Source organism: Neltuma alba, unplaced genomic scaffold (assembly GCF_004799145.2).
Source record: "Neltuma alba isolate B1F8T4 unplaced genomic scaffold, ASM479914v2 tig00000656_pilon, whole genome shotgun sequence".
NCBI lineage: Eukaryota > Viridiplantae > Streptophyta > Magnoliopsida > Fabales > Fabaceae > Neltuma > Neltuma alba.
In genome coordinates, this window is record NW_021632133.1 from 1 (window position 1) to 59,973 (window position 59,973).

Sequence of the window (59,973 nt, forward strand, 5' to 3'; positions counted from 1 at the left end):
TTTTTTTTTTTTTTAGGTGAGATTTTGGGGGGGGGGGTTGTTGGGTGGGGGAGGAGCCCCTCTGGTTCTTTCCTACCTTTCTGAATGTTGTTGAATTAATTTGGTAATATTGCTCACACTTTTCTGTTATGTTAAAAAGTTCTGACATAAAATATGTGGCTGAATGGAAATGTAGGTGATTTTTCCAGCCCTTGATATACGTGTGAAAAATGTGGCACAGACATATTCCCTCGAACACAAGGGTGAAAGTAATCTTTTTGATCATCTATTTGAGCTGTTAAATTCTACCACCCATAATAATGAAAGTTTCCTGAGAGAGTTAGCATTCTGCACGGGAGCCCTACAGACATCAGTGAGTCAACACATGGCTAAGGAAGAGCAGCAGGTATGTACTTGTTAGTTCTTTCCTTTCATTTGGATTCTTAATGTGATGACTACAAATTGAGATAAGCAAAAGACAGAATATGTTTTTTCCCCTAAATGCTAGAGGAAAAGGATATGGTAATAGAATGTGGTAGACTTGGCACCAACTTAACTGATGTTGTACCTTAAGAAAAAGTCAGAAATTTTTTATTTACACATTGATTTTTATTCTGAGAAAATTAAAACATTCTTGTTGAGAATGTTGTCTTGGACCCGTCCTTGAGAATTTTTCCCTAACAGCAACCGTACCTATATAGTATATTCCCTCCAGTACTATTTATAAGGCACGTACAGGAGAGGTTTTGTGGTCCTTTTTTTTTTTTTTTAAAAGGTATCATATTGATTATTTATCACAACTTCCCCTCTTTACCCCTATTCAACATTGATGTAGGAAAGCATGCAACTTTTTAAAGATGTATTTATTATGGGCAAAGTAGGAAGCTTATTTAATTTTTAGAGAGTTAGTGAGTTTTAAGGTTTCTCTTGATTCCAGTGACAAATGTTGGAAATGCCCTATAAATAAGACTGGAGGAGGTACATTGCGAGGCTGTACTATAAAGTCAGTTCTTCCAAAGTTATATGTTAAAATTTATCTTTTTAATGAAGTCTTAAACTTCTGGTTAACTATGAAGTATGCAAGATAGTATTTGTTGTCTTTCTGTGTGATGAAAGCCTGCTCTACAGAACTCTCAAGGAGCCTGCATTTTATTTTATTTTTACTCTGCTCTGCCCCCTCGCTCAAGCATTGTAAAATCATCAACTGTAATATCGGAAATGCTATCTTGAATTGGTCAAAGGAAGTAAGGATGAAAGACCCATTGGATGTTGATAATTTATCAAATAAATTTTCAGACCTTATCACATGTTAACAGTTTTCTTGATTCCTAAGAGTGAAGACAAGCGTGTGTTTATGTATTTCAATGAAGATTAAAGACACGCATATAGATGGTTGTAATTCATATAAGGAGAAATTATTCTAATACAGGACAAGGAATCCTCCCCCAAAAAAACTTCTTACACCCATGGAAAGAAAAACAATGCTGCCAATAAACCTGCTGATCACAAGACAAACTGGACCCCCTAGGGAGGCTATTCTCTGACCTCCATAAATATGCCAGGAAGAAAGTTTTATCCAATAACTGCTAAAAAGAATCAAATGGAAGAATTATAGGTAGTTATTATTAGCATGACATAGTGTGTGCCACACTAGATAACAGTATTTTTTGACAGCAACCCAATGGTTGTTATCATTGGCAGATGGCTGGCTCATGACCCCTGTGCCGTTTTTAAGTAGTAAGGCCATTCCCTAGCAGATGATTAGAGTTGTTGACTTATGTTTTACGAGAGCTCTTGAAGGAAGTAACAAGGAATAGAACAATGGCTGCTGAGTTTTTGAAGGAATTTATTTATGAAAGATTGGCTTTTGATTTTAGACACTTTTGTAATGGTTTAAGAAGAAAGAGTGGTTTATGTTATAACATAAATTCTACCTACTCTCTTTAGGGATATGCAGAGATCCCCCCAGGTTCCTCTTAAAAAGAAAACAGAATTTATCTGATAAGATCTGGACCATGGAGTCAATTATAAGCAAGACCTGGATCATTGAGAGTAGAAGGAAAAGTGAAAAGAACCAAAAAAGGAAGAAAAAAAAAAAAGGAGGATGGTGCATTATTTCTCCAAAAATAATCGGGATCATGAAGGCAAAATTTCAGTTGGATCCTATATGCTGGATTCGTTGATTCAAGCTTGCTTGCTTGCTTGCAAAGTTTTTCAAACTTTCTATACGACTCCAATATCTTAGAACTTTCTCCTTCCACATATTTTGACCTTCATTTGAACTCCAACATTGGGATTTTATTATTAGAAGTTTGAATTGCTCAGGACTATTTGGCGGACTAAATTTTATTCATTCGTTAATTGACAAAAATCTAACTAGGATGAAAACAATGCTTATGATTAATTTTGGGAAAATACTGAAGATTGCTTGTGACTGGAGTTTCCATTTTGTTGTTTCTAAAGGATTTATTGCTAACGTTTATTCATAGTCATGGATTTTGAAAGTAATCAATGCCTCTCTTCTTTTTGGGTATCTGACTTTCTTTTTGTCACCCCCGTCTGGTTGTTGCTGTCAGGTGTTTCCTCTGCTCATTGAAAAGTTCTCTCTTGAAGAACAGGCATCTTTGGTTTGGCAGTTTCTATGCAGTATTCCTGTGAATATGATGGCAGTTTTTCTTCCATGGCTTTCAACATCTATATCACCTGATGAATCTCAGGATCTGCGGAAGTGCTTAGGCAAAATAGTGCCACAGGAAAAGCTTCTTCAGAAGGTATGGCTTTTAGCTGCTGTTTTAGTGCACTGTTTTCTCTCTCTTTCTGTTGTTTTGATTGTTGTTACCCCTTGACCAATACTCAGTCGGAGTTGGGGATTTTATCCAGCTGCTGCTTGACTGCACTTAATATCATATATGATGATGTATCTTATCGCTTTTTGTGGTTGTTCAAGGTTATTTTCACTTGGATGGAAGGGAGAAGTGGTGCTCTTGCAGTTGAAAATTGTGTTGATCATTCTCAGTTTCGAGGTTCTTGTTGCCCACTAACCCACCAGATTGAGACAGTAGAGTGTGCGTGTGAGTTCACAACAACTGGGAAAAGGAAATATTCTGAATCTGGTCTAGATGTTTCTGATATTGGTGGAACACATCCTATAGATGAAATATTGCTGTGGCATGATGCAATAAAAAAAGAGTTAAGTGAGATAGTGGTGGAGACCAGGAAGATACAGCTTTGTGGAGATTTTACTATTCTATCAGCTTTTAATGAAAGATTGCAATTTATCTCTGAAGTTTGCATATTTCACAGGTATTAATCTTAACCTTGTTTTATCAATTTTTAGTTTCCTTGAAGCTTCTTATCATGCTTCCTTGATTGACAAACATAACCTTTTTTTTTAAAAAAAAAATTATCACTTCTTACTTTCATTTGTTTCTCAATCTAATTATTTTGTTATTGTCCATCTTTTCAGCTTTCCACTTTTTCTTTATCATAGATGCATATGCAAGAATATTTGTCCCTGCTTTTGATTTATCGAAGGGACTGGCACACAGATTTAAGAAAATAGGGAATAGAGAAGAGATCCCTGTAAAAAGCCATATTCTCTTGTTCTGCTCACTTTATCCAACTTATCTGTAAAATATTCAAAGGATATATATTGAGATGATACAGAAAAGTATGGCAATTCTATCTATAAGGATAAAAGAGGAAATTCCGATGGATGTTATTGTGGAAGATGCCTAAATGGAGGATTTTTCTATTTTTACATCTTATTAGATAAAGAGTGACAGCATCGTTGTCGAACAAAATTAAAGTGCACTAGAAATATGCAACGAGTTATTATGAAGAACTATTTTATTTCGATGGCAAATATCTACATTTATAATATGAAAATTTGATAAATTCTGTGAATGCAGTATTGCTGAGGACAAGGTTATATTTCCAGCTGTAGATGGTGAATTTTCTTTCTCTCAAGAGCATGCCGAAGAGGAAAGCCAATTTAATGACTTTCGGAGTTTGATTGAAGCTATTCAGAATGAAGAAGCAACATCTAGTTCAGACGTTGAATTTTATTCCAAGTTATGCTCACAAGCTGATCAGATAATGGAAACTATACAAAGACATTTTCATAATGAAGAAGTTCAAGTGAGTTTATATTCACCTTCAGTTTCTGTACGATACATTTTTCTTGTGGCTGGCGTGAAATGTGAATGTGTTTGATAATTGCTGTTGTACTCTGTGATATGAAGATTGACTTGATGGTTGAACTCGAGTGTCATGTATGCTTGGGAATTACCTTACATCTTGTCATGGGTTTGATTAATATGGATAAATTCTGGTATTTATTTGTAGAAATATGTGATGGGAGTTCTTTAAAACTGGGTGCATAACTGATTAATCACTAAGTCTTGACAAGAAAGTTGCAATATTGAAATTACCATTTAATATAATTATTTATGTATTGGTTTTACTCATCTGAAGGTTCTTCCACTTGCTCGGAAGCACTTTAGCTTTGGAAGGCAACGTGAACTTCTATACCAAAGTTTGTGCATGATGCCTTTGAAATTGATTGAACGCGTCCTGCCATGGCTGGTAGGATCATTAACCGAAGATCAAGTGAAGGCATTTTTAAGAAATATGCAATTGGCAGGTTCTATGTTTATCTTATTTTTTTTCCAAACGCTAAAAGAGACAATAAATTGATTTGTTTTATTACCTCTGACTGATTGTCAATCATTCAGCTCCAGCAACAGATTCTGCTCTAGTCACACTCTTCTGTGGTTGGGCTTGCAAGGCTCGTAATGAGGGCTTGTGTTTGTCTTCAAGTGCATTGGGTTGCTGTCCTGCTCAAAGACTTGCTGACATTGAAGAAAATTTTGTCCAGTCATCCTGTCCTTGTGGCACTTCAGCATTATCGGTTAGGGATTACTCATTGCTAGGTGAACTAGATGAGAACAAAAGACCAGTTAAGCGGAGCATATTGGAATTATGCAAGAATGGAGATTTCTCTGAAACTTCAGAGTCTGAAAGTATTGAGAAACAATGTTGTAGTGCGAGGTCTTGTTGCGTACCAGGTTTAGGAGTAAGCAGTAATAATTTGGGGCAAAGCTCTCTTTCTACTGTCAAGTCCTTGCGCTCCCTGTCTTTCAACTCTTCTGCTCCATCTATAAATTCCAGTCTTTTCATATGGGAAACAGATAATAACTCGTGTGATAACTCTGCAGAAAGACCCATTGATACTATATTTAAATTTCACAAAGCTATACGCAAAGATTTGGAGTATTTAGATATTGAGTCTGGAAAACTTAGTCATGGTGATGAGACAATTCTTCGGCAGTTTACTGGAAGATTTCGTCTTTTATGGGGTCTATATAGAGCTCACAGTAATGCTGAAGATGATATCGTATTTCCAGCTCTGGAATCCAAAGAATCACTTCATAATGTGAGTCATTCATACATGCTGGACCATAAGCAGGAAGAAAAATTATTTGAAGATATTTCCCATGTTCTTTCTGAGCTCTCTGTCCTTCATGAAGACTTTCAGATGACCAGTGTGTCTACCGCAACTTCTGATGTCAGTTTTAGAGATAATAACAGAAAGTACAATGAGCTAGCAACTAAACTTCAAGGGATGTGCAAATCCATAAGAGTGACACTGGATCAGCATATTTTTAGGGAAGAGCTTGAGCTCTGGCCATTGTTTGGGAGACATTTTACTGTCGAAGAACAAGACAAGATAGTGGGGCGGATAATTGGGACTACAGGTGCAGAAGTTCTACAATCTATGCTACCGTGGGTAACTTCTGCACTTACTGAGGATGAACAGAACAAAATGATGGATACATGGAAGCAGGCAACAAAAAATACTATGTTCAATGAATGGCTTAATGACTGCTGGAAAGAAAGTCCATCGGCTATATTGCAGAGAGAAACACCAGAGCAAACTGCTTCTCTAAAAGGTTTCTGATACCCTTTATGTCTTTCGTGTTTAGTTGAAGTTGCGATATGCATGATTAATACCTAATGTTTTACTTCTGTCTAGGTACTGAACATCAGGAAAGCATGGACCTGAATGATCAGATGTTCAAGCCAGGTTGGAAAGACATATTCCGGATGAATCAGAATGAGCTTGAGTCAGAGATCCGGAAGGTTTATCAAGATTCAACTCTTGATCCAAGAAGAAAAAGCATATCTTGTGCAGAATCTAATGACTAGGTTTATACACTGACCATAACTTGCTATGTATAATTAAGACTGTTAACTGGCTAACTGCACGTTCATCTCTTAGAACCTTATTGTATTGTCTTGAATCCGCAATTGTTGACCAGTTATATGTGTATTGCAGTCGATGGATAGCTGCACAACAAAAGTTACCTAAAGCTAAAGCTGGGGATTCTGCTGATGGGGAAAGAATTGAAGGACGCTCAGCATCATTTCAGGACCAGGAGAAACAAATATTCGGATGTGAACACTATAAAAGAAACTGCAAACTTAGAGCTGCATGCTGTGGCAAGTTGTTTGCATGTAGATTTTGCCATGACAATGTGAGCGATCACTCAATGGATAGGTAAATATTTTATGGTGCCCTTTTGTTTCTTTGTACAACATTTTATTCCACTAACTATTTCTTTGATCAATTGCAGAAAAGCAACTTCAGAAATGATGTGTATGCGTTGCTTGACTATACAGCCAGTTGGGCCAATATGCATGACACCTTCATGTAATGGATTTTCAATGGCCAAATACTATTGCAACATATGCAAATTTTTTGATGATGAAAGGTAGTTTTCTTAGTGCTGAGTTCTTCCTTTAAAAGTCAGGATTTTTAGGATGAAAGCTATATCTCCTTTTTTATGATGACGAAAACTAAATATTCCGTTGCACAAAGTTTAATCCTTTGCAAGGGATCGAATCATCTCTTTCTACTGAAAATGAAGGATAAAATCTAGAGGAGCATAAAAGGCTCAAATTTCATATTGATGTTCATACATACATTCATACATCCACACACACGCACTCTTATTTTATATCCACGAATTTTTTCTTCACTAAAAATATTTTGCTGTTCTTCTCGATGCAATATAGTTGTGGTAGCAAGAGTATGATACAAGTCATGAGAGTGTGCTTTACCTTGTCAACCTTTTTGTCTTTTGAATTTTGTTTTTTAGTTAAAGTCATGTCATTCTTTTTCAGGAATGTATATCACTGCCCATTTTGCAATTTGTGCCGTGTGGGGAGGGGGCTTGGGATTGATTATTTTCATTGTATGAAATGCAACTGCTGCCTGGGGATGAAATCGGCATCTCACAAGTGCCTGGAGAAAGGGTTAGAAATGAATTGCCCTATTTGCTGTGACTTCTTATTTACATCAAGTGCTACAGTCAGAGCTCTACCTTGTGGTCATTATATGCATTCAGCTTGCTTTCAGGTCTGTTTCTGGCCCATTTTAGGTTTTAAACCTTCCCTTAAAGCAAGATATTCGTCTTCTATTATTATTTTTTTAACTTTTAATAAGAAGAATTCTAAGAGGTTTGAGGTTCACAGATTCATACTTATACTTTCCCAACAATGTAGGCTTACACTTGTAGTCACTACACGTGTCCAATCTGCAGCAAATCATTGGGTGACATGGCGGTGAGAACTAAAAAGACTTCCTTTGTAGATCATCACTGTCAAGTTTGATCTTATGCATTATATGCTTTCAAATTTTTATTAATTTTTTTTTTAATGAAGAATCAATCATGATGGTGGACGGGCACAAGAAAACAAACTTTTTTTTTTTGGGGGGGGGGGGGAGGCAACTCACCCCGCTTAGTAAAACACACCATAATTAGTTGTTTCTCCTTCTACCCAGGTTTACTTTGGCATGCTTGATGCTTTATTGGCTGCTGAGGAGCTCCCAGAAGAGTACAGGGGCCGTTATCAGGTTTGTTGTATACTGTATTTTATTTTATTTTATTTTATTTTTGCCAACGTTGTTGTACACTGTATCTACATCTACTTTTGCTTCTCTTGCACAGCTGCTGGGGAGCTTTTTTCCTTGCTAAAATTTATGCGTTTATCAAAAGACAAATGAATTAAGAATGTTGAATTATGGTTATCAAATCACAACATGCGTTTCAAATTGGTTAGAATGTTTTAAATTCTTGTAACAGAAGATAAAGTAACAAGTTAAAAAATAGCTTACCGTATAAAATATATGTATGTCTTAGAAATTGCATAACATAAGGTGAATTTGAGTTAAGAAAAGTATTTTATCAGTTTATTAGCTCATCAGAGATAAATGTGTAATCAATCAATTCTTGAAATGGCCCCGAGTAAACATTCCTCTGTTTTCTTTATAAGAGACACAGTCCATCCTCAACTATTATACAAACCTGCCAGGCTGCCATACCAACTCATTCTTCCAGAAAGATCAATCTATATCAAGTAGGAAACCGATCTACAATGGTAAAAGGCAGAGGCACTCATTTGCTCCTGTGTAAAGAAGTTTAACTTGCTTAGAGAGGGCATTTGAGTCACAAAGGGAGCCCTGTTTTCTGGGTGCAGGGCCAGTGGAGGAGGAATCCTGGTCACTGTTGCGGTTAGAGTCTCTAGCTTATATGTGTGAGGGAGGGAGGCGGACAAGAGAGAGTGCTAAAGAGCTTCTCGTGTGTTACATTGGGTTTCTAGTTCCGGAAAAGCTGAGAGAGAAACTTTGGAGACTATTAACATTCAGGTTGGATTGAGTTGCAATGCTGGCCAACTTTCACAATTCGGGATTTCTAAATTCATAGTTTAGGACCGTGTCTAATTCAGGTCAGATTCATATACTTGGTTTCGTCACTTGGTGTAAATTGTTAGATTTTGACAACCAGTAGAATCGAAATGACTAATGAAATGACATATTTCTCTCTTAGGCTGTGATTTTTTTGGTAGTTTTTGAGACGTGTAAATTTCACTAGAATCATCTGCTGAAATGCTTCATTCTAATCATTTTTTGCAATACTTGTACAAATTTTTTTTAACTCTGCCTCCAATATCACCGTACCAGAGGAGGTTTCAAACTATATGAATGGGGTGAAATAAAATACACAAGATTGGTCATTCTTAATGGTATAATAATTTGTTTTGGTTGTAATTGCAATGCAGGACATACTTTGCAATGACTGCGAACGAAAGGGGTGTTCTCCCTTCCACTGGCTGTATCACAAATGTGAATTTTGTGGCTCTTACAATACCCGTGTGATCAAGACGGAGCCATCAAATTCCCGTTGCTCTTAGTCTCACTTGTGACAAAAGGCGCTTGACACGGTCTGTAAATAGTTGTATAGCCTATTCAATTTTCCCTCAATTAGTAACGTGGTCCTCCTTTTATGTTATACGCAATGGAGTGAGTGTAGAGGCCTTTAATGAGTAATCTTCTCGTGAGCCGAAGATAGATGCGCGAAATCAATTTTATAGCTGTCTATTGTCATGTACAGGCTATCTTGAGTACTTTCCTTTATTCAATATGTATTTTTGCATCTCCCTTCTATCTCCTTTTTCTCTTTATTCTTCAGATCAATAATTAAAGCTTGTTAAGGTGTGACATAATACATTGCATTTGTTTCAAAGAGATGTATTAATACATGATGCTCAGGACCAAGGAGCATAAGCTGCTATTAATATTTAATAACGTATGCTCTCATTTGGCAATGAGCATGGTTGGAGGCTTGGAGCCTTATAGCTTAAATGACAACTAGTGCCTAAAATTTTTTTAAATGCGAGTTTGAGAGTTTGAACCCTCTATAAAAAGTATACGAGTGCATGAGTTATGGTTAAAATAGAGTACTGGGTGGGTGAGTTATGGTTAGATAGTTTTAGCAATGAGCATATAGTTCAGCTGGTAGAAAGATATGCTAGCTTAATCAATGATATTGAATTTGATGTTTGGATACACAACTACCTTAAATACTTAGAATTTTGCTATTTTTGTGGCTTTTATTTTTGGTTAAGATGCATCTAACATCTGAATTATTTGTTTAGGTGTATTTAATACCTCACTGTATTTTATGATATATCTAGTATCATAAACTGTCTTTTTAAGTACATTTAGTGCCGTGAAATATTTTTTAGTGCATTAATTTCTAAATTATTTGTTCAAGGTGCATCTTGCATCTTAAAATATTTTTTGCGGCATCTAGTACTAGTGGGGAAAAATATACTTTAAAATATTAGATACATTATAAAATATTTTATGATGCTAGATATGTTGAAAAAATGTTTTGAAGAGTTGGATGCAAGTTTAATCTCCCCAACACGCCCCGCCGCTTTTTTTTTTTTTTGTTCCCATTCAAAGGGGCTTAAGATCATTACCAACGTATGGGACATGTCCAAAATGGATGTGGCGGTCGAGCACATCACCAGCGCTGAACTGCTATTGCCAAGGAACTTGATCGGACCATCATTACCTTGGGTGAGCTTGTCTTATTATTGAATTTTTAATTTCAATATTAAAATAGAGGCATTAATGTGGCTCGCTAGCCGCTATACCCACACAAAGTCCGATAGAAAAATACTTAGCCATGCCCAAAAAAATGGCTTAAAAGAATATTGAGCAATTTTTTGGCAGAACTACTTGTTGAGCAAGATCAGACATTGAACACAGTATGCCGTGCTGCTCATTTGCAAAGAATATATATATATATATATATAATTTTATATACGAATATAATACACAGATATTGTCATGCTATACTTTTTTTGGTTCCTTATTTTTAATGGATCATAGATGATTAGATTTCATTTATTTTCTTTTTGTTCAAGTAAGGATAATAGGTTAACACCTATTGCATTGTGTTTAATTACGGAATTGAGGTGGAATTATGTGGACTACCGACATTTATATTTATTCTTTTGGTGTATTACAAATTGTGGATTGTGGAATATATTTGATGTTTAAAATATTATTACCTTTAATCCTAATTATAAAACCTTATTGATAGTCTATAAATAAAGTCTTATAATTAGGACCGGAGGTAGTATTGGTTAGGTATTGACTAAATTTTATTCGTATATAAAATTATAGGCAAGATGTCTCTATTTGAACACAAAAGCCTATCTTGCCCAGTTCGTCTTTACTAAACCCAAAATAACTCTAGTTTCTCACAAGCATGGGCAGGTAGCGGGTTGCAAAATACAATCCATTTATCTTTCAGGTTGAGCATTAGGTGGGAGTTATGTCATGTCCAGGTTTGTCCATTTACAAGCCTAATTAAAATATTAATATTATTTTATTTACTAGTCTTGAAAATTTATTAGCTCGTTAACAAACTATTGGTTGAAGTGGTAAGCAGCATCACTTTTATAAAGAGAAGAACACAAATTCAAATTTCAAAAAAATACCACTTCTAATCCTTAATATAAGAGTTAGTTTGACTTTTAATTTGATCATAAATATAATATTCTAATCTATTTTATTTATCATATTTATCCGTTTTTTCTAAACTAGTTCTTGTAATAGATACGCGTGTTACAAGTTTTATTAAATAGTAATTCCAGCTAATACACATGATTAGTAAGAGTATTTTAGAAAAAAATAACACTTATATATTACAAATAACTAACTTAATAAACTTCCTTAATCTACTCAAATTAATCAACTATCCCTTATATTAAAAGCTGGAAGTACTACATTTTTTTAAAAAAGATAAAAATCTTTGCATTGTAAGCCTTGAAAAAAATTAATCTCAAATTCAAAGTAACTTGAATAGTGGTGGGTGCTCGTTTTATCACCTACTAATGAAAGAATGCTCATCTCTTTCAAATTTTGATCCTACTTGCCTTAAAAATCCTTTTCGAATTCTTTTCAATATGGTTCGCACATGTCAACAGCTTTTAAGTTTAAATATACGAAAATAATAAATTATTCATCCCTGAGTAAACATTTCTAAATCTAATTTATTAATATTTGCTCATGTGGCTTCCGCGGCGAGAGTCTGGCTTTAATGGCACGAAAATATCCTCCAAGTGAGATCACTTCTCTAGTCTTACCAAAAAAAATTAAATCTGAACCTTTTATATTTGAATGAATGGTTCAGATTTAATTATTAGTACTCACCACTTTGATGATGATCTCGTTCCTCTCTTATATATACTTGAGAGCTGGCGCTTTGAATAGAAAAGGAAGTTTCTGATTCTTTTGCTCTTTCCGTGGGAAGCATGAAACCCTTAGATATGGAGCCTGAAACATCACCACGGCCACCGCGTAACAATCAATTGCTGTTCCGATTGAGGAACAATCATTCTAATCCAGTTTTCAATCCTCCGACGCAAGCCTCATTCGAGGATTCATATCAGAACTTGGATACCCAGAAAGATGCTGAGAAACCCATCGAGGTGATTCCGGAGAAGCCTACGATCGACGGCGACGTAGTGGCGGCAAAGAAGCTGGAGGTTCCGTTTGCTGAAGAAACGGCGGTCGTTGAGAGTGTAAAGTCTTGTTTGTGTAACAAGGAAAGAGCCATGTTTCCGATTATTATTTTATCGAGATTGAACAAGGAGATGGAAGGTGATTTATTGACCTTTAAGAGAGGAATGCCTCCGAGGAACACTAACAGAGTTAGTAGTCCTCCAACGCAAACATCATTCGACGATCCAGAACAGAAATTCGATTCCGAGAAAGATGCAGAAAATGTCATCGTCGACGCTATTCGCGAGAAGCCCACGACCGACGACGACGAGGAAGACGAAGAAGCGGCGGCGAAGAAGCGGAAAGTTTCGTTTGCTGACGAAACGGCAGCCAATGCGACTGTTAAGCCTTGGAACTTGAGGTCGAGGAATAAAAAACCTACGTGTTCGTCGCAGCCGCCGATGAAGTTGAGTGAAGCAGATAAGGAGAATTCAGACGAAGTGAAGAACCAAATAATAGTCAATTTTTCGATTACTGTATCGAACAAGAAGAAAGAAGAAGATTTCTTGGCCTTTACTGGGAAAAAGCCCTCCGGAAAGCCTAAGCGGAGGCCCCGCAATGTGCAGAAGGCGATAGATGTAAGACCGTACATTCATTCTTGAGTTCAAATTTATTGATTCTGCTTGTCTTCTTTTTCTGTTCTTTGAAGGACAAAATACGAAAACCCTACTTGATCAGTATTAAAGTACTTGATTTTTGTTCTAACTTTATCATTCTTGTTTAACTTTTACAGCGTATTACACCAGCATTTGAAATAGAAGAGATCATTGATGGAATCATACGAAGGTCGAGATTGCTCCATAATCATGAGGTGAAGTTGAGTGTTTGATGTTCTCTAATATATGTTGTTGGTTTTTCCAACTGTTACATGTTCACTAGCCATAGCATCTGACTCATTTCTTGCGGGGGACGCCATTGATGCCAAGCTAGGCAGTAAAGTAAAGAAAGACTCTATTGTTGAAACGAAAAATCTTGAGGGATATTTGTCAGCTGCTGTAGTTGCAGATGCCTAAACATCTATTTAGAAAACCTGGGCTGTTTCATATTTGCTGGGGATCAAATTTGTGATGTTCTTCTTCCCACAATATATCTTGGTGATTGAATTATCATTATTGTTCTTCTTCTTTTTGTTATATATATATATATATATATATTTTTCCTCCAATAACTTGCGCACTCATTACAACACTTCAAAAAAGAATTCAATTTACAGTCTCACTTTTAAGAAAACCTCCAACTCTGTACGATACGAGACTTTCTTTCCATTTTATGAGCTATATAGTACATCATCTTATTTCATGAAGTCGTTTTACTTTACATAGTTAATTTCTTACGGAATGTGGTATCTACATAATAAACTGTTCGATTAAATGACAACTTAAAACAACCAACTGGAATGAAAATCCAAAAAAAAAAAAAACAATCTATAAGGGAATATTTTCTTTTCCCCCTAATAATCATATAACGGAATATCTTTCAAAAATAAATAATTTCAGATTTAGATCTAGATGTTGCTTCTTAAAAAATTCATTAAACTATTTATCTGGAATATAGATTGAAAAAAACTTTTATTTTAATTAGATTGATTTAAATTTAAATTATAATATTTTAAATATTGTTCATTATACAGGGGAAAATTAAATATTTTAATCACCTAAAGTTAACTCATCAAATGATAAAAATTTAAATAAAATTCGTTTGAATATTTCCTATTACCTGTACGTCAAATAAATGAGGATTGAAAATCATCTATGAATATCTATCTGTAATCTTTTTTTTCTTTTTTTTGCCAACAATATCTATCTGTAATCAAATACCAAGGAAGAGTCCTGTTATTCCCATCAACACGTTAACCAATAGCTTGCTTACATTGCAGTCATTCTATATCGTTCTTTCATTGGAGGCTTTAGTCACAGTTTCGATCTATTTCTTTTTTTTATCATTAACATATTCGGAGAAAATATATTTTTTAAAAAAATTTAAAATAAATGAATTATATATGCACACCTCATAAATATAACAAAATTTATTTATGTCCTCTATCCAATTATCCGTCTAGCTTATCCTTTAGGAGATATTTGATAACTGTTTGGTTTAGCTTGAAAAACAAAACACTTTTGGATCATACGAGATGAATATGTTAGCTAGTTGGGAGATTTTTTTTTCCTTGTGAAGTGCAAAAGTAATTGTTTAGTCACTGTAATTTTATTAACGCATAAAACTCTAAAGTATTTTAAGTATTCTGGTAGGAAAAAAAAGGGTATTTTAAGTATGCAACGAATCTGCATCATCAAGTGCAGCCAGAGAGATCCATTGAATTCAAACAAAAAACCCATCAACTCCAACCCTATAAATATAATTCCAAATTCCAAATTTTACTGAAATGCATAATAATCCAAGAATAGTCCATACTCCACATGATCAAGTCAAGTAAGGTGATAGCAAAGTGCTGCTATTAGAGACAAAAATGTTAGTTAAATAATAATGATGTTGATCATAATTGACTAAACCCCTCCTAATCACTGAAACTGCCACGTAATCCCATTTTCAATAATTCAGACAAAAACATCAATTAATGAAGCAGACACATCCATTTAATTTAATTTGTTCCGCTCTTGTATATATATCCTCACCATCTGTTTCTGATCTCTCCTTCCAATCATTGTCTCTTACTGTAACCCAATTAAATTTGCTTCATTCTATAATATGCTCAATTCGTCTCTTTCTTTTCCTTATCAGAAACTAACATAATAATTTTGTTAGCAAAATTTTATGTTAGTTATCACTGAATTTTTTAACCTCATCTCTAAGAATGTAAGTTTTAATTTTAATCTCTTCCCTTCCTGGAAAATCTAATTCCTTCCTCTGTTTTCCCTCAGCTAAACTAAGCAACTTGGTCTTCTGCAGTGCTGGATGGGCAATATTAAATCAATTTATTCATTCCGATTATTAATTTTAACACTTCGATTTGGTGTAAAACTATTCTCTTTTCTATATTTATTTCATGTTTTCCCTCTCTTTCTTGTATCATTAACAAAATAAAATATAAAAAGTCAACACTTCTCATATCATCAGTTTGCAATTTTTTATCATCAAGGTATAATAAATTCAGGCAACAGTTATACTTTTAGATGCTCCCTTCCCTCATTATTACAAGATAGTTAACTCATTAAGTCTGTCTTAAATTAAATAAATCTTTTTAACTTTATACCTATTAACAGGATTTTTAAGGGGTGTGAAAAATACAAGTCATGTATATAAGCAACAAGAGCAAAATTGGCATAAAAGTGTCAATGATTCTCTAAATGACTTGTATTAATCCTTAGAAAGACGTCGCTTGGAGGGAATGTATAGTTATATGAAATAAGAGATTTTTTCACCAAAAAAAACGGAGAGATTTAATTTGAGAAATTATGAGTGCTGGAATCCAAACAAGTTAATATTTCTGGTAATCCAAGAACAAGACAGAGTCCATGGCAAGCAGGAAGTAATGAAAGCCAGATGATTAGATTCACAACTACATACAAAATGACTCAGTTCTTAGTCTTTTTAACCTTCCCAGCTCGTAAAATGGATCCCAAGTTAAATAAACTGGCACTACCCTTAGAGATGCAAGGAGTTGGAATGTTTAGAACAGGACTAACTCGGAGACCATCGCCATAATAAGATCCTCCATAGGCCTTACCTGAACCAGATTTCTGCACAGGATATGATGAAGACCCTCCATGACCCTTCCCATTATCCCTAGAGTTCGTTCTCTTTGGATTTGTCGCTGAACCAGTAGAGTTACTCCGTGGCAGAGAAGACGACGAGGAGAACAAGCTTTTCTTTGTGTCACAATTGAGACTTCTGCTCCTGGCAAATCCCCAGAAGGATCTGCAATGAGGTTCTCTGGTACTCTGTTTCTTGGTTTTCTCAACAGGGGATGAACACGGGCGGGGAGGGAGTCTAGTGTAAGGAGGTTCACCACGAAGAGTATGTTTTTTTGTGGTGGGTTGGTTTTGAATTTGAGTCGGAACGATGACGCCATTGGAGAAAAGCTCATCTGCAGAGGATGATTCAGAGTGAAAGCTGTTTCTGGTAATGCTGAACTCGAACTCCAACTCAGAATTTGAGTCCATCATCGTCATCAGCGAGGCGTCCCGGCGAGGAGGATCGACATGGTGGTTTATAGGCGAAACTGGTAGGTCATTGGAGAAAGAAAGACGAGGAGGGCTTGTCTCAGAGCACATAACCACACGCAGATTTTATGACTGAAAAGGGGGTGGTTTGAGGTTTGAAAAAATTGTGCCTTTTTTCTGATTTCAAAGTCAAAAAGTGAGAGAGGAAAAGAGAGGATTATGTTGGGCGTCTGGGTGGGAAAAAAAGAAGAGCAGATGTTTTCCTTTTATCTGAGAATTGGAGGAGGCGGAAGAAGAAGAAGAAGAAAAGGAGACTGGCTGTTCTTCTCTGAAAATGAAGCAGATGGATTTTTTTGCCTAACATTGTTTGGAGGCAGTGACAAAACGTGGGACAGAGGATACGTCACTTTGGAAGAGAACATGTTGCCTAGGCCGACATGGAAATTGTTAAAAGGAAAAAAAATGGACACTGCCAATTAATTTGTTTATACTTGTTCAATGATAAACGATGTTAATTCTCAAAATTTTAATATTACGGTTCAAAAAAAAAAAAACTTGAAAAACGCTGGACTTGAAAATTTTGGACAGAAGAAATGGGGAATGTCGTTCCTAATGAAATTCGCATTTGGTTATTTCATTTGTACTTTAACTTAATTATTATGTTTTTGCCAAACTATTTGTACTTTAATTATTGACCGGTACAGGTTATGCAAAATTATCAATTGGAACTTTGCATCATTTTCACAGGCGCACACAAAATTTACGTGTAAAAATTAATCCGTTGTGAATTTTAGAAAGATACTAATAATCTTCTCTTAAATTTCAAAATTTAAACCTAATCAACCCATGATTAGTATCGTGCTTAAACAACAAAAAAACATATTATAGTGATTATGATGAATGATTGCATAGAATAGAATGCAAAATAATGAGAAAAAGTTAGGCATGATTAGAGGAATGTAAGAGGAACCACAATCAAGTTATGCTGAAATGAAGGAATGATATTTGGAGAGTTTGTCTTGAAAACAAGCAGCCAAAAAAGACTTGTTCCACAAGATAACATGTTAGACTTTTGAGGCTTCTCCTATCTTAACCACTAATGAAGTCATTTGTTGCTTTTCACATCATTTAATCAAATTATTTATTCTATTTATTTTATTTTATTTATTGAAGGTAAGGGAACATTGTCTCATCTCTGTGCAAGGAATCACAATTTGCTGTGGAATAATTAATCAAATTAGGTGGGCAAGTAATGTCAAATAATGATCTTTCGTCCTCTTTTTGTTCAAAGCAGCTACCTTTCTTTCTATTCTATTTGGTCCATTTCTTGTGGATGATGACCTCACAAAAAGTTAATTTTGATTTGTCCATGGTCATATTTTTTTATGACACAAATATATAATTCATGTTGGATTTTGAATAATCATGACCATGAGGATGGACCAAGTCATCTTTTTGTTTTTTTCCCCCTTTGGAAATACAGTAACTAAATTATTTGAATTTAGGGGCCATCGGGTCTACGTGTTTTTGTCCAAGCTCAAAATCTTGAAAGTAATTCTGGAAAAATTATGAACACTGTAAAAAAAATTGCGCAGTAATATAACACATAATATCTTCTAGAACTTGTGAAGTGCTTTCTTTTTCATATTCAATGTGAAGTCAATCGTTAGTACAAGCTGAGAAATTGTTTTGACCTAACATTAACTTAACATCTATTCTTAATAAAAATGGTAATATTGCAATAATTTTGAAGGATTATGTATGATATAATTTCACAATTTTCTTTAACATGTCCATAGCTCCTCCAGGTATAATTTCAGTAAAAAAACACTTCATCCTTTTTTAAAGAAAGATACAAATACAGAAACGGAGATTTTTTTTCATTGAATGTATGGTACCAACTTGAATTATTGGATCCACACACTTTATGTCTATTTCTTAATGCTTGATGAGATGGAAATTTAATTTGTTTTTTGATGCTCAATACTTGCCACAACATGGGACCCCACCCACACCCACCATCTCTTGTGAAATTTTCAAAATGCTTGGTGCAAGAAAAGATGTAACCATAACCTCAATGGACACTGATAAAATCTATTGCACTTTGAATGAGACTTATCTTCATTGTTGATGATGTCTTCCTTTCTGGTTGCTTTACTGGACCCCCAACAGAACAGAAAGATAATAGAGTATGCACATATCACAACTGTTCTGGAATGATTCAATTATATAGGTGGTGGTAGCCCCTCCTTTAAATGCCTTGTTCATAATCACAAGTGAAGAGTGAAGAAATAGAGTCTAGAGATTAGAGAGGAGTGTCTTCTTTCCTTCACAACGAATTACCTCTGCTTCATAGCATTTAACAGTCATCTCTGTTCACCACTTGCTTGTTGCTATTCATGAGCTAAGCCTAAGGTTCTATATAATCATTGTACTGCATCCTAGCTAGCCAGTAACTATCTTCACAACAACCTTAATTTCTTTGTTCAAATCACAATGCTATAGAAACAAGCAAATCAAGCTGCGTTGAGACGTTATATTCACATCCATTACCAATTTCTCCATCTAAATCATATTAGCAAGATGTTGAATGAATTGTTACTTAACATCGTGTGTTTCTAGAAACTGAGTCTCGTGATAGAGTTAAAGACTATTGATAATCCCGAGATTGCATGAATCTTTTGTTGTCTGATTTGTACATTGAGCACCATGTTCTTAGCACTTGACTATATTTTATCTGTTTGGCTAGATGCCATTTCCCCTAAAAAGGGGAAAATTTTGCACAAGGAGTATGGGCAAGATTCAAACTTGTACGAGTTGGCACTATAACTCGAGGTCGTTTTAGTTGGAGCAGGTTCTCCTAATTCTGATAAAGCTGTCGTAATTTCGTTTATAATTTTAGTTGTTCCTACTTCCCTCAACTGGCTACAAACACGCAACTAAATTGCATTATCATTTTATAATCTTTGTGATTTAAGAGGAATTAGTTGTTCAAACGTAAAATAACCCAGATAAATGAATAACGATGACAAAGATGGTGATGGTGATGGTGATGACACAAGACGTCTAACGAATTTGCTCTTTGGCACTAAAAAAATCGTACCTTTATTTTGTTACTTTCAGAATTTCAGAATTTAACCAGCTCTAGCATGGATTTCCAAGTTGATCACTAAAGAATGGGGACCATCCTGGCCTCTGAACATCAACTTTCTGTGAAAGAATTTTATTGCAGATTGTTGGATCGTGCTGCAAAGTCAAAAAGTTAAGACCTTTTTTTTTTTCTACTTTAAGAAAAGCACTTCTCTCCTTTTTTATGTTTTTTAAATTTGAAATGAAAAACTCACTTTATATTGGTAAACCGAAGCAGATTATGCGAGACAAGCAAGAATACTCTTCTTTGGAAATGCAGGAGCGTAGTTTTTGCCTTTGGCATCTAACCGGAATTCCCTGTTCTTTTTCACTTGAAGGGACGGATTTTCCATTTTTGACAGACGAGAAAAGGCATTAAAACTTTTTTTTAATTAAAAAGGCAACTACTAATGATGAAGTTACAAAACTCCCAATTTCGAGGAGTTTTGATGTCACTGAATTATAAGGCTATCAGCTTACAATTTCATTTCAAATAAAATGAGAAAAGCACTTTCAAAAGAGTTTTTGGGAGTCTTTGGTTACTCCCAAAAACATTTAAAAAAAATGTATTTACTCAAGTCAAAATAAAATTTCTTTCACACACAACTTCGTATACTGTAAAATTATTTTTAAAACCACAATTTAATTTTCATTTAAACACCTCTTTCATAACACTGAATTACAAGACCATTGGCTTAAAATTCCATTTCAAATAAAATGAGAAAAGCTATTGTATTACTAAAAGAATCACATCAACATTGTGTTACTAAAAGAATCTGGTAAAAAAAATCTGTCGTCAAATTATTAAAATCCACCATTCTAATATTCAGTCTCGATAAAATTTTATGTTCTAATACTAAAATTGATAAAACAAAATACCTCTAAAGCCTAAAAATTGATCGCGGAAATATCTCTGTCCCAAAATGAAAATTTACCCTAAAATGAATCAATGGGAAATACATTCGCTCGCCATCCAGAAGAAATATCTAAAGTATCAGACGGTATGCAGTACAGGGGAATGTGGGATGGGGTTCCTCTCATCCCAAACACACATCTATGTAAATTTTCAAAAAATATTCTTTTTACAAACTCGAATGTCAATGTAGTACCTTGATGGCTTAATTGGATTAAAAAGACTTGGAAAATTAACGATTAGATTACCCGATATTTATGCAAGCATTACGAAATCTAATCATCGAAGGTCAATGACATCAAATTTTAAATCTGGGTTCATGTAAACATCTGTACAGGTTTTGTAAATGGGCCCACCATCTGGAGGTGGATTATGGGAATGAAAGCCGCGTAGCTGACACTGTCTTATGACCGACATGCCCCCAGGAGTTGTCAAGCGAAAGATGCCATGGGTCCTGTACACAAGTAAATCCACAGTCACTCTTTTGAACAGGGTTTTTCCGCACCCTAACTCAAATTCTCCGGCTTTTTTAAGCGTAATCTGATATTATTCCTATCATTTTTGTTATAGGGGGAAAGGACAAAAGGATGTTTTGATCAACAAACTTCTAACTTGTGATCTTACCTCGAACTATCCCTTGGGGCCATAACTATTGCAACAGATTCTGGCAGCATGATCTGGAGAAGCATGTCCGTAAGATATAGAGAGAAAAAATATGAAGACAAAAATCGATGAAGGATATCACTTTTTGAAGGAAAGGAAAGCGTTGCATAAAGAAATTAGGGTAAAGTAGCATCTAAGACCCTGAAGCCATTTCCCAGGCACATCCAGCATGCTCATCTTATTTTCCTAATAAATCATCCAGCATCTCAATATTATTTTTTAATTACATCAGGGTATTGGATACTACTTTAGCCAAGAAATTATATCACAGACATGAAGTTCAATATCAATTTGAAACATTTCCCCCGCGTAATGCATGAAATAGATCATAACTTGATTTTGTTTAAAAAAAATTATTTTTCTAATATTTAATCATGTTGAAATGTAATTTTAAAAAAAAGGGATGCATGGCATGGCCCAAATAAGGAGCTTCATGTAACACAATGTGGAGAGAAAGATTAAACTAATAATAAAAATAATACCAGAAAAAACCGAAATGACTCGCATTTGAAGCTTCTGGTACATTTATATTTATAGTGATGATAAAAGTGGTGACTCGATACAGGATCTTCATAACTCACCTGATATGAGTAATGGGTGTGCACATCAATTGATGACATGAAGCAAGATTGCGTAGGATGGGTCTGGAAATTCAAGAAATATGCACAATAAACATTGGCGTTGCCAAAAGACTAGTACAACAAAAACTTGCAAATTTATAAGGACGAAAAAGAAGGGAAATTTAAAAGGCACGGAAATTTATATGCTAGATGAAACTAGAGTCCAATAAGTGACAGCTTGGATAAATAGAGTAGAATGTATGAATCATTTCTATGATTGGTGCTGAGGATGAGTTATCATGATAAATTGAATTCGGAAAGTAAAAAACAAAAACATACTAGGACCAATGGCCACACAGAACACAAAACGTGAAGAACTCACATGAATCCAACCAAGAGGGAAAAGAGATAGCTTATCCTGTACATCAAAAATTTCCTCTTCATTTGTGGTCTGACACTGTCCAAAAAATCCAACAAATGCAAGATATATAATTTACCAAGAAAAATTAAATGTAAGATCTATAAAATATGAATATAATTCTAATTGCCCAAAGAGTTCATACAGAATCCGATGTCGACTCCTGCTTAGGGATGATAAGAGCTGTCACATAAAATTTTCTGTTTTTCTGCAGACAGGAATATTTTGGAATAAGATCCACAATCTAGCTGAATTAAAGTAAAGAAGCTGGAGGAAAAGATCAAGAACAAAGACTTGCAGAACCCATTGTCAATGAAATGATTGCAACTTAATATATAACGCATGCATCAAGTTCTCTAGAAAAACATGCAGTGCAGAGAGAGGCAGCACAAAATATTGCTTCAGCAATACCAAGGAACAACAGCTGGAATATAAGAAACAAAGTTCCTTCCATGTCTATGTTAACGGTGGGCCACCTATAAGTTTGCTTCTGAGGAAGTCACTCTAATACCCTGGGGCTTCACTCCCTTTAGATCTATCCATGCATATTATCACAAAGAAGTTTCAGTACTTACAAGCAAACCAGCAAGGACGCCACAAGTCTCTAGATTTTTGTCTGTATTTAACTTGGCAAGCTTCATAAAATTCTCCATCAAAGCAGTTGACTGCAGAATGGAAACAATGGTCAGGAAATAAGAGCATAGCGTATCCTTTCATTAACATTTCAACATTTATAATTTTACATTTATACATGATAAAAACAGGCTAAAAAGTAGATGCCAAGAAAAACCTTATACATGCTTCCCATGACAGGCTAACATAAAATAATACATGAAGACGTGATAAGGAAAGATTATTGACTCTCACAATGTGAAGTTGCAGAGGAGTTTCAGCCCGGACAATCTCATCTGATGCGGGTGCCTCTATCTTACTTTCTGCCTCTGTAACCTGTGCTGACATTGCAGGGATCAAGTCTTGTACTTCAGCAAGTACCGGCGGAGGTGAAGGCTGTCTGATAACTTCTATTGGAGCAGAGACTTCAGTTGTTTCAAAAGAGATAAGAGAAACAGGCTCCACCGCATGCTGGGCGTGGCAATTCTCACTCACAGCAAGAACTGGTTCTCGGTCCAACCTACTGTTGTCTGAGATGCTATTATCTTTTTTATCCTCCAGTGGTCCATCTTCCACAGACTGTCGAAGGCTGTTTGTACAGAAAAAGAACCCACACAATCAATTTAGATATTATATCAAAATAAACAAAGCCACCAGCTTACATATACAGCATATGACACAACGTTTTAACAGATTAATATTTTAAATATAAAGATCCTTCCTGTGTACCAAATTCAAATACAATTTTTCTTTTGGGAGCAATTTGCATCTTCTAAAAAGTTTCACTTATCAGATTGAGGCAAACACTACAACATCCCCCTTCAAAAGGTAATTAAGGCCAATAACAAAAAGTGTCTTCAAGAAACTCCCAAAAAAAAAAGATAACAACCTTGGTATTTCAACTGGAGACAGGTCTATGTCAATTGGATACCTGATCTACATTAAGAAAAAAGAAAGTCAGGATTATCTCTGTGTAAAAGGAAAGCAAAAGTAAGTACTAGCATACCCCTTTATCACTTCTAGGTGGCTGCCACTGCCCTATAAGCCCACTGGGACCAAGAATAGAATGTTTGGAGAGAGTTTCCTCCTTTGGGAGTGGAAGAGCTAGAGATCTACAACAATCAAGCAAAACTGACAAGGTAATCAAGGATGCAGAAATTAACAGCATTTGTCAAAATAAGTTATAACCAAATGTGTCATCATCTATCCAATTATACTATAATACTAATATTTATGGGTTTGGGAAAATAGCTTCTAGCAAGTAAGCAATGAATGGTTATTTAAAGTCTAAAGCAAAGAATTATTGGAAACCAGATGATAAGAATAGAAATTTCACACTACAAAAAGTGCTAGAGAATTGATACCATGCAATCAAAATTAACACCACAGAGTCCATTAACAGATCCCATGATGACTCCAAAGCTTAATGTCTGGCTGTAGTTATATAACATGTCTAGAAAACTCTTTTTAATCATTGTGCTAGAATCAGCTTAGTACTAGTAGTCACAAACAACAATCAAAAGGCACAACCTAACATTAAAATTAACACTAGAAAAACAAGAGAACCTTGGGGAGCTTTCATATGCACAATATGACCCGAGAAAAAAGTGAACATTCAGATGAACAAGAGCCTTACTTTAAGCATGTATTTGAAGAAAAAGTGAAAACTTAGATAATATCTATCAACTTAGGGAGGCCCAATACACATGACTTCAAAAATATCCCAATACTTACAGTCTTTGGAAATGCTGTTCCACTGGCCGCCTAGCATAAGAAAACTGCCGACCCCTTGATCCTTGGTAGACAAAATCCCCAGCAACTTGTCTCACGGCCTGATGAGATATCCAATAACATATGGATAAAAAACTTCATATCAATGGGAGGTTAGACAATAAAATAATAACGGACAAACACAAAGAGAGAATTAATGTAAATGAAATGAGAGATTGTCCCTACAAGATTCAGAGCAAATTCCTACCTTTGTTTGACCGGTGTAGGCAATAGCCTGCTTCTTGACTGGAGAAAATTGAATCAAGTTATTTGAATGAGGTCTTCCCCACTCATCTTGTAGGGAGGCTCGCGGTCTGTTAAGTTCATTAACCTTCTGTTGGACCAACGGTTTCAACTTCTCCAGTTCATTCAAAGAATTCAGCAATTTCTAAAGCAACAAATTAAAAATCAGATCACATCCAAAAGTTTGTATAAACAAAATCTTTTTGAGAGAAGAGATACAACAAGTCCACCTTTCTCAAAGCAACTTTCTTGCTTTGCGGAGATGCCTTATAATCTCGGTGACATGGTATTGTCTCGGACACCAAACTAGAACCAAAGAAAAGGAAGATACCTTAATGCCGTCTAATGACAAACATACCACAAAATGAACTCCACACAACTGATGCCTTTTAAGAAATACCATGAGTAAAGTAATGCTACTTGCCACATTTTTCTTACCTAGAAAATCTTAGAAGCATAACATATAGATCAATAATATTCTTCTCTGCCCGAAAGATATCAGCCTGTAATGTCAAAACAACTGGAGCTAAAAGCTTATGCAAACCAACTGAATAATAAACGAAAAATTTCTGCCATAAATTTTTATAATAAGTTAAAATATAAAGCAAGACAATACACTCCGGAGGAGTGCTAAAAGTAATGCAAAAGATATTGATTATTCTCCATTCTCCAACATCCATATTCAGTATATCTATCAATTGTGGGTACTACTCAATGAATTAAGACCAAATGGCAGAACACAACCCATTTCACATATGAATCAAAGTTGCGCACCATTTCTGTAAAGCGTTGTCGTATACTATTGCACACAATTAATGCAGCTCAGGCTATTATTTCATCGTTAAAACGTGAAATTTCAGCAATCTTGAACCTCAAATTTTCTTCCAATCGTTAACTAAGGTTATCGACCAACGGGAGAAGAACGTATGGCAGCTCGAGGAGGAGCTAGGGCGGACCCAAGAAGCCCAATAACGGGATAGGACTCGAGCCGTAGAGCGACAAAGACTTTGGCAGGACATATATAGAATCCGCCAAAGAAGTCAGAGTTTCAAAATCAAAAAGGAGATTCAGAATTAATAATTTAATATCAGCAAAAGTTTAGCCAAGAAAATCCCACCTAAGATAATTCTCAGCAACGTAATCATTAAGATAGAGGGAAAATACCTGCTTGAGAATATTATCAGCGATCCGATAGTAGAAACGGATGGCAATCCGATTATCGACATCAAGTCTCTGAGCAATAGCAGCGATGTTGATTGTGTCGGAAGAAGACCTCATTTCCCCCGAGACTTTACTTTATCGTCTTCTTTCTAAACAAACAACATCTGCTAGTGGAAGTGTTGACCCTGTGAATCTTCTTTCGGCGAGGAACAAAAAAGATTGATCCTCAACGGCGGCTCCGGCAGAGATCAAAGGAGGGAGATAGATACGATCACGATGAAAATAGGCTTGTCATTGTGCTTTCTCATGAGGGCAAACTTGGCAACGCGAGTCTGTTAAGGGTCTGTTTCATATTTGGCTGCTGGAACGTCGCAATGATTTTACCTTCTTTTTAATTTTAATCAAAACAAAGTTTGGAAGGTATAAAATACTACTGTCCTTCCGGTCAAAAAAAAAAAATACTACTACCTCCGATCCTTAATATAAAACCCCGTTTGACTTTTTATTTAGTCCTAATTATAAGACCCCAATCCATTTTTTCTCCCATATTTATGTTTTTTTCTCCAAGATAATCCTTCTAATAATGATAGTTCTAGCCAATACACTTAATTAGTAAGGATATTTTAGGAATGACAACACTTATTTATTACAAATAATTAACTTAACTTACTTCCTTAATCTCCTCAAATAAGTCAACTAGGTCTTATAATTAGGACCGGAGGTAGTACCGTCCTTAATATAAAGTTTTATTTAATTTTTATTTTGATTTTAAATATAAGATTCTAATATACTTTTTTTTATACTTATATATTTTTTCTAAGATATTCCTTCTAACAATGATAGTTCTAACCAACACACTGATTAGCAAGAATATTTTAGAAAAAACAATATCTATTTATTACAAATAACTAACTTAACTTCTTTTCTCAATCTCCTCAAATTAGTCAACTAGCTTTTATAATTAGGATCAGAAGTAATATTTTTTATGAGAATTTATAAATGCTTGCTTAATTTAATAATTAATATTTGAAATGAGCACTGAAATAAGCTTGCAAACATCCATACTACCTCCCACCTCCAATTCTTAATACTCCTTCAGTTTTTAATATAGGACTTAATTGTTAAATTGATTTTAGTCCTAAATATAATGCTTATTTCTTATATTTATCAATTTTTTTAAAATTATCCATATGGATACTCCATCAACCATAATCAAGTAGAAGAGAGAGGGAAGACATTAAGGAAGATAATTATGGTGTTTTAGGAAAAATGTGTCATATTTCTTATAATTAACTAACTTACCTAACTTTTTTTAATCTAATCAAATTAGTTAAATAGATATTATATTAAGGACCGGAGGAGTATATGAGCTAGTTTGATATTCAACTTGGTCTTAAATATAAAATCTCAATCCATTTTGTCTTATTTATCTTTTTTTTAAAAACAGTTTTTGTAATAGTTGAATATATTAAAGGTTGTATCAAATAGTAGTTTTAGTTAATACACATAATTAGTAAGGTATTTTAAAAAAGACGACATCTATTTATTACAAATAACTAACTTAACTAATTTTCTTAACATCCCCATATGAGTCAATTAAATATTATATTAAGAATAGAAGGTAATACTTTTCAATTAAAAAAAAAACTTATATCTCATAATACTACATCCAATCCTTAATATAACAGTTAGATAACTAATTTGAAAATATTGAGAAAATTGGTTAAATTATTTTTTTGGTCACAAATGTGTGTTGGTCTTCTTAAACTATTTTCTTCTATCATATATATTAGATTATCAGAATTATCCTATCATAAGAACCCTTAACAATCAACTCAGATATTTTGAAAAAATATAAGGGATAAAATAAATTAAAATATTATATTTACGACAAATTCAACCTATCAATCAACTCTTATATTAAAGATTAAGGCTTTGTTTGATTCATTGGAGTGGAGGGGAGGGGAGGGGAGGTGAGGTGAATTAAGGGGAGGGGAGAGAAGGAGAGGGGAGGTTATGAGTTTTATTTGGTTGGAGGAAAAGAGAATGAATGGGAGATTTCTTATTTGGTTTAAGAGGAGAAAATAGAGGAACTAATTATAAATTGAAAAATATATCCTTATCTCTTTATTTAAACTTCTTTATTATGTTATTACGATATTTATATCATTATTATTATTTTCTAATTTGTGAATATGAAAAAATCAGATACCTTGAGACATAACAAATAAATTATAAATAAGCATACATGAAAATAAATGTCAATTCAAAAATATATTATAATCTTTAGCATGTTATATAAATTATAAATAAATTTATACTACAAGTTTTAAACTATTCCATCCTTAATTATATAACGTGCGCAACCGCACACACTTAATTAGATAATACACAAAGTTTTGTGTAAAAAATGAAATTGAATTAAAATAGGTATATGTGGACACATATATCAACAAATTTGATGATTGATAATATCATTTTAATAGATCTCAAAGATTTCAACTCGTATAAACCAATAAAGAATAGTTTTATACAAAATAAATGAATAAAAAACACTAATAATAATGATAAGATGAATAAGGTGAGGGATCAGGCAAGAGAAAAAGAGGGAAAAGATTAATAGCAAAGAGCGTGATAAATGATTAAATCAAAGAAAGAAAACATGCAAGGAAAAAAAATCTCTGAGGAGTTAAAAAAAATCCGTAAAAGAATAGTAGGAGTTAAAAAAAAGTTAGAAAAAAGGCAAAGAGTTAAAAAAAAAATTACCGAAAAGGAGAAACTTGGAATATTAAAAAACTATCATAAGTAATTTAGTCAAGATGAAACATAATATTTTTCTCCCCTCCTTTTCATTTTTCTAAACCAAACACAATTTCTTCTCCCCTCTCCTTCCCTCTCCCCAAAAATCTTCCAATCAAACGGTGTGTAAGGCCAGGAGGTATTAACTGACAAAATCCATAGGGATTGATAGGTTAGTTATTGTCATGAGCATGGGGAATCACTTGTTTGTGCGGATGAATTAGCTAAACTCTCTCATCTGCTACTAGCAAACTTTTGTATCCTTCATCACTTCATTTTTTACCTAGGAGGCGGAGGGTAATGAGTGAAGTAAGGTGCCGTGTTATTTGTATTCTTTTTGTCTTTTGATTCCAGTTTTTTTTTTTAAAAAAAAAAGGATAAAACTTGCAGCCTTGCTCTTTCGAGGAGCATAAATTGGGAATATTTCACCGCTAAAGAACAGCAGCCCGAGCTCAGGCAAATTAAAATAACATGAATGACACTATAATAAGTAACACCTCTTCCCACTTCAGCCGATGATGTCATCAGCTGTGTGGGCTCTCTGCATCGGCTGATCGGCTATCCTAAATGGCAAGCGGGGAGGGAAGTGTTTTGTGTTGTCATTGAGATTCATATGCATTGTTTAACTACATAAATTTGACGCACTGGTTGACTGCAACCAAAAACCGACAAAAAAAAAAATGACGCGGTTCCATGTGATGGGAGCGCTTATGATTAACATCGTTGTTATCTGGAAAAGTGAACTCCTTGTCCAAGAAAAAGTAGACTGCAGCGCTGACTTCACGGTTTCAAAAATTTCAGACTTTCTTCTTCCATCATCGTTACTCACCAATCTCAATATTTCTAATTTCTAAGGATCAGAATTTGTCCCTCCTTCCCTCCCTCTCTCTCCCACCCTCATTCTGCTGTATGATTCGTAGATCTCAGTTACTACTAAGGGTTCAACTTTTATCCCTCCAACACTAGGCTAAATGAGACCAAATTGGGAGCTCAAGAACTGCTGCAACCACGAGCAGGTGGTGTTTCTGGTCACTGTCAGTGTCTGCACTGTGGTGATTCTCGCGGTATGACTATCTGCTTCTTGCATTTTTCTTTTCCCATTTCATATCCTTCTTCGACTTAACTCTCTTGGATCCATTAAATGAACTCCATTTCCTTATACGACCTAAAGATGTGAATCCTACTTCGTTTCCTTAAGTTACTTCCGACATGGTGCTACCCCCATCAAATACTGGCCACATTTTGCAAATGGTTCTGGTTTCCCTCTCATATGTAGGGATGCTTTCTTCTGATTCTTTCCCAAATTGCGTCAATTAAGAACCAGCGTGGTTATTATCAACAAATTATTCTTTGAATTCTGCAAACTTATTCTCTGCAAATTATCCAAATTTTTGACTGAACATCCTAATTGGATTAATGAATGATCTTTATATGGATTCATAATTGATCACTTGAACTTATGCCGTGAACGGAATGAATCTGATATATTGATAGTTAGTTACTCGTATGCTTGTATTTTGTGATATAAAATCTTCTATTTATCTATCATTTCCTTGTGAATCCTTCTTTGATTCCTTGCAGCTTTGGAGAACAGTTCTACTCACACCTTTTAAGCTTATTACAGTATTTCTTCACGAGGCAAGCCATGCAATTGCTTGTAAACTTACATGCGGTCATGTGAGCATCTCTGTCCTTCTCTCACGTCCCCTCAAGTTATGTGCTAATATCTATTATGTCGATACAAGTTTTGAATAATACATGTTTTTACAAAAATGTGACTTAATATTTGTGTCCAAGAAGAGCCGCATTAGTTTAGCATTTATATTCCTTGAATACTTTCATACTTAATCTCCACTTCAGATGCTGAAAGTTATGTTAACTGCAGGTAGAAGGAATTCAAGTTCATGCAGATGAAGGTGGAACAACCCAAACACGTGGAGGCATATATTTGCTGATCTTACCAGCAGGATGTATTGTCTATTACATTCTAGATTGTGATATTTTCTGTGCCTGCCATTCAACATGCAGCAGCTAATTTATATATACTTACAATCTTTATGGAATATCTGTAAATGTTTGGATTTATTTGATCTCATGCTTTTAATCTATTCTGGTCATGGTGGCAATCCAGATCTTGGTTCAGCCTTCTGGGGCATGATCTTGATACTTGCATCAACAAATCTTCTTACTGCAAGAATAGCTGCTGGTTGTTTTATTGCTGCTCTACTTGTTGTCCTCTTTGTTGCAAAAAATGTAAGTACTAAGTAATGTTTTATCAGTGACTCGTCATTTGATGCAATTGTTTCTATTTTGAAATTATCAAACCATACAAATTGATTGTACAAGTCTTAGCATCCATGAAGTTACGACTATACAGACACATTACTTAAATCAAGTATCTTTGTTATTGTTTACAAACTTCAGTGAATAATTTGTGTGCTATGAATCATAAGCATTTCTGGAAAGAGCCACGTCCATGTTCCATATTCATAGAACCATCATAATGAACAAATACAATGATTCCGATTTTGTTATCTCTGGCTGTTTGAGTCAATGTTGTGTCAGTACTTTGCTTCTTTTCTTGAGTGAGTATTTTCTTTGTATGGAATACATGTGACCTATGCGGGGATGGTGTTTATCCAGTGGACTCTTCGAGGACTTTGTATTGGTATGTGCTTTCTTGGTTAAAGATTACTTATTCCCAAGTTACACCCGCTGCATCATGTTTCTCAGTTTATGCTTCTAAATTGAGGTCCCAGGGTTTATCATTTTCCTTGGTATAATATGGGCTCTTCAAGAGACGACCAAAGTTCGAATTTTACGGTACATTATCTTGTTCATAGGTAAGCAACATATTCTATAGTCATGGATCTAGAATTATATGGGTGCAGAATGCCAAATAAAGTGTTTGGGAGCCCTATACCAAGTTATAATTTGTAGGGTCAACTTTATATATTTGAAGCATGATGGCTTATCTCCATGAGGGGATCCTTGGCCAACTCCTGCGCCACATTATTGAAATTCATTTGATATTCTGTTATTTTATTTCAATATGCAGGTATAATGAACAGCCTGTTCTCGGTATATGGTATGACTTGAAACCTATTGATCTAGTATTAGATTGCCCATTATGAAATGATAAAATCCCTACAATATGGTTATGCAGATATTTATGACGACCTGATCTCTCGTAGAGTTCACTCCAGTGATGCTGAAAAATTTGCAGAAGTGTGTCCGTGCCCTTGTTCTGGATTCGGATGGGGCGTTATTTGGTGAGGAATGTAATTAGGAACTAATGATTGGACTTCATTTTTCCTCTATTGTGCTTACAGGACAAAGCAACCTGATCACCAAGTGTTGTTTCATTTAATGAATTCCAAAATTTCACTTGCAGGGGTCTGATATCTTTCATCTTTCTTTGTGTAGCCGTTTATCTGGGTATTGTGATCTTGTCATAAGGTAATTTGTACTTCTTCTTCACTCTTTTAGCCAAAGCCTGACGAACTGTCTTCATTTATTAGATGCAAATAGAAGAAATATCGATAGATTAGGTATATTGGTAAATTTTCTGAGGGTCTCATTGATCCAACAGCAGGGTTCTGCTCTGTAAAGCTGATTCTCTTGCTAGATTAAGGGCTGTGGCTTAATGGCGAGCTACCTCACAGTGATGTGCAAGCTTTGGATCATTTAGCAGCTCCACCGGGACTTGCCGTATAACAAAAGTTGGCCAAATACTTGGCGTGAAATATCACTTTCCATACGCATAATATGTGATAGAAAGTTGTATCAAGCAACCTGCAAAACTCACGATGTTAGGTAATTTATTTGTTTTTGTGATGGAGCTCCAGGGGCTATAGATAAGACATTAATTTAATGCCCCCACGAGGGCTGAACTCCAGGGGCTCTTCTGTCACATATTCATTCACATTGGCCTAAACTTACCCCAACACTTGTATTTTTTTCACATGTACTATATCACACAGCTTTATGAATTTAAAGTTTGAAATAAGAGAAAGAAATGGGGGTGCATGCACGATGATTTATAGTCTAACCAGCCTATGTAATAATTTATAGCTACAGAAAAGCATTTTATAGGTATATATGCTTTTTCTCAATGTTTAACTTGACCTCTAAACTTTTTCTTTTCTTCAGAAAACCCTTCAACTCTGGTTTATTAACATTGTTAACCCCTATAACTTTGTACAATTAGCTCCTATGCAAGGGCTAATAGTGCTAACTGCTAATTGAGCAAAATTAAAGAATTTAATTAAAAGAGAAAAATATGTAAGCACCAGATAAAAAATTGAATGAAAGTATAAGTATTTTTAAAATGGTTTTTCCCCTTTTAATTTAAATCATATATAAACAGCATATATTTGGTCTTCCTCACTGAAATAACTCAATAATGTGGAAGATAATAAATGACAAACGCCGAAGATCACAACCAGACGCAAAGCAGTGAATCACTAGTTTGAAGTCGGTGATTGCAAGAGTCAACCCCCCCCCCCTATAACCATACAATGAACAGAAGCCCGAAGGCGCTTATCTTCTCTATATGGTGCTGCTAGAATCGCCAATTGGGATTATTCCGATCTGGAATTGGTGCTCGTTTTGGTTTTTTTTTTTTGGGGGGGGGGTGTTTGGGAAATTGGAAGAAATCTTCAATGGATTAGAGCCGACTATGGCCTAATTTCGAAAAGATGGTTACTTCCTATTAAAACAGAAAATGGCGACTGAATCCAGCTACCACCTTTTTCTGTTTATCTTCAAACATCCTCCCACATTCCTGCAAATTTGAAGATAATCCCTGCTGAGATTTAGTTAGTTGGAAGTTTATTTAATTGACTAGAACATATCAATGCAAAAGATAGTTAGGGTAAAAACCAATGTTTTAGACAAATGGTTTTACATCAATAGCCCTGAGAAAGAATCTCATTGAGAGGACGAGGGAGCAGCATAGCGTAATCCAACCCTCCAAAAACACCCCCAAAATAAGGCATAACGAGCTGCAGTGCGCAGCATAAAATAAAAATGGAATTTAAAACGATTTGCACGATATAAGAATTATGCCTACGCGCTTTTTTTCTTTTTCAAAAATCAATAAGATAAACGCATGCGTAAATACTAAAAACGCATAATGAGTAATGACATGAAAAGGGAATCCAACCGGGCTGTAATTAAGATTTCCAAATAGAATGATGGCAACTACAAAACCAAATCCTACATAAATAGAGCCAAAGTAAGGCAACCTTTCTTCAACATCACCAAAAAAAGTCCATAGTAAAAGCCGAGACGTCCACAATATTTCAACTCTTGAAAAAATTCAAGCTATAGAAAACCTAAGCCTCTGTGCCAGGATAATCAAAGACCACATCTTTGCCCGACAGCTTCCTGTATACTGCAGCAAAAGTCTCAAGCTTGTACTCAGTGTTATTTCGCTCCTTGGGGTCCAAGAAAACCTGTGCCGAGGACAGATGCAATTAAAATTAGCATTAACATAAACAAGTTCTATTCTCCCTGTTACCCACCGCCACCTTAAATAGGTGGGACAACGTTTACATGAAGCAGCTTCTATTCACCCCAAAAAAAGATGGTACGCCATTAAGTTTCCAAGACATCAAAGTTGTAGGATACTTATTTAGCAGAATGCATATGCATCCGCATTAGCCTGGTTAATTAGGGATCCTCTACAAATCTTGATAGCTAATCCGACAAACATAATATCAAAGAAGATTAGCAATGTTTCTTACCTTCATAATCTTGGATCCGTCAACTCGGTACCTAATGCGCTTCCCAACAATCTCGGCAGGCAATACAACATCCTCCAGCATTGCTTCATGCACAGCAGTCAATGTGCGGCTACGTGGACGTTGCACAGCAGAACCCTTCTTTGGAGGCCTCAATATCCTCCGGGTGGCAATCAAGACTACATCCTACAAGTTCAAGAAAAGTTCAAAACATATAACAAAAATATCGCACAAAATGGAAACTGGTAACTCATAGTGAGCAATTATAACCAGAACTGCTCTCCGGTGACTAGAACTACTCCATGAATTATAACCAAAGGTACAAGGGGGAAACGATCCAAACGTTCAATAAACATTCGAAGCAAAGATAACTTGTTTGTGAGTGCCATTTTCCCTTTTCTTCTTTTTTTTTTTGGATTGTTTTTTGTTTTTTTTTTTTGGGGGGCGGGGGGAGTCACATGTTTATTACAGAAATTTGCCATAATAATCGGTCAACAACATATGGACAATGGAAACAATAAATAAGGGAAGCAAACTGGTGAATTACACGTTTACATCTTGCCAGTCCATCAGCAAGACATAAATCAAATGACTTGTTATTAGTAAATGTTGAAATACCAATATAAAAGATTTCTCGTACTATTTTGATGTCAGTATAACTAATAGTCTTAATCCCTCAACTATTATCGACATTATTAATATCAATATTGTTATTACTATTAATATTAATATTATTGTTGTTAAAAATGGATGTCAAGATACTGATCAACCGTCAATGAGTCAGTGGCGATCAACCAATACACGAGATATCGAAGTCAGCATACCTTCCCACTGAACTTCTTCTCAAGCTCTCTGACAAGCCTAACATGAATCTTCCTAAAAGCCTTCCTTAGTCTATAGGGAACATGTATAACCACAGCCTTGCGGTTCCCAGATACATCAATTTGACTGCACATCAAGACAAATGTCAGCCATAATTCACGAGACAGGTAGACGTTACAAAACTTCAAACACGCAAACATGCAATAAACATACTTACACAGCTGAATTTATGTATAGATCTTTCAAATCACTTTTCAGCTCCTGATTCGTATTTTCCAAATCAAAGAAAGCCTGGAACAACAGAATTAAACCCCAAAACAAAATTATACGATGACAAGAGGAAACAGCATATAGGCAATGATGGGTTAGCAGCAACAGAAGCATTATATAATATCAAAACCTGCCCAACCGACTCTTCAAACTCAGTTGGCTCAGCATTATTGTCTTTATGGATTTTCTTCCTTGACGTGTACATCTTCACTACTCTGGTGAAAGAACATTGAGGAAATAATATCAAGAACCTACCTTTGGATATATTAAAATATAACAAATATTGAAAGAAACTAAGTTTAGAGTGAAAAATATAAGTTTAATTTAAAACTACAAGAACATTATCATTTCAAGATTCCGAGCACTACAACCCCTATCACAATTACTGTGGTTAATAAGACATACTGGAGATTTGTTCTCTTCTCTTGTCGCATAACCACTTCATTTTAAGGGATTTTAATGCAGCATAGAGCAAGGATTGAGGTTCACAATTCTCATGACAGAGCAGAGGAACCAAAGAAAGTTTTGCAATAGCATATTCATAATTCCTTCCAGGTAAAAGGTAATTCAGGTCTTCGAAGCTATTGAGAACAGAAATCAGGACAAAGAACAACAGTTTACAAATACGTCGTCCAGTATACGACTTCTCTGAAATATGTTCTATGACTATAGCTTCTGCGAAAACAATTCATTTACGAATGCAAACACAACCATCAATCAAACATTCAAACCAGCCGCCGCACTATGTTGATTTCCACAGAAACATATAAGAGGGAACCTATCTCCCACCCTCCATTGAGTTTTCTCAATTAATTTGCAGGAGGAATCGAAGTTCAAGCATGTTCTTGGTTTAATCCTCACCTCAGAAAGAGCAAGCCACCGGACAGATCCGCTGCCTCGGGTGAGAGACTCTGGTCAGGCTTCGCCGAGTTCACTGAAAACCCTAGGGTTTGAGTGATGTCCTTTGGTTATATAGACATGGAATGAACGCCTAGGATTAGTTTTTGTGCACGTGGACGCGTGATATTTAACGACAGCCATAATCTATGTGTGTCCGGGTGGATGCCAATTTATATTTTGTTGATTTTGATATTTAGAAATAATTACAAATATATTTTTTTGCGAAATGAATAACTTCAAGATAAAAATTTTATATCCATTTTATCAATTTTTTTTGCCAAGAATTTTTATATAAATATTAAATGTATCAATACATGATAAAATATATAACAAACAATATTATTTATAAATTAAGAATGTCAAATTGTGTTGATTAAATTTTGTGCAATACACAAATCTATTTATCTAGTATTGTGAGCATATTAGAAGTGAGACAGAAGAGGTCATTTAATTTTTCACAATCACATGCATTAAATTACTTTTTTATATTTTTCGTTTATTTATATTTCCGTTTTTTTCCCAAGTTTTGTGATTTACATTAATTCACATTATTTCAATGATCAGCAGATTTTCAAGTCATATATTGATGTAATTGAATGGGCTTTTATGCGTGGTTAGCTAAGACTTTAGATGGTCCATCGCAAACTAGCAAATTAAAACTTCCAATTAGCAAAGGAAAAGAAGCAGAAGAAAAAAGTCCATAAAAAGACCCCCCAAAAAAAAAATAGCGCAAGTAGACCTCATACTCATGGCAATGAACATTTTTAAAATGTAACTTGTTTTATTATATCACATCACGTATTATCATGTCTTTTTTATTTAAACTTATAATCAATTTTTTTGAAACATAGATATCTTTTTATTAGAGATAATTTTATTCAAGGATAAGTACTAAATGTGAGGAGCTGTCCAAATAGAGATTCAAACATATAATCAATTCTTAAACCAATCCACTTGGGTGTGGTATTCCGTCGGATTTGGGCTTTGGGCTCTGTTTGTTGGGTTTTCGTGCTACTGAATGTTTCTAGGTAATGAATTTGCATTTCCGTTGGCCCAGTAAATAAAACGGCTAACTCAATCAAATTGTGTAGGCCATTCCCAATCTACAGATCTCTAATGACCCAATATAAGGGGGAAAATCTCCCTTTTATCTCGTTGCGTTGAGGGGGAAAAAAGACATGGAACTTTTAACGAATTTGAACACTAAATAGATTATAATAACTACTCCATATTTTTAATACAAGAACTAGTTAAAAATTTAATTAGGTTATAAATATAAGACCTCAATTTAATTTGTTTCTAATTTTTATCCATTTTGTCCCAAGTAATATTTATAGTGACTGCATATATTACTCTAGGTAATTTTAATACACATAATTAATAAGAGTATTTTAGTGAACACAACATCTATTTATTACAAATAAATAACTTAATTAACTTTCTTAAAATTAATGATCTAGCTCTTTTTGTACTACTATTAAGGGAGTGGAGGTACTATTATAATTGATTCCGAAATATGTTTTGATATCGTTTTACTTTCCTGGTTCATGCCTCACTTTCAAAAGGACAAAGGACCACCAACGACTCGTGCGCGTGTGTCTCGAGGCAATGTACCATCTATGAAAGCACCCTTGATCTGCAAGTTTCAAAAAGTTGATACTCGGTAAGGGTATTCAAAGCCGGCCCATCTGATCGGCCTGTTCCGGTCCCAGCTTTGTTAGGACGGGACGGGTTCATCTTGAAATTTTTCGAAACAAGACAAATTGGGACAGGACACAGGATAAGGTTGTTCCGTCCCGGTCCCTTTTTTTATTTTTTCATCCTATTTATATAATTTCATTTTTTTATTTTTTTAAGATTTGAGACTATTGTGTGGAACTATGGATATATTCATTTAGAGTTTTTATATTTGTTGATAATTTGAGACTATTGATTATTAGAACTTGTAGCAAGTTTTTATTGTGTTAAAAGCTTTTGTTTAGAGTTTTTAATGACTATTATATGTAATATTTTGGGTTTTTATTTAAGGGTGCCCAAAGAAATAAAAAAGAAAACACAAAGATGTTTTTACAAGACTTAGACCCAAAAAACTACCATTAGAAAAAAAAAATCAGATTTTATTAAAATAAGACCAGGACTGGGACAACACCAGAACGGGACACGGAATAGAAAATTTATCCTATTACTGTTTATCGGGACAGATCTGTCCCGGTCCCGATCCCAATCCGTCCCGTCAACAATCCTCTGTTACTCGGAATACTTTTATGTGATTTGGCCACTGTGCTGAGAACTGAGGAAAAGAATGAGTTTTTAATCTAATGGGTTTTTAGTCTATCTTCCCCTCACTTTCCAATTATCCGTGGCCTTGCAAATGTCAGACTCTTCTCGTCAGACCAACACAAAAACTAAATCATCAGAGCAAAAGCAGGGCCGAACAACCACAACAACACGTTAATCTTGTACAACAAATCAAGCACCCTCTACATAAATCCAGTAGTCATATAAACTATTAATTAATTGACAGTTGCTTCATATCAGATAACAAATAACATCATGGGATGTAGTGTTTGGTTCATGACAAAAAGAACCAGAACCCCTAAATTCTTATTCTTTACTAGTTTTTGAACTGCCACAGTTCATCCGTGCCCCACATGCTGCATGTAACATCATTGTTCATCCAGTTTCCTACCATAGTAGCCTCAGCTGTCACTGTTGTTCCCAGATTGAATGTTTCCATGTCGTAAGTATTGTTATTAACATAGTGTCCATCATACATAAAGGAGCTCATGTCACTGGCATCTAAAGCCTGAAACTGAGACACTTCTGGGATGTTTGATGATTCTGAGGAAGAAGAAGACACGCAGGAACTGTTTTGAACTGTTTCATTCATCCCACAAGGTCCCTGCCAAGGAAACCGTGTTGGAACTGTCCCTATCTGTGAACACAGGGAAACACTGTCAATAGGCAAAGGAATCTTTTGGTTTTGGATTAACATAGCAGGAGCAGGTGGTGGTGGAGGAGGAGGAGGAGGAGGAGGAGGAGAAGCTGTTTCTCTCGCTTTCTGCAGCAATCTTGGAATCCAAATTCGCCTCACGATTTCTTTAAACTCCGCGCTGTTTGTGTCAATATTCAAGTGTCTTGCTTGTTTCTGAATCCGAGTTCTCCAATAGTTCTTGATTTCATTGTCTGTCCTCCCTGGAAGTCGCTGTGCGATCTTTGACCACCTGGTACGAACAATCCCATATACTGAATGAACAATAAAAGTTGATAAAACTTACGAATTAGTCATAGGATAGAACCGAACAGAGCAGGTACCTGCTGCCCCACTCTAAGTAGAGTTGAAGGATCCAAATCTGCTCTTCTGGGGATAAATTTCCTCGCTTTACCTGTGGGTTCAGATAATTAAGCCATCTTAATCTGCAGCTCTTTCCCGTTCTCTTCAACCCTGACTCACAAAAAAGAAAAGAAAACGAAAATCAGAATCAGCAGAGAGATTGCTTCACCTTTTTGAGCTCTACTGTTCACAGTTTTATCATTACCTGAACGTTTTGCCAGCAAATTCCATCGTCCTTCCCCATGAGCAGAGACGTACTCTGTTAACAGAGTATCTTCTTCAAGAGTCCAAGGTCCTCTCCTAAGTTCATTATCATCTTCACTACAACTGCTCTCGCTCTTGGAAGCAGACATGACTGCTTTTACAGAGGAAACCCTGAAACACTAAGCTTTTATATATGCAATAGATGAAGAAGAAGCCGAAAGAGTCTAGAAGATATAGAGTTCGAAAGCAAATTGGTCTGCCCAAGTTATACAAGTAGCAGGTCTAAAGTTTAAGGCTTCACACTATAAACTCTCAATTACTTTTCTAAAGGGGCGAAAAAAAAAATAAAGTAATAAAACAGTAGTGATATAAAAAATAGAGTAAAGTAATAAAATAGTAGTGATATAAATTCCACAAGACAGCTTCCATTCATCTTCCGTAGTCAGTGCCACTGGAAACTTTTAAAGGGGGTGATAGATGTGAACTAGATAGGTTCATTGTTTGGCATCTCCATAATCCTGCTTGTAGACAAAACGACAGATTTTAATTTATAGGAAGGATGATGTGGTACACTGGCTGCGCAAATGGGAAGTTTGCTTTAGTCCTAGCCAGATTGGCTGTTCTAATTGGTAATTAGCCCGACAGGGAATGGACCCTAAAGAAATGTACTCCATGTGAAGACATCTCGAAAGGTCTTCCCTATTTTATTTCAGATAGTAAGTTGTCTTTTTTACTTTTCTTTGCATCCATGTTAGATTTGAGCATCATGAAATAAACCTTTTTAGCATGATTTTTCCTATTCATAGATTCGAATATATGACTTAAGGTGGTGCTCCTTCTGGTTTTAAACGTGAAAGCTAGAAAATTAATACATACACATGAAGGGAAATTAATTAAATTAATATTATTTTGTTAGAAAAAATGTAAGTTTTAAACTACCTCTCCTTTTAATCATTTACATTAGAAACTATTTTTACTAATCACACGCCTTAATACATGTAATCAGTATATGAGTAATTTTAGGTTATAATTATAATTATAAATATGATAGATAAAGAAGATTAATGTTTTTCTCTGAGAATCAAAATGAGCTCCTTAATTAATTTATACATTTAGAATTGGACAAAATATTGAATTCATTTCACATGACTTATTTATAATGATGAATTCATTTATTTTAACAACCATAAGAACAACAAATATCATCCCAATAAATGGGACATGTAACACGTTATACTTTGTCAATAACTAACCCTTTAAAAATATGACTTTTGAACATGTTTATTAAAAACATGGTACCTGAGCTTTTTAACGGTCACTTGTTTCTTATAAGTAGATTAAGAGGAGGTATTATTTATCCATAATTCTCCATTGATGACTTTTCTGAAGGCCCAGAATGTCCTTCTCAATCTCCATCTGTATTTATTTTACAAGTTGCATCCCCATGTGATCCTTTTTATAAGTTATAAATAAATGAATCGCATAAATTAAAAAATTAATTAAAAATAATTAAAAATAATAAATGCGTAAAAAAAGCACATTTATTTATAAAGGGAGAAAATGGGTTGGAAAAAAATGATACCGATATGTAATTAAATAAGAGTAAAAATAAAATAAAATTTTAGAGATGTTGAGAGTGTAACTTACAAAAAGATAAGATATAGTGGTCAAGAAATTGTAACTCGTGGAAAACATCAAAGCAAGGAATATGAAACAGAGGAAGCAGTAAAACAGAATGTTGAAAATGAGGGGAGGAAGGGTTTTTGGTGATTAAAGCGGGCGATAAGAACAAGGGGGGAGCAAGGATCTCAATTTTCTCGCTGCTTCAAAATCAAAGGGATCAGAAACGTGCTTGACTGGAAAATGTAAGCATGGGAATGGGAAATCTAAAGAAAACGTGCTGAATTAGCCTTATTGCGGGGGCGGCCTTAATTATAGTTCGCTAGGAATCTCAGAGCCTGACCATTGTTTTATTTTCTAGTGGTTCTCGTACCTTTATTACGCCATGCCCGCCTCCCATTGGACTCCCCCCATTTCTTCTCCCAAAAGAAATAAATATCTAAAAATTAACAGGCTGTTATTCCATTTTTAATAGTATTCCCTATGTACTTAATTTAAGATATATTTAATTAATTAAATTAAATTAAAAAAGTAGGTAAGTTAGTTAATTATAAAAAATATAATATTTTTTTCTAAGATATTATAATAATCTTCTTTAATATCCTTCTTCTTTTTCCTGCTTGATTATGAATGAAGGAGTATTAATAGGGATAGTTTTGAAAAAATTAATAAATTTGAAAAATAGATGTTACATTTGAACTAAGATCAATTCGATAATTAGGTCCTATATTAAGGACAGAAAGAGTAGACTTTCCTTGTTACTTCATCATATGCTTAATGTAAAAGTTAAATAATTATTATAGGTTTTGGGGATTTTTTTTAAATTAGTCATTGATTAAAAAATGCGTGTTGATTTTTAAAAAATACCTTTTAAATTATTTACATTGGATGCATTTATTAATGAAACCCTTAGTATATATGGAGAATACTAACATCAAGTTCTTTACATCTATCATGTCAAGTTAGTGTTAAATTATAAATCTACATGAAACTAAAAAAAAGACACATAACCACATGACATTGAAAAATTAGACATAATGATATAAAAAATTTAACATAATATTTGTTATTATATATAATTAATAAAAATAGTTTGAAAAAAATTATAAATTTGAGAGGTGAAGTGTATTTAAGTTTTACCTTCAACACCATAATAAATTTCTTAATTAGCTTGTGCATCTGAGATCATAGGGATTAATTTCTTTCTAGAAAGCATACCAAAAATATTTGTGTTTGCATATTTTTTTTCCCATTGGTTCCACTGCTTTTATTCAATATACTCCTCTGGTTTTTAATATAGGACCCAATTGTTAAATTGGTTTTGGTCCTAAATATAAGACTTATTTTTTCTTATTTATCAATTTTCTCTAAATTATCTCTATGGATATTCCTTCAACCATAATCAAGTAGAAAAAGAAGATGGAGTATTAAGAAAGATGATTATGGTATTTTAAGAAAAACGTGTCACATTTTTTATAATTAACTAACTTACCTAACTTTCTTAATCTAATCAAATTAGTTAAATAGATCTTATATTAAAAGCAGAAAGAATAATATTTTTCACTTCTTGCTTAGGTTGGAGCCAACCAATACTCCATACATGCACACACGCACACCCCCGCCCACAACAATATTAACGTCTCACGAAATCTTTCCGCATTTTTTTTCTTCAGAGGAAAAAAGACTGCTTTCTCAGACTTTTAACTCCTCCCATATTTGACTTCGCTCCCCGACGGGTCACTTTCTGCTTTCTAAGTACACTGTGATGGAGCTTCAACAACCACTCATTAATGGCGGTATGATTGGTCAGACCGTCAAAGTAAGAATATATAATAAATTATATTATTATTGTTTCTTCATATAAAATTTAGAGCTACAAAATATTTGAAAAATCTCTCCTCAAGTTTACCAAATCTAATCCAACTTGTTTTCCAGGTTAAATTCAATTAAATATAGAGTTTCAATTAATTACTGCAGTCTTCAAATTTTTGGGGGGAGGGGGGGACAGATGATTTAGGTGGGGGTAAGTAACCATGATTGGTGCCTGCATATACCAAAGCTTGATCTTTATACCTCATCAACAAAGAAATTAAAAGCTAGTTAACTGATAACTATTATCTATTTATCTCTATTAAGTACATTAAATTTTCATGTTAGCTTTCTAATTTCTTAAATATACTCATTTGATCCTATTCATGAAACATTCTAAGATATGTCACGGGAATTAAAAAAACCATAAATCTTGTTAGCTTTATTTTTAAATTTAATAACTTTCTAATTTTACCCACATTTAGTTTACATACTTTTGAAGAAAAATAACAGTTTATAAAACAATAAATTAGAAATAAAATTATATATTTATATAATAAATTTAATAAGGTGATTTATATTAAGAATTCTCCTTCTATCATATAAATAGAATAAAAATCGTAGAATGCTTGGACTAGAAAGATTATAACCCTCAAATTTCTTAAATAATAAAAGAGTTAATATAAACTTTGGTCCTTTAAATTTATCCTCATTTTAGTTTTAATCCCTTAAGTTTCAAACTATAAATCTTGGTCCCTCAAATTTTTTTTTTGTTAAAACATTGATCTTTATAATCTAATAAAAATTTAGACCATTTTATCCTTGAAGGACCAAAACTTATAGTTTAAAATTTGAGGGATTAAGATCAAAATAAGAGCAAACTTGAAAGACTAAAAATTATATTAACTCATAATAAAAATTTAGTTTGCACAAGTTAACGATGCACAGGTTCAAAATTAAATTGGCATTTTGAATTTGTTGACAAATTAGAAGTAACTTTCTTGCGCTGGAAGATGGACGAGGAGCTCATTGAATGGTGAGGAAGGGCTGGCTTTTGAATATAGATAGTGAAAGAGACAACATGAGATGATGAGACACGTTGAGTGACAAAGTTGTACAAGTATTTTGCTGAAAAAAGGAAGCCTATGAGGCTATGAATTTCTTTTGGCCTTGACGTGAGGCTAGGAATTGAATCCCCAAGAAGTAAGAAAATTTGACCCTCAAAATCAAAGAGGCCATAATTTCACGCCGTCATAACGTTGATTATATTTTATCTCATATAAACTTGCTCATTCATATTCAACATTATTAATTACTTGAAGTGTTGGTCTACTCTGTCAACACACTCGAGTTTGTTACTTTAATATCCATTTATGCACAAAAGCTTACCTTTCTATGGGATTGTGGTTATAATTAGTATTGTCAAATTCACGGATTCAAGTGAACTCATAATAAAGATATAAACTCAAATAATAACTTCAAATTGTAAACTCGTATTAGTTTTTTGATATTATCATCCCCTTGATTTGGTTTTGGGTTTATGACTTTTCCTTTTTATAAAAGTGACTCTTCTGAGACTTAAACTCGAGATTTAAAGAGATCTAACGAGGTCTTATACTGTCAAACCAACACCTTGTTGGCAAAACTTGTGTTGGTTTACTTTTATCAATAAATAAATATTAAAAGTATATGATTAAAATACAAAAAATTCACAAAAATTGATTTAAATATATTTCAATTTCAAAACCTTGAAATTTTTTTGGAATACAGAGAAATTATGTCATATAAAATAAAAGATAGAATGCTGTCTTGTGGAGATAATCCCTCTTGAAAATAAAGAAATACTATGAATAAGTATCAAATCATTTGGAGCACATCCATCAATATTCATCATACTCGACATGAAAATTTCTATAAAATTCAAAGGTTGTATTAATATTATTTTCTTCTTTATGGTTCTTAGGGTTTTTGGAGAAGGTCTTCCTATGTATTTTATAAATTGAGTTCTATTCAATATATACTGACTTGCTTAATTATGTGAAAATAATAAATTTATAAAGTTAACTTATAAGTTCAACTGATTTTACAATTATTACGACTTTAATTACAAGTTGACACACGCTTGTAAATTATGAATGTAAAAACAATAAATTTGGAGAGTTAGTGGTAAGTTTGACAATAATGCACATATTAAACTCTCAGCTTCAAGGGGAAGCAAACATGGATTTCCATCTATCTGGACTGTCATGTTAGTTCCGGTTGTCGCTTGAAAGTTTCCGAGTATGATTTTTTAAAAATTGTCCGGAAAACTAGCTAGTGATCATTATTAATTCTTTAATTAATTATTGCAAATAATTGCTTCTAACATCTGCAACTTCAAGCAGTGGTGAGTTTTTTTTAATATATATCCATAATTTTTTTTTGTTGTTTTATTTTATGGATACAAGGCAACGTGTCTAAGTTTTTCTTGGTTTAGGCGAAAATGTTGTCGGTGAGGCCTAATGTAAGACTCCCTATTTATGTCTCATTATAATTAAAGTAAAAAATCATAACATGTTTTAATGTTTTTTTTTTTTTACCAGCATAACATGTTTTAATGTTTATAATATTTGAGCAGAACCATTCATCATTTTTATTCGATGCACTGAAGCACACCCATTTTAATATATAAAAGCTAACGTACGTATACATGAAAAGTGAAAATCGTACCTACTCTATATATATATATATATATATATATATGTAATCATCCGATGAAACTGAACACTGTAATTAGAGAACAGTGTTAGTCAAGTTTGTTAATTAGGATCCCCATTAATGCGATTCAAATAGTTTAAATAACTAAACGGAGGTACATATTTGATACATGAAATGAAAAATAATGGGAATCCTCGAAGAGAGAGATTTGCATGTGAGATGGAAAATTAAGATGGCGACTGAAAAGTCGTTGAAGAAGACAAGAAAGGATGAGTCAAGCCGACGGGGATGATGGCCTATGTGGTCACAAGTCACTGTAAGAGAGACAACGATGGCGCAAGTCGGCACAAAATTTCCATTCATTCTTTTATATGCTATTTTCCGTCTCTAATATAATATAGTAGTTTATTTAATTTTTATTTTAATTTTAAATATAAAATCTCAATTTATTTTGTCTCTTATGTTTATTTATTTTTTCTTAAAATAGTTCTTATAAAAATGATAGTTCTATGCAAAATACTTAATTAACAAGGATATTTTAGAAAAAACAACATTTATGTATGACAAATAACTAATTTAACTAATTTTTTTAATTTATTTAAATTAGTTAATTAGTTTTTATATTAAAGACCAGAGGTAGTGTGTGTGTATATATGTGTTCTTAATACTATCTCCGGTCCTTAATATAAGACCTTGTTTGACTTTTATTTTGATTTTAAATATAAGATCTCAATCTACTTTGTCTCTCATATTTATCTATTTTTTTCCAAGATAATCCTTCTAATAATAATAGTTCTAGATAACAAACTTGATTAACAAAGATATTTTAGGAAAAACAACACGTATTCATTACAAATAACTAACTTGACTAAGTTTTGTAATCTCCCCAGATTAGTCAACTGAATTTTATAATTAGGACCGGAGGCAGTATAAAAGATATATACCACCAGCTAATTATTTAATTTGTAAAATATTCTTTTTAATCATGGAGTATTCTTAATCATTATTAAAGTTTTATATTTAAGATTAAATTCATCCTCTTATGTGAAGAATCAAAGGTAGTGTGTGTTTGATAACCAAATGAAGCCGCAATTATCGGCACCAACTCATGCGTGGACGGATTACTATCCACGTAACGATAACTCCATCAACTTCGATGTCAAGATACACAACGAAACTGCAGCTGGGCGTGCGTATAGTTCCAAGGAGATTATAAGGCTATTATATGGTGAGTATTGTTAATATCTGCATATTGTTTTTAGTTAGTTGGGGGAAATATATAGATATATAGATATTGATGGTTTGATTTGTCAAGAGTTTCTTCCTTAAATGATTAAAACAGTGTGAGACGTGATCTTGTTAGCTGTCATGGATTCTCGAAATTGACTCCTGTGTGTGTATACATGTACATTTCTGATTTTAAATATAACATCTATTTTATAATTTAAATTACATTATAAATATAAAATGGGTTTTATATTTGTGATAAGATACAATATATATTATGTTGTTCTACTGCTCTGTCCCTCTAAATCACTCATTCCCTCCGAAACTAAAACGGCATCTGCTTTTTAATGTGAACTTTACTAAATTCTTCGTTCATTTGAACCCTCCCTTCCATGGCTGTGAACAGATAATTAGCATGTTTTTTTTATGCTGTGAAAATAAAAATTTCCGCTGTATGAATTTAACTTAATCTGAGGGAAAAAATTAATTTTAAAAATATTCTGTAAAAGATTAAATATGTTTATTTCTTTGATTCTTCACAGAAAAATAAATTTTTATTGTAAGAAATAAGAATAAAAATTCTAATTACATAAACACTACCTTTACAGAATATTTTAAACAGAATATTTTTAAAATTAGAATGAATTAGAATTTTTAATCTTATTTCTTACAATAAAAATTTATTTTTCTGTTGTTATTTATTTTTTAATAAACGTCCCCTCAAGTTGATTAAAGTGCCGGTTTTTTGGTTCTGTTCTACCGATGAAATGAATCAAACTAAATGGAAGGGCCCGCGTTAATTTGCCCAAAATGAAATGTTGTCGATCTCAATTCGTTTGCGCGGTACAAAATTTGCTTCGTTTGATAGAGCAAACTATCTTCCGCTATACTGCTAAAATTATTATCCAGTATTTTATTATTCAATTTTCTAAAGTAAAAAAAAAAAAAGTTATTTTACATTCTAAATTACTACATTTGGTCCTAATTATAAGAGCCAGTTGACTAATTTGAAGAGATTAAGAAAGTAAGTTAAGTTAGTTATTTGTCCTAAATAGGTATTGTCTTTTCTAAAATATTCTTGCTAATCAAGTGTATTAACTAGAACTATAATTATTAGAAGGATTATCTTAAAAAATTGAGTAAATATGAGAGACAAAGTGGATTGGAGTCTTATATTTAAGACCAAAATAAAATTCAAATGGGGTCTTATATTAAGGACCGGATGTGGTATTTAATTTTATTTTATATTTCATTACTCTTCATGAGCATATGATTAAATCACAGGCGTGAGTTCACATATGTATAGCCGGGGAACTAAACTGAGTCCGAAACTGGACTAGTTTTCGACCCGTGAAATAGATGGACTGGGCCTATTAGTTTGGACACTGACAACTATGTATTCGAGCCCAATCATTAATGCTTGCAAATGTCATTTCCCCTGTCCGTTCTGTAACTTAAAGCTTATTTAGAGTTGCGTTTAAAAAGCACTTATTAGTATTAAATGAAACTCAGACATATTTATTATATAAATTTCTTACCTGGGATTTATAAAATAATCTTTCCCCTAATTTTCACTCTCAGCATATGATGAAAAAATTGAGTCATATAAGTTGAATTAAGTGGATGAAGTTAGGTTGCACGTGTGTATATAAGTGTCAGGTTCAGACTAGGAGAAGGCAATTCCAATGTATCCGCGTAAATAGCTTATATGAGGCAATATGATGGTACTGTTTTGGCTTTTATCATTTATAAAGCTACAAAAAATGAAAAATTCAAATTTTCTTTCTCACTTTAATTTAACAAGTAAAAGGAAAGTTTTGTGGCCATACTATTTTTATGCCATTTATTACAATCATTATTTATCCTTCGATTGTCCCCTTTTAAAGTTAATTACCAAACCTAGTCGCAGGTCTTGGCTCGGCTCTCATAGGACATGGGCATAAAAAGTCCAATGTTTAATTATGACTGCATTAATTAAATATAAAACTGTTCTGTCTTGATTTGGTTATTGGGTAATCAAATACAGCTTAGCGGATAATCATCTTTAGGTTGTTTGTATTTTATTTTTTAATGTATTAATTTTAATAAATCGTTTTAAATCACGTCTGATAATGCCTCACACAAAACTGCCTCTAAAAAGAGGGCATCTGTGCATATAAAAAGGTACTATGCAAAATTTAAGTTTTCTTTTATACGCACGGTCTCCAATACATGTATTTGTTTTTGTAATGGTATAATTTCTAAATTGATATGCGATTTTCTGAGTTACCGCACGTTTATAACATGAGAAAAATAAATGTATGTGCCAAAAACCAAAAAAAGATTGTGCAGGAATTCAGATGTCAACAATTAGGAATTATAGGTAGCTACTAGCTAGGGTTTGTGAAAGTTAGTGCTATTTTGAATAAATTTTGTTTGGCACAGTGATATTTTGAAGTTTGCCCCGGAATTTAACTGTTTTATTTCCAATTGAGCCGTCATTAATATTATGCCTCCTAACAAAGTGTAGATCATACCCACTTTGGGCAAGGGCTATCCTACACGCCAAGAGAAATTGCCCTTTTGCTTGCTCTTCTCATTGAAAATCGTGAGATCAATGGATAAGGGAATACATAAAAGAGAGATCATGAAATCGGGTAAGGTGAAAAAGAAGATAAAATACTTTTCTTATCCTAAGAATAGAGTTAGTTAGAAAGTTGATTTTGCTCATAAGTGTAATATTTTAGTCAAATATATTTCTCATATTTCTCATTTTTTTCAAATTAATTTATCTAACTTATAAATTGATATATAATACTATATTTGATACTTGATATAAGAGTTAGATAACTCATTTGTAAATATGAACAAAATCAGTTAAGTTAGTTATTTATAGCAAATATGTTTTGGTTTTCTTAAACTAGTATATTTAATCATATGTATTGAAACTACCTTTTTCATTATCAACTTCTTACTATGTGTAATCAATTGGGATACTTTGAGTTAAAAAATTATAAATTTGAAAGGTAAGGTAGATTGATGTTTTATAGTTAGAACCAAAGTGAACCTCTCATCTAATTCCTATATTTAGGACTAGATGTTACATAAGAATATTTTAAGGAGATTATCATAGTTGTTAGAATTAAGTAATTTATTTTTTTAATCTATTCAAATTAATTAAATAACTGTTACTCCTCCGGTTCTTAATATAGGACCTAATTGTTAAGTTAATTTTGGTCATAAATACAAGACCTATTTGTCATATTTATCAATTTTTTTAAAAAATTTTCCTTATAGATACTTTCTTAATTATGATCAAGCAAGTGAGGGAGGGAGGATATTAAGAAAGATGATTATGATATTTTAGGAAAAAAAACATGTCATATTTCTTATAATTAACTAATTTACTTAACTTCTTTGATCTAATCAAGTTAGTTAAATAGGTTTTATATTAAAGATCGGAGGAGTCCATTAAAAAGGGTGGAGGAGGGAAATGTGATTTTTCTTGTAAGGAAAAAAAAATGGTGCAAGGAAGAGTTATAGGGAAGGGAGGAGAAGCCTAGTGTGAAGAATAAAGAGGAGAGAGGAAATTTGAAAGGGAAGGGAGTAAGTTTGTGTTTGGCTGTAGAGTATTATAGATTGTCAGAATTGGCATGAAGAGCTTTGAGAAAAGTGAATGAACTGTCATATGCCAAACGCACAGTGCACATGTGAGTTTGGTGCATTCATTTTCTCAAATAACAGTCCAAATCATAATCCAAACTCAGCAAACAAATTCTTGTCAAAGTGCGTGGCCAAACAGTAGAGTTTGAAAATCCCCCAACTTGCTAACCCAACAACTCCTCCTGACTCTCTTCTTCAAACTGTGTTTTCAAACTTGAAATGCCTTTTCTTGTAGGCCTTCTTATGGTTTGTGATATTCAACACTGCGACAATAATGACTGTTCATGTACGACTCATTTCTGCAGCAATGCCTCCAATTATTTCATTTGGACACTAAATGATAATGAGAATCATTATGCGCTTCCAGCTTAATCTTTCGCAATTCCTAAAGGCTGGATTACTTGAACCTAACCTAGTATACTGATGTTTTTTAGTGGTGCCCATAATGAGTGGCCATTTAGTTGGATTCTATTTAGATTACTTAAATCTTATCTTGTTTAGTTTGGATTCAAGCCTTACGTTTTGGTTAAAGCGTAGATCAAACAGTTAAAAAATTATCTCCATCTCTCTCTCTCTCTCTCTCTGTGAGGGAGAGGGGGTAACCTTTGTTGAGAGCAAAACTAAAAGAGACATGGAGTAACCTTTGTTGAGAGCAAAACTAAGTTATAGCTCATTTATAATCATAACAAAGAGAAAGAGTTACATAGTTTAATGGTCCTTTCCTAAATACTCATTTATATGACACAACTTAATGAAAATGAAAAGAGAACACATAAATATTTATACTTGACAAGAATTTCCAGCCAGGCTGTGCCTTCAACCAAATGTATTTTTATACAGTGAAAAAAGAAATATTAGACGCAAGGTAACGAAAGGGACCCAGAATTTGAAAGAGTCCGAAAATCATAAGTGCTTTTTCTCCCAAAACCTGAAGTCCTTATTGTCATTGGACATATTCCCCTTTGTACTGTGAGTGGGACCCAACCAGGGAACACAAATGCAGAAGCTTGCCACCTCACCATGCTTCTCCTTTTCATTCATCAAACGTGCCTTCAATCCTGCTATATAAATACCACTCTCGTTCCCATCACCCTCTGCCATCTAAGCATCTCACAAACACTGCAACCTCAACTCACATGGCTGAATTCACAACAGATTTTCAAAGTTTTAGACCCTCCTTTCCTTTCTTAGACGTTGATCCAAACTTGGAACTTATAAACCAGTTCACAGGCATGATGAGCCCCCTTGTCCTGGACAACTCTAATCTCAATGTCCAGAGCTTGATTCCCTTCTCTCAAGAACCTGATTTTCCAGAAAATTTCCCCGTTTTACCGGCAGAAAATGAAATCCAGGATAGTCAAAAGAGGAAAGCGATGGATGTTACGGAAACCAGTTCTGTAAGTCCAACTCCTGCAGTTTCTGAGAGTGGAAGCAAGGTCGTTAGTGTATGTTAATGTTCATCTTCTTGTTCAACTTTATATGCTAGACAGAAACTGACGGATTTTTTGTTGGTTATGTTTTCAGAGTTCTGGAAGAGGTAAGAGAACAAAGAGCAATGTAGCAGAAGAAGGTAAACCAAAGGAAGTGGTTCATGTCAGGGCCAGAAGAGGTCAAGCTACAGACAGTCACAGTTTAGCAGAAAGGGTATAGTTCCTATATTAAACTTATAAAAATATGTTTCTTGCCTCTTAGTCTGAAAAGAATGCGAGTTTGATTCATATATTGTAATCATTAATCTTTATATGTTCAGGTCAGAAGGGGGAAAATCAACGAAAAAATAAGACGCTTGCAGACCATTGTCCCAGGATGCTACAAGGTAAAAGAAAACAAAACACACACACACACAAACACATATTCTGTAAGCTCAATTTATTTGCGTCCGTGATACAAAATTTATGAATAAAAATTTTTCAGACCATGGGTATGGCGGTGATGTTGGACGAGATTATAAACTATGTCCAGTCCTTGCAGCATCAGGTGGAGGTAAGCAATCAAAAGTTGAAAAGAAGTATATCTTTCAAATCAAGAACATTAAATTGAAGTTTGGTTATATCTGCAGTTTCTATCTATGAAGCTGACTGCGGCAAGCACCTTCTACGATTTCAATTCAGAGACAGACGCTATAGAAGCAATGCAGGTTTGAATTTCACTGAAGGGAATACATATATATATATATATATATATATTTATATATATGTTTGTTTTAGACTTGTATCACTATTTGATGATAATAGCAGAATTATCATGTACTGAATTATTGATTTGATTTGGGTCAGAGAGCAAGGGCATTCAAGGCAAAAGGATTATCCTCAAGAAATGATAGTGAAGAAGGATATGGCGGAGGGGTTTCTTGCTTTCATCCAACTTGGCCTCTCTAGTTTCAGTTTTGGGGAGTTCTATGATTCTGTCTCATCAACCACGGAAAATTATTAATAGATTAAGAGGACGCTCCATAACTTGTCCTTTTCTTTTCAAATGAAAGCATCCATTTGTTTCCACACCATGCTGTAGCTGAATGTGGACATTCTTGCTTGTAAAGTCCCTCTCAAATGTCGCAAGCTTATATAAAAGCTTAGATTTTCATGTATTTGTGTACAATCCTTCAAATAAGTGGATAAATATATGGATCATTAATATGCAAGTTCTCTTGTTAATAAGGTTAAAAAAAAGAAAAAAGAAAAAGCTAACATGACTATAATTCCTACCGTGATCGGACATTACATAACTCATATTTTAAAAAGATCACACATTTTACTTGGGAGACTTCAACTCATCACTTTGTTGTAAAGTTTAACTATGCAATGAGAGTGCAGCTGCTATCGTGATGCGGTCATTCTTCATGGGAAAAGAAGGAACGCATTCTATAATTTGAGTTGAAAGAAATAATTCAACAAGAACTTCATGTATTATTGACTTTTGACGTCACTTTAACGAGGATTGGATTTAACAAGATTAGCGATTTTTACCTCATGCCTAATTTTCATTTGCCATTAAATATAATAAAAATTGAAGCAACGTTTGCCTGCAAAAGTATTGGTAAAGAAAACTACCTAGAAAACCCTTCTAAAGTAATTGTCTTTGTTCCCCCAAGTTCTTCACATGTAACCACACTAATCTGCTGCCACCAATGGACCAGCCAGGAGGTCCATGTATTGTAGGACCTAAGCGACAACAAGTTGCATGAAGATCCCTCTTGTCAGTAAAAAAAAAAAAAACACACACACACACACGTATTCTATCAACGGTGGTCGGATTAAGTAAATGGGATCCAATACTCCTCAAACAAGAGAGGTGAAAAGACTGAACTTTATAAAATGAAAAAAAAAAAAAATCACTGGATCAATTACCCTATTTGAGTCTGACATTATACATTTGAACTTATATTAGTTGATGGCACTTTCACATCAGATAATTATACTGTGCATATATATTCTATTCCCTTTTTTTTGGTAAGATATTCCATTCCCTTTTGAGAGTTAAAAGAGAAGGTTTTAGCGCAGAAAGGGAAATCAGAAAACTGGGCAGATGCAAATGAAGGAACAGTCTAGGGCATCCACTTGAAGAAAGGAACTGATGAAATCTTATGGATGTGGCCACATCATTAAGTGAATGATTGAAGAGGAGAATTAAAAGAGAGAGAGAGAGAGAACATTAGGAATACCATAATAACATATATGTTGTCTTTCTTTAGTGACAAAGGAAGGTGGATTAGATTCATTGTATCCATGAAACCGGGACGAGAAGAGGACAGCTCGAATGGGCCACAGCATGCTCAAAAGAGGATGGGCATTGTAGCTTCTCCAACTTCTCAAATATATATGATCACTTCTTGTGAACCTTTTCTACCCACACTTTTGCTGCCCTCTCTCCTTCTCAATCTTTCTTGTCTGCCCCACTTTTGACCATCCTCTTGTCTTCCCCTCTCACCTAAGTGCATGAACAATGCTCCTCCAGCCTATTTATCAGACCCTGCCTATTGGTTCTTTTTATAAAACCCTTTTACAAAGTCTAATGAATTGTGACTGACTCAGAAAAACGCCTTTGTTTCTTTTCTCTTGACTTAAATAACAGTTTTTTCATCCTCTTCTTCTCTCTCAACTAACTATACCACCAATTAAAGGTAATTTTCTTGGTCTGTAAAGATGTTAGCATTTAACTCTTCTTTCTCTCTATATTAACTATACCACCAATTAAAGGTAATTTTCTTGGGTTGTTAAAATGTTAGCATTTAACTAATTTTAACTAACTTTCTAAACTCATGAAAGTAGTTAACAAGGCATTACAAAAAGGACTGGAGGGAGTGACTTAGAATGCCGATTCAAAGCAATATCTATCCTTTATATTTACAAAAACAAATACATATAGCATATTTGGGGGGAAAAAACAGAGAAAAGAAAGAGGACCATTATAAACTAGGATTGGGGCATATACATCAATATAATATGGAAAATTCAGTTCAGATTCAAGGGGTCTTGAACCAATTAAGACGGTGATGGTATACCTTTAATTATCTAAAGAATAGATATATAAATATGGCAAGATACACTTTTATGTATGTAGATGAATATGGATTTAAATGTTGGGACAAGTATTAAAAGGAAGTAGTTGGAATTGGAGAGAGAAGTAATAAAGATGGGCAAGTTCATGGACCTAGGAGGGGTCACTATATATATATCCATGTATGAAGATTGTGAAGTGAAAGTGGAAGTTGTTAGCTGTTCAGGTAGCTAGCTGATATCATATGCCCACTAAAACAGCCAAAACGGGAGCAAAATTATGTGTATGTGCTTGTTTGGTCTCAGACTTGGAGATTCAAATCAAAACAAAGCCGGCTAATAGACTAGCTTTATTTTGTTGTTATCTCTTTAAAGGGAGCATGATCACTTTCCACTATTGTGGTCAATTGATGTTTACTTAACAGGACAGCTCTTGCACCAAAGATGGCAGTCCACATTGGAGTTGAGTGACTCTGAGTTGGCCATTGCTTGTTGGATTTATATAGGCTAATAATTAACTCATACAACAGTAATTTCTGCCTCTAGTCCATTTAATTTGGTTTGTATAGTCATGGTAATTCTCATTATATTGCTTCCAAGTTAACAATTTTAATCTGAAAGTGAAATTGGGGTAGATATGAATTGAAAATCATGTTAAATAATCATCGGTTATTATGCAAATTTTGACTTTAGATAAAACTAAGTGCATGCTTCTTTGTTAAATAAAGTTTTTGAAAAAGAATCATACTTTTCATAACTTATAAATACAGCAATTGTCTATAAGTTATACATACATACTTCTCATATAATTTTGAAATATATACGAACAAAGTTTTCATGAAAGAATCTCAGACTTCAATAGAAGTACAAAAAAAAAAGACCCTGTAAAATTGACCTGATATTGATGACATGAGAATTCAACCAAACCGGTCAAAACAGGTGAATCGGTGTTATAAACAGTTGAGAATTTTACAGAACTAGCCAAAAAGAAAACAAGTAGAAAATTATTTTCCGTTAAAAAATAATCTTTAAAATATTTGTTATTTCTATATTTTGGTATAATATACGCATTATTCTTATGTATAATCATTAATAAATTATAGGATTTACTTAATGAATATGTTATGATGAATGGACAATTTGGCGATCAATATGTTATGATGAATGAATATATTTAGTTTTTCAATGGACCATTAGTATTTATTTATGGAGCATGTTCCCACCGTATCATACTTTCATCCGCTATTTCATTTATAAAACCCTAATAAACAACTTTAGTAATGATAAGTGATTTTTGTAGGTTTGGTTGTTTTACCCCTCTTGCTTTCGTCTCTAACCTTTTCTTTTTGTTAGGCCTCCAATGGGAGGCAACTCTATTTGAAGAAAAATATACAATCACGAAAAATAACAAAATGAAATAGAAGTGAAAATGCTTAGGAAACTTGGGCCATTTTTATGGAGCCCAACGGTGGCTTTGGCAGGTCCAACAGTGTCAGCCCAAATTCTTGGGCCACTGAGGGCAAAGGGCCCATGTGAGGGATAATCTTTTTTTATCCTTTTAATAACAACGGAAAACTTCCTTCAAAATAAACAGAAGCATCAACCTTTTCCCTCACAGTAGATGACATTTGCACAGTCATTTGACGGGAACGTAACTCATTTGTGAAGAAAGGAATCATTTTTTTTCACCAGAAGAGAAAAGAAAAGGATCATTTACACGCGTGAACCACTGAGATGCCTTTCATCGAATCGGTGGGGGTTTCGGCCAATAAACAAATCCGTTGGTGGCTCCTGAGTCCTGCTTGCCTCCCTTCAGGAGTTCTGGTGCGCCAGCCAATGCATCAGCCTTGAGAAAGAAGTTGATCACTGTTTGTCTCATTTTTCTTGCCATTTATTCTTATCCCCGTGGTTTCCACAAACCCCCATTCAAGATAGAATCTTACATGTCTCGCACCGAGTTCCCCCAAGGTTCTGCTTCCTTCTGCCCCAAGTTTGTTCATGAATGTGATCCTATGAACAATACCGCAACTTGTCAAAATGGGTGATTTGTTCGCATTACTTGTCGTCTCTAAGATCGATGGTCGATTTCTTGTAAATTTACTGGAGTGCCAGTTGTTTTCTTTGCTTAAGCTGAGGTTCTTTATGTTGCTGCATCACATTGCGTTTTGAGGTGAGTCGTTTTGGTTGTCCTTGGTACAGCTTTTTGGGGCAGGCTTTTACTGGTAATGGTTCTTTGTTTCAAAATTTTATTTTGATTGCTTGAGATTTCGATGAGTATCTAACGCGTTTATGCAAGTTCATACTTGAGTTTGAATATGCAAAGATTCTTAACGCTGAGCAATGCCGGTGGTTATACTCTGCATGTGTTCCTCGTACGTTTAAGTGTTTGTCAACTCAACGGTGAACTAAATCTTATCTTGCGAGCAATACTTTACGGCTCTTGTAAAAGTTCCCGATTTTTTTAAAAGCAAAAGTTCCCGAAATTGTAGCTTTTTTCTGAAATTAAAAGCTGGATTTAGCGTGTTTGAGTCTATTATGATTAGTAGTTTACTACTTGATGTGTCAGTTTTGAGATTTCATCTTGACTGTTTTGGCAATATTTGCATTTCAGTAAATGCAAGAACTGTAATAACAATCGGATACTATATTTCTTCGTCGACTCAATAAAGACTCTGTAAAATCTGGGAGGCAAAAGAGATGGCTGCAGCAAGTAAAGCCAGAAATATGCTAGAAGGCCTGATAAGAGATGGATCATTTAAATGGTTGCTTGGTAAGCGAAGTTCTTTTGATCTAGATTTTGAGGAGATTGAAACGTCACCTTCTGCCGGGGGGATTGGATACCAGAGCTCTCTTCTGTTGCCAACATGGTTGTTCGTAGATGTTCAAAGTAATTTCGCTTCTTTGGATCTTATATATACATATTAATTCTAATTTCACTAACAGTATCAGCAATGGAACTTTCGTGCTTTTATGACTTTATTTTCAATGGTGAATAGCCTTTTTATCCCTTGCATTTGCCTGTGTGACTCAACGACCAATAACTTTAATTGGAAATTTGACTTAAAGAGAATCTAATAATGCAGAATTCTTGGAAAATCTTCAAGTGAGCTTCAGGAGTGCTTCAATCGAGGCTTCTGATGCTATAAAGCATCCATCACAATATGCGCGGAACTTTCTTGAGTATTGCTGTTTTCGGGCGCTTGCTGTATCAACACAAGTGACTAATTATCTTTCTGATAAAAAATTTCGACGCTTGACATATGACATGATGCTAGGTTGGGAGACCCCGGCTGCTGCCAGCCAACCATTGCTTAATGTATGTATTTTAAATACAAGTGGTATTTTTCTTGGAATCCTGTATTGAGAATTATTTGTAAATATTGTCACAAAAAACCTAGGAATTCGGAATCTTGTGGTATTTGATATTTATGTCCAATGCTGCAGGTTGCTGTGAACAATCTACAATGCATGGCGTAGGCATTCTTGATAAGTGAATGGAATACATTTAAATTTGTTTCCATTTCAATCTAATGATGAATGTCAATTGTACTTAAAATGCCTTATTTTCCAGTTTATGAACATGATATTTTGCTAGTTTATTTCTTTTGACCAAAATCAAATTCATATGCAATGCTTTTTAGCCATATGTCTTCCTCGTGTTCTGCTACCTTGTGTAACTTTGTGATGTCTTTAAATGGTGGGCATAAGTATTCCTGTCATCTTTAGTACCCCAGTTATTATTAATAATAATGGGCCTCTTATTTTCTAGAAGGTTGATGAGAATGTATCTGTTGGTTCGGAAGCTTTCTGTCGTATAGCTCCTGCAGTTCCCATCATAGCCAATATCATCACAAGGGAAAATCTTTTTGCAGTGTTGAGTTCAGCAACTGGTGGCCGTCTTCAATTCTCCACCTATGACAAGTACCTAAATGGTCTAGAAAGGTAACAGCCTTTACCTCAAGTTTCATGCATACTGTTGCTTCCTCCTTTATTTGACTTTGAGGTTTCTTATGCAAACTACGTGCCCTGCGTTTACTTTATGTTTGATGATATCTCCTTTTTGTCATTCATTCCCCCCCCCCCAAAAAAAAAAAAAAAAACAGTAGACTTATTTCTATGCGTGAATGCTATATCCATCTTTCTATGACTACTGGACGGAACCAATGGCATTCTGATAGGAAGAAATGAGTAACACTTTGTATTCAAATCACTAATCCATCTCATGCTACTACAATCGGGGGTATTTATAATTGATCCCTCACCTAACCACTTGATTGCTATGTGACAGAAGTGGTCATTCCCCTTGTATTATTAACTAATCGGCTACTTAATAGACTAGTGACTCTTCCTACTATTGCCACATAATAGTAAGACATGTTAGAAACCATTGTAACTAATGAAACTGTTTTA

General features: G+C 34.2%; 8 protein-coding genes across 10 annotated transcripts; 4 read left to right on the forward strand and 4 right to left on the reverse strand.

Moving 5' to 3' along the window:
• Positions 1–175: 175 nt before the first annotated feature.
• On the forward strand, positions 176–9,569 carry LOC114743731 (zinc finger protein BRUTUS-like; the record flags this gene model as incomplete). Its single annotated transcript, XM_028931954.1, is given in 14 exon segments — positions 176–385; positions 2,556–2,750; positions 2,927–3,282; positions 3,891–4,119; positions 4,456–4,624; positions 4,716–5,933; positions 6,017–6,156; positions 6,158–6,189; positions 6,320–6,541; positions 6,618–6,755; positions 7,168–7,402; positions 7,549–7,608; positions 7,829–7,900; positions 9,106–9,569. Coding segments are annotated over 14 exon segments (3,408 nt in total), but the record flags the coding sequence as incomplete, so codon positions are not given.
• Positions 9,570–12,162: 2,593 nt separating this feature from the next.
• LOC114743742 (uncharacterized) lies at positions 12,163–13,310 on the forward strand. Its single transcript, XM_028931964.1, has 2 exons — positions 12,163–12,984; positions 13,140–13,310. Exons 1-2 carry the CDS (start codon positions 12,172–12,174, stop codon positions 13,233–13,235), a joined length of 909 nt encoding a protein of 302 aa, XP_028787797.1. The 5' UTR covers positions 12,163–12,171; the 3' UTR covers positions 13,236–13,310.
• A 2,510-nt stretch (positions 13,311–15,820) lies between these two features.
• LOC114743795 (uncharacterized) lies at positions 15,821–16,932 on the reverse strand. Its single transcript, XM_028932010.1, has one exon. It carries the CDS (start codon positions 16,636–16,638, stop codon positions 15,940–15,942), a length of 699 nt encoding a protein of 232 aa, XP_028787843.1. The 5' UTR covers positions 16,639–16,932; the 3' UTR covers positions 15,821–15,939.
• Positions 16,933–20,801: 3,869 nt separating this feature from the next.
• On the reverse strand, positions 20,802–26,337 carry LOC114743785 (AMSH-like ubiquitin thioesterase 1). The gene is made up of 14 exons (XM_028932002.1): positions 26,000–26,337; positions 25,274–25,338; positions 25,066–25,141; positions 24,801–24,980; positions 24,557–24,654; positions 23,829–23,934; positions 23,712–23,758; positions 23,078–23,411; positions 22,786–22,875; positions 22,356–22,418; positions 22,175–22,249; positions 21,814–21,876; positions 21,194–21,246; positions 20,802–21,023 (listed from the first exon to the last, which is right to left on the reverse strand). The coding sequence occupies exons 1-14, from the start codon at positions 26,111–26,113 to the stop codon at positions 20,849–20,851; spliced, it is 1,539 nt and encodes a 512-aa protein (XP_028787835.1). The 5' UTR covers positions 26,114–26,337; the 3' UTR covers positions 20,802–20,848.
• Positions 26,338–29,722: 3,385 nt separating this feature from the next.
• LOC114743805 (uncharacterized) lies at positions 29,723–32,814 on the forward strand. 2 transcript variants are annotated; one of them, XM_028932018.1, is made up of 10 exons: positions 29,723–29,859; positions 30,377–30,472; positions 30,681–30,765; positions 30,927–31,048; positions 31,439–31,463; positions 31,555–31,638; positions 31,854–31,883; positions 31,962–32,067; positions 32,190–32,254; positions 32,388–32,814. In XM_028932018.1, the coding sequence occupies exons 1-9, from the start codon at positions 29,767–29,769 to the stop codon at positions 32,251–32,253; spliced, it is 705 nt and encodes a 234-aa protein (XP_028787851.1). In that variant the 5' UTR covers positions 29,723–29,766; the 3' UTR covers position 32,254; positions 32,388–32,814. The 2 variants fall into 2 exon arrangements, with proteins under 2 accessions (XP_028787851.1, XP_028787858.1); XM_028932025.1 differs by having other exon boundaries at positions 32,391–32,814.
• Positions 32,815–33,937: 1,123 nt separating this feature from the next.
• LOC114743775 (40S ribosomal protein S7) lies at positions 33,938–36,574 on the reverse strand. The gene is made up of 6 exons (XM_028931995.1): positions 36,496–36,574; positions 35,765–35,849; positions 35,582–35,655; positions 35,367–35,490; positions 34,546–34,728; positions 33,938–34,254 (listed from the first exon to the last, which is right to left on the reverse strand). The coding sequence occupies exons 2-6, from the start codon at positions 35,837–35,839 to the stop codon at positions 34,135–34,137; spliced, it is 576 nt and encodes a 191-aa protein (XP_028787828.1). The 5' UTR covers positions 35,840–35,849; positions 36,496–36,574; the 3' UTR covers positions 33,938–34,134.
• Positions 36,575–38,963: 2,389 nt separating this feature from the next.
• On the reverse strand, positions 38,964–40,439 carry LOC114743751 (transcription factor MYB62-like). The gene is made up of 3 exons (XM_028931974.1): positions 40,074–40,439; positions 39,850–39,979; positions 38,964–39,758 (listed from the first exon to the last, which is right to left on the reverse strand). Exons 1-3 carry the CDS (start codon positions 40,219–40,221, stop codon positions 39,149–39,151), a joined length of 888 nt encoding a protein of 295 aa, XP_028787807.1. The 5' UTR covers positions 40,222–40,439; the 3' UTR covers positions 38,964–39,148.
• An 11,761-nt stretch (positions 40,440–52,200) lies between these two features.
• Positions 52,201–53,695, forward strand: LOC114743760 (transcription factor BEE 3-like). 2 transcript variants are annotated; one of them, XM_028931984.1, is made up of 6 exons: positions 52,201–52,512; positions 52,592–52,711; positions 52,818–52,883; positions 52,982–53,050; positions 53,127–53,204; positions 53,344–53,695. In XM_028931984.1, exons 1-6 carry the CDS (start codon positions 52,204–52,206, stop codon positions 53,443–53,445), a joined length of 744 nt encoding a protein of 247 aa, XP_028787817.1. In that variant the 5' UTR covers positions 52,201–52,203; the 3' UTR covers positions 53,446–53,695. The 2 variants fall into 2 exon arrangements, with proteins under 2 accessions (XP_028787817.1, XP_028787820.1); XM_028931987.1 differs by having other exon boundaries at positions 52,201–52,464.
• The last annotated feature ends 6,278 nt before the right edge of the window (positions 53,696–59,973 follow it).

Bases quoted from the DNA above. Each gene is read 5' to 3' on its own strand.
- LOC114743742 (XM_028931964.1), top strand. From the start codon at position 12,172: ATGGAGCCTGAAACATCACCACGGCCACCGCGTAACAATCAATTGCTG. The intron at 12,985-13,139 runs GTAAGACCGTAC...TAACTTTTACAG, and splicing joins ATGTGCAGAAGGCGATAGAT to CGTATTACACCAGCATTTGA.
- LOC114743795 (XM_028932010.1), bottom strand. From the start codon at position 16,638: ATGTGCTCTGAGACAAGCCCTCCTCGTCTTTCTTTCTCCAATGACCTA.
- LOC114743775 (XM_028931995.1), bottom strand. From the start codon at position 35,839: ATGTACACGTCAAGGAAGAAAATCCATAAAGACAATAATGCTGAGCCA. The intron at 35,656-35,764 runs GTTTTGATATTA...CTGTTGTTCCAG, and splicing joins TTGAAGAGTCGGTTGGGCAG to GCTTTCTTTGATTTGGAAAA. The intron at 35,491-35,581 runs GTAAGTATGTTT...CTTGATGTGCAG, and splicing joins CTATACATAAATTCAGCTGT to TCAAATTGATGTATCTGGGA.
- LOC114743760 (XM_028931984.1), top strand. From the start codon at position 52,204: ATGGCTGAATTCACAACAGATTTTCAAAGTTTTAGACCCTCCTTTCCT. The intron at 52,513-52,591 runs GTATGTTAATGT...TTATGTTTTCAG, and splicing joins GTGGAAGCAAGGTCGTTAGT to AGTTCTGGAAGAGGTAAGAG. The intron at 53,051-53,126 runs GTAAGCAATCAA...TTATATCTGCAG, and splicing joins CCTTGCAGCATCAGGTGGAG to TTTCTATCTATGAAGCTGAC.
- LOC114743805 (XM_028932018.1), top strand. From the start codon at position 29,767: ATGAGACCAAATTGGGAGCTCAAGAACTGCTGCAACCACGAGCAGGTG. The intron at 29,860-30,376 runs GTATGACTATCT...GATTCCTTGCAG, and splicing joins GCACTGTGGTGATTCTCGCG to CTTTGGAGAACAGTTCTACT. The intron at 31,884-31,961 runs GTATGACTTGAA...ATGGTTATGCAG, and splicing joins CAGCCTGTTCTCGGTATATG to ATATTTATGACGACCTGATC.
- LOC114743751 (XM_028931974.1), bottom strand. From the start codon at position 40,221: ATGTCTGCTTCCAAGAGCGAGAGCAGTTGTAGTGAAGATGATAATGAA. The intron at 39,980-40,073 runs GTAATGATAAAA...TTTGTGAGTCAG, and splicing joins TTTGCTGGCAAAACGTTCAG to GGTTGAAGAGAACGGGAAAG. The intron at 39,759-39,849 runs GTACCTGCTCTG...TGTTCGTACCAG, and splicing joins TACTTAGAGTGGGGCAGCAG to GTGGTCAAAGATCGCACAGC.
- LOC114743785 (XM_028932002.1), bottom strand. From the start codon at position 26,113: ATGAGGTCTTCTTCCGACACAATCAACATCGCTGCTATTGCTCAGAGA. The intron at 22,419-22,785 runs GTAAGTACTGAA...TCCTGTCTGCAG, and splicing joins GCGTCCTTGCTGGTTTGCTT to AAAAACAGAAAATTTTATGT. The intron at 21,024-21,193 runs GTAAGATCACAA...ACTTGTGTACAG, and splicing joins GCCCCAAGGGATAGTTCGAG to GACCCATGGCATCTTTCGCT.